Below are 69209 nucleotides of genomic sequence, written 5' to 3'. Positions count from 1 at the left end.
GTCCCAGCTACACCTCTGTGTGAAGCCCAGCAAACAGCAGGCAGCAGCAGTTGCAAGCACATCGTTTATTGTCCAGATGTCCAACTGGTCTGGTCTGAGCCACTGATTGCCTTGAAAATGGCAGGCAGCTGTTCAGAGAGAGCTACTCAAACTGTGTATAGCTAGAGAATATTGTATACAGTTATGAATGCAAATATGAGCCATATGCAAATATAAGAGAATTGTCCTTGCCCCTGAAATCCCACCAGAGCAAATCTGCATTTTCTCATTTCTCCTTTAGGTCCTTAATTGATTAAAAATTCAGCAATATGGTAATATCAGGCGTGTTACTGTGACTAGGGGTTTCAGGCAATATGCGAAGTTGAGTCCCCACGGTGAATCAAAGTGGTGTCTTATCTGCTAATTATTTTTTCTGAATTGTTTATCAAACACACACCCTGAAGACCTTCCTGTCCTGCTCCTCCTCTTCGTCTGTGGATGCGTCTCTGGTAAGCATTCCTGGTGCAGGGTTAGTAAACACAGACGGTGGAGTATGCAGAGGAGACAAGTAGTGGGGCCGACAGCCAGGGATACACAGAGATGCAGGCCTGGGGTTGCTAGAGGTGTTTATATACAGCACTGTAGAGAGCACAGGGTTCTAGAGGGGTATATACAGCACTGTAGAGAGCCCAGGGTTCTAGAGGGGTATATACAGCACTGTAGAGAGCCCAGGGTTCTAGAGGGGTATATACAGCACTGTAGAGAGCACAGGGTTCTAGAGGGGTTCTAGAGGATTCGCATATAGACAGAAGGCTGTAGTTGCTGTACTCTATATGCTACAGAGGGACACATAACATAGAGTAGAGAGTACAGCCAGAGTACAGTATGGCCCCTGAGTTCCAGGAGAATGGATCCTCCCAACAGCAGGCAAACAGCAGCAGCCGCCAAGGCCACAGGACAGGCGTGTTGTCGGGCACTGGACCAGCCTTGGTCCAGCCAATCACAGCTCAGACAAACACGGGGATTATCAAATGTACATACACACAGATAAGGGTGGCACTGGAGAGGGGTGATTTGGCAGTATGGACCTGCTCTCCAAAGGTCAAGTGTGTGTGTGTGTGTGTGTGTGTGTGTGTGTGTGTGTGTGTGTGTGTGTGTGTGTGTGCCTATAACACTCCAAGTAAGTGGAAAATGAGGTCTAACATTGAAAAACCTGAACTATCCCTTTAATTACAGTACCACCTGTTAGTGTATAGCGCTGTCTGTGGTATTTCTTAAAATCACTGACCTTATACTCAGGAGTTCAAAACTTCATGCGGATAGAGTACAGATACAGTATTGAAAAATTCACAAATTCTCTTAGACATGATTAATGTTTCTGTCACCTAAATGTAGCAATTTCCAGCACAATTCAACTAAATAGCCTTGCGCATGGTGAGAAAATTACCAACATTTTGAACATTAACAGCCAACTCACTTTTCTCTTTGCCAAGGAAAGTTTATCCACATGGGGGCCATCTCCTCAACAGTTACTCAGTTGTGTAAACATGACCTCTGGTACACTAACAGCCTGAAATATTGTAGATGTAATCTCATTCCACGGGGGACATGCAGTAAAACCAGACTCCCAAGCATGAGTGGCTCATATCACACAAATCACGCAAACCCAGCAGCCAGTACATCTACCGTATAATAGTAGCAAATAAAGCCACGTTCTCACATTCAATTCAGTTCAATTCAATTCAATTCAATTCAATTCAATTCAATTCAATTCAATTCAATTCAATTCAATTCAATTCAATTCAATTCAATTCAATAAACACAGAAAATAGAGTCCAACAAAAGAGTGTGCGTGTGTGTGTGTGCGTGTGTGTGTGTGTGTGTGTGTGTGTGTGTGTGTGTGTGTGTGTGTGTGTGTGTGTGTGCGTGTGTATGTGTGTGTGTGTGTGTGTGTGTGTGTGTGTGTGTGTGTTTAGCCTTGAGTAATTCTATGCTCAGAGTAAACGGTTAGGACCCCAGAATGAAGTGGACTGGGCACGGACACGCTGGCCACTGGGTACCTCGTCATGTGCCAGCAACACAGCTAAAAATACAGCTCGGCGACACAAACACAGAAACAAACTAGCACAGCCCTGTGAGTAAGACCCAGTCAACATCTGCTGAAAAACAATGCAGTTCTGCGCCTGACTAGGATCCAGTATGTAACACATTATTACCTCATTGGCTGCACTTCATTAGCAGTCTGGTAAACATGTGGGAGCTCAGGGCGACCACAACTGAGAGATTACTGTAAGATAGGGATCTGCTACTTATGGCTGCTGCCAATGGGTCATTTCCACCCTAGTTCACTCTATGGTCAAATACAGCCACTGAGCAGGAGGTTGGTCAAAATGCACTTAGCCAAAAAAATCGAATGGTTCTGAAAACACCCTGAACTCCAGTTCATACTGTACAATATCCATACAGGCAGCCTGCCTCCTCATAGACTCTGTTCACAGCCTCTGTCATCGCTAAGAGTCTTCCCTGTAATGGGAGGCATGCTATGGGAAGTGTTGACGTCTTATGGATGCCCTGTCATGTAGCAGACCCCCGATCTCCATCTGTACAGTATGCATGCATTAGATGACAGAGAGGCAGATGGTTGAGTATAACATGCCCTGAGCTGAGCATCAATGGGAAGAAAAGTGCCCTCGGTTCCTGATGACTGGACCGAAGATGACTAACTGAGGCACTCGGAGACGAGAGGCCGGGTATCTCTGAGATATCTTTGATCTTTTTGTGACAACACCTACTTACTTATGTACATTACATTGCCTTACACTTGAACCCTCCTTTTTTGTGGTGTTACTCTATGTTGTGCAGCAGTGTGTGCGTGTGTGTGTGTGTGTGTGTGTGTGTGCGTGCGTGCGTGCGTGCGTGCGTGCGTGCGTGCGTGCGTGCGTGCGTGTGTGTGCGTGCTCATATGCGGCATAATGTTCTCACAATCATGTACAGTACAGTATACAGCACAGTAAATCACCACCATGCAGAACCCCAGATCTGCACACACGAGACTAAGTCTCTTTCTATCCATAAAAAATAGTGCCCTTGTATATTCCCCCTAGACCTCCCCCTTGTAAGGGAGTCTGATGTTTATGCAGTTGCCATGGCAAGGGATATCCTTTAGAGAGGGAGCAAGCTAGGTGTCGCACGATCCATATCATCCTTCGCTCCCTTCCCTCCTTCCCTCTTCAGACGAGAACCCTGGGTGTCAACCACAGAAATACCATCTCTACACCCCGCAGTCTGCATGTGCACAAGAGGGAACAAAGGCACGAGTTGCACTAAATCCAGACAGAATTTATTTGTGCATAAATCGTAATGCCACCCAGAAGCACACTGGGAGTAATGGATATCTACTAGACACAGGGAAAGAAAAATATTCCCACAAATGTGGAGTATGTCCTACGGTAACAAATATCACATGAATTCAGTATTTTTATCTTCTGCTCTGTCTTTGCTCGCCTTTTAAAGGTTTATATGAGATCTTCACTGTCTCCAAGAGGTATTGTATTCCCTATGAGACAAGCTCATATATGTGTATACCAGGAAAAACAAGCTTTCTCATAAAAACTAGTATAAACATGTAAACATGCACTGTATGAAGGGAAATTAATATCCCCTTGCATTTGTAGGTTAGGACTACTTTGGATATCCTTAGATATTCAATAGTGCTTTATGAGGTCACATTATATTAGAAACCATGCAATTGGCTTAATTATCAATTAACAGGGTTAATGCTCTCTGGCTTAAATCAGTCAGGCAATACATATGGCAAGTGTTTGTGTTCGGAGGGTATTTTGACTGTTGCCAGTAAAGAGAAGATTGTAAGTTTCCCTTAAGCTAGTAATTTCCTATAAAAGTTACAATGCATCAATCTTTGCTGTTCTTTCAATGGTAAAACAACATTTATTTTTAGATACTCACATGAAAACAATTAAAACCATTTTAAAAAGCACTCAGTAATGTTACCATTCAGCCAACGGCGCTTTGGCAAGAGTAGAATGAAAATGTGCACCTTTGACGTGTAGTGTTTAGTGTAGGCCCATAAAGTCGAGGGCTTAAAGCTTTCAGAAATGCGGTCTTTATTCAAGAAGCACATTTGGTGTTCCCTCTACCTCACTCTCCGCCACAGATTTGTCTTCATCTCAGGACGGCTGCTGCGTCTGGGCCTGGCCGCCAGCTCCTCTCTGCGCGTTTGATGATTAAATACATTCTGATTTGCCGGGCTATGTTGTAAACTTCCTGTGTGGTTGCACTGTCAGGTCTGCGTTCTACACCACCAGTCCCACAAGGCCCTTGTGAGAACGCCATTATTATCCCTGCAAATTAGTCTGGTTAACCCGCCTCTCCTCCAACTCACTCTGCTTTAGACCCTCATTTTTCACCCTGTCTGGATTCTGGACCAGGGATCGGAGGTGGGGGTGGAGGGGAGGTTGGCTGTCTCGGACACCCACCCCCCCCCCCTTCTCCCCCCGTCTCCCATCCCCCTGCCCAGGCAGATCGTAGCCCCTGTGAATATTAAACAGCACCGACTGCAGGAATGTTGGGGCTAAATTGGCAGCAGATGTTGTTGGGGGGGATTCAGTTAAGAAGTGTTTTGTCTGCAAACGGAGCTGTAAAACATCGCAAAGCTGACAACTCCTCCGGTGAACCTCCGCAAGGAGCAAAGGCACACAGAGACGATGGGCCCAGTGGCTCTACTAAGGTTCACCGCCGGCTAAACACTCAACCAGGCATTTAATGGTCACTTATTAAGGGGCTTCAGGAAACAAGTTGAGAAGGGAGAGACTTCTTAAACTTTGAATACAACAGGGATTGAGTCGATGTAGAGCACTTGAGCCTGTCCCCCATTGAAGGTAATAGGATGGGGGGGATGGAATTCCGAGATTAATTGGTGGATAACCTTCTTACCACCAGTGAGTAATCTCAATTTGCTCCATATGTTGACCTCCTTTATGTGGTCCTCCAAAGGTTTTATCCAGATAACTAAAGACATGTAGGGTCTGTCTGCAGGGCACAGGCTGTGTAGCTTAGGTATAGGCGTCTTACGTCAGCTAACAGGCAATTGAATTTGAGATTAGATTGGTCCCAGTATTTATAATGTGATCGTAAAACTATAGAATTCATGTAGAAACAAATGGAAATAAAAGTTACCTGCTTGTCCTGTCAGTGCTGAGAGGAACCAGGCCTAGGTGTCTGGGAGAAGACGAATGACTGGCGCTCTAAGAAAAAGATTTGGTAGGTTGTTCCAAATACTAGACCAGCCATAACCCCAGGCTATGGCTGCTGCCTGCATAAACTATGACACATGTGATTTTTTACTCCTGACCCAAATTATGATGGTTTGGACTTGTGGTGCTCTGGCTCCTTGTCTCGAGAGGCAGATGAAGAGGAATTACCTCCTGCAGGAGTACATGAGTGGAAATCAGAAAGATATGTTCAAATTCATGCTTATTCTTTAAAACAAATGAAAGAATTCCATGGACAACGCATATGCTTTCAACCTTATGACACAGACATAAGGAAACATATATCTTGTTTATCCACTGCATGGATATGGGAAGATTCAGGGGGAAGGTGAGGCGTAACATTGGGTACTGGATGTTCAGCTGCAGGGAAGCCATGATCCTTCCAGGCCATCTGCCAAGAGTTCAATACTGCAAATGGGTGGATCTGTGTAAGCCTTGGGTTGACATTAAAGTCACTGTACTGAAAAAGATGCTAACACCCTGTAATGGAATGAAATCCACAGAATACAAGTCTTGCCCGTTTACAGGTGTTACCCGTAGCCAAGACTTTGATCCACCTCCATCCATTCGACCCTCTCTGAAGTTGATTAATTGGGACATTCGAGGAAAGGAGGTAACCTTTATCAACTTTGGCCGAGACTAATTTGTTTCGCAGAGGTGGGGGGAAATCAGCAGAAAATATGCCGAAATGCAATATTTCATCACTAGGTAATTGCCGACACGATCACTAAATTAATTTTATGAGGAAATAACGGCGCGATTTAAAAAGGCACACTATTGAAGGTAATGAAATCGCTAGTCTGTGTTTCAATTCAAGACAAGATCCAAGTGCTGAACAAGCAACACATGTTGGTATGGTGTTTGCCACCTGCTGTAGGAGAGACATGTGTGGAGTGTGGGGTAAATGTGGGGCCCAGGCTGTCGACAGTCTCTCAGTTATACAGGCCAAGTGGGGACTGAAGATACAAGGGGCTACAACACACCCTGACGACAGGATGGGGACCCCGACGTCACATGACCAAACCACAGCCATCATCACAATATTCCATGGGCATTTTATATGGTGTTACAGTTGTGAAAACAGTGGGGGCACATTCCCTGCAGGAGACAATGCTGGAAATATGGTGTTTTCTCAGGACTCTGGACTATGTGCTGTGGTGCTCGCTTGTCTCTCCCACAGTGTATCTGAGTCTGTGACCCCTGTAAAGAGAGAGCGATGCCCACTTCCTCCAGGCCTCAGGCCTGGCAGCCCTGCCCCAGGGGAGAGGGGCCCCATCATTTATTATTTGTTCTCATCTTGTTAAGGAAATACTTTCTCAATAGCTCTCTCGGTTTTGTATATTTGTACAGTTCCTATTTTCTTCCTTGATTCAACCCCCCTTTTCTCTTATTTATTTGCTGTATAAACACCAGCTTGGTCCCCAGCTTCCGCCCAGCATTGAAGAAACCTTAAAAAATGACTTTTCTTCTCATTGAGGACAGTGTTTATTTGCACGGGCGGTGTGGTTGGGATAAGGGTATTCTGAGGGTACCTATGAGTAGATGACAGCTGAACTGAGTCATGCAAGCTGACCTGGTTACCATTACCTCAAGTCCTAATCAAATTCCTCAGCTGCGGATTGAAGATATGTTGACTGATGCAGTTTGTGCTGTCGGTCTGAAATATCATAATTCATACGCAAAGGCCCTGTCACTCTAGAAGTTAGGGCATTTCATCACCATGTGAGGTTAATGTGATGTTATGAGCACAGTGAATACTTTGTGGAATAGTCAGAAGGAACAAGTCATTAACAAGTCATATATCCAATATTTCAGATTCCAGATCCAATGTTCCACCCTGTACTTTCAGGTAAAAGAGCAGACTGTTAAATTATCCTTAATTATTCTTCTGTTTGTTGATGTACTTGTTGCAGCTTTCTCACCTCCCCCTCTTCGAAGCTCATCAAGGGCGACAGGATTAAAAGGCCAACCAAGTCACTCACCACTGACCCATGACAGAGCTTTGATGACTGTCCTACCCCCACACATTAAATTGTCCGGCTCGGAGGGTAAGGGGCGGCCGGGGGGGGGGGGTCAGGGTGCTGACCCAGGCCCCCAATGTCACAGACAAGCATTTAGAGGTTAACAACCATTCCTCTCAGCTGTCAAGGCATTCTGACAGGGGGGGGCAAAGGAAAACAAAGGAGGGCAGACATTTCCACACCACAAACAACAAATCCTAAAATGATTAAAAGCTCTTTATTTAGCATAATCACGATTCCATCACCGATTCCTAGAGCCAGTGTGCACTGTCATTGCCGTTTTGATTAATGAATTACAGTGCAGATATTGTAAGCCACAATTTTACACAGAGGGAGAATAGAATTCATGAGTCTGAATCTTTCAGTGTGTTATGTGTTACCAGTATATTGCAAATGTCAGGATATTTTCCTCAGTTTAGAGGAAGGAAGAGAGAGAGCGAGAGAGAGAGAGAGAGAAAGAGAGAGCGAGAGAGAGAGAGAGCGAGAACTCTTCAATCATACAATTTCCCCATTTCGACCTCCCAAAATTGAGGCCCTCTCCGCACTTTTCTCCCTTTGCTATCGTACAGAAGTGCCAGACATCAGCGTTCAGGCCCTGGGCCGTCCCATGAGGTGCTGTAGGAGAGCTGGGCAGTCCCAAGAGGCGCTGTAGGAGAGCTTGGTGGTTGGCGGGTTGATTCCAGTGGGGGGGGTGGGAGGGCAATAAGTCTTATGGGTCTACTCCTCAGAGGCAGAGGACATGATTGAGCGCCACGGCCCTGAGAAAAATACAGGCCCCACAGACCGCCTGGCTTCTTCCCCTGGCCTCCATGTTTCATGTCCACACAATTTAGTCACCCTGGCTGCACAGCCCTTCGTCTGCCTCTCAAGACACCGCGCGGCTCGGGGGCCGGGGCTCCGGCCTTCGATTCACCAGGAGTTCACTGGCTGTGGATAATCTTATCTGATCCATTATTAACGCCATTTGTCATTGTTATGTCAGAGCTAACTCTCAAGTCTTTGATAGCGTTAATAGCAGAGAATTTACTTTCACGTGTGAGGTAAAGTATGAAGACGAATGCGAGGGATCTCAGGGGATTACTCATCCTGAATTAAATGTACAGCTATGATGGTGAGGAAAGACAGTTAAGCCGGGGAGAAGGACAAGTACATTCCACAGACACTGTTGACATTGTGTTCACGGAGTGGGGGAAAAAAGACCAGAGAGAGGTGATGTCAAGCAAATCATTGTATTTCATCGGTATGTAATTCGACTTTACAAAGTTCCTTCATGTCATGGACAGAGAATGAACAAATAAGTCAGGAATCACACACACAAGCTTTTTCTGCTGAAGCGACCCAGGTGTACATAGCATAGCTGTACATAGCAACCGGAGAATGTCAACTTCACGAGCCATTAGCTAAACTAATACACCAGCTTCACAAGTATACATGAACACTGCCAACGATGTGTAAGACCCACATGAATGTAAAGCAAATGAAAGGTGACCTGCCGTAACTAGTTAAGGCTATCTGACTTCAGAGTGAGGGCTGTCCTAGGCCTGGTGAACAGTACAGGGGTCAGGGGTTAAGAGTGTGTAATCGGCTTGTGTTTGAGTGAGAGGTGATGGGTATCAGGAGGTGAGTAATCTTACCGAGACACACTGAGGTGGTCTTACTGTCTGTGTGTATGTGGGGGGGGGGCACAAAACACACAGAGAACTTGCAATAAAGGTGATCTACAATGAGACTGATAATAACACATTGGATTTATAAAGAACCGTATCACGTTTTTCTAGGACCCAAAGACATTCTACGGAAAAGGCAATAGACACATTTTCACAAGGAATGAAAATACAGACAAAGGGAAGGGTGAGTAAAAACAAACAAAACTAAACATATCAGTGAGCTTCCTCTAAACACTGTAGCCAGAGCTGATAGAGACCACTTAGGGAGACCACCGGGCCTCCCCACACCTCTTCCCCTTCACTTGACTCTGGGATCATGAATGAATACACACTCACATCTTCACCCCCGCCACCCCCCCACCCCAACCCCGTGTCAGACAAACCCATCCCTCTTGTAGAACAGGGGTCACCTGCCAGTGACCTGTTATCAATGGCCTCCAGACGTCATGAATCTGTCATGATAAGTTTACATCTGCTCAGATGGCTGTGTGGCGGTTAGCTTCATGTGATCCTACGGCTGATTTAGGTCTGGTTTCTGCGTTGCTCTTTGTCTGCGTCAAATCCGTGTGGGAGCATCCACCCCCCCCCCCCCCCCCCCCCCCGCGCCGGAGGGTCTGTCGCCCCGTCTCCACTCATAGGTAACATAGCCTCTCCTCCTCCTCCTCTACCAGACCCCTGAGAGAAGAAGAACAAGCAGACTGTTAGATGACCTGCCGAATACACACATGCACACACACACGCACGCACACACACACATGCACACACACACGCACACACACACACACACATGCGCATGCACGCGCGCACACACACACACGCACAGGATGGAGGATCATGGTTTCTACAGAGACATTTGCAGCCTGAACACTCTTGAGTTACACACATAATAAGGCTCAGTCTCACATTAAGACTCCCTCACTGGGGAGCAGCGGCGGGGAGCATCTGTCCAGATCGCTGGGAGGATGCTTTACAGGCGAGATGGCACCCAGTAATGGCAGCCCAGGGTCATTAGGGTTTGTTTTGCAGACAGGTTTCCGAAGCACAGAGTGCGTAAACAACTCCGATTTTCATTTCTTATTCATGGTTTTAATCACGGATGACAAAACACTCAGTAAAAGAGAGAAAGTTTAAAAAAAGAAAGTCAGGGCAGACTGTCTGCCTTTGCCTAGTGTAATGTGTCTTTGGAACAGTCTGTTCGGGGACGAGTGTGTTTTAAACTGTGGCAAAGGTGCAAGTGTGTGTGTCTGTGTGTGCGCGTGTGTGTGTGCATGTGCATGTGTGTGTGTGTGTGTGTGTGTGTGCGCGGGTGTGTGTGTGTGTGTGTGGGGCTGACATTAACAGGCTGGCGGATAAACTAGCTGGCAGCGGCCCAGCATACAGCCCTGACAGTGTAGGGTCCCCTCTGTCCATTCTAATGAGGCATTGTGTGAGGCAGCCTCTTCCTGACCGGGGGGCTGCACTGGGGGGCTGTACCGGGGGGCTGCACCTCCTGAGGGTCGGATGCTTTGGAGGGGTGCACGGAGGAGCGAGTGGGGGGGGGTCGGGAAGGGCGAAGTGCGTCACTCTTCAAACCCGGATGGCAGATGGTGAGCATCCCCCCAACGAGAGGGGGCATGACATCAGCGTCTTCAAGGATGCAGGAAACGACATCATGTTTTCAATGACTGCTGTAGGAGCTATTTCCTGTGACCCCACTTGGCCTAGGATGTCAGCTCTTTGTTCTCAGGAATGTCTAAATATGGGTATGGAGTTGACATCATATTGTAGGCTGACATCATACTGTAGGTTGTCACACATACTTACACATATACAATGCGTACACACGAACACTATTACTAATGCTACATCATTTGCAGATGCCATTATGTTGACTGTGTATTGTTTCGTAAGAGGAAGCTCTATGGCCCACCTGTAGGCAGCGATCTCCATGTCCCTGGCCATCTTCTGGCTGAGCAGCTCCTCGTAGTCTCCACACTGCTCTCTCATCTGGGCCTGCAGGTCAGCCTGCTGATGCCTCATCTCCTCTATACGGCACTGTGGAGGACACACGCGCACGCGCACGCGCACGCACGCACACACGCACTGAGTTTAGAAGGGTCAAGAAGAACACACACAGCACTAAGGAGGACACAAACACACAGGCAAGACATTGGGCAGCTCCAGGCTGAGGTTAGGATTGGGGAGTAGGGTGTCAGATTCTAGATCTGGGGGTTAGGATCAACTTTAAGTTGGGATGGGCACTAGCACAGGACTAGATTTTGGAGAAGGGGACATGCTTATTAGTGGGGTCTATCTTCTTACCTCGAGTTCTGCAATCTCCTCCAGATGCTCTGCTCTCTTCATCTCAATCTCGTCCTCCAGCTCCTCTCCGCACTTTTCCAGCTCGGCCAGCTCCTTCTCAAGCTCCGCAATCTGCAAACACAGGCCAACAGAAATGCATATAAATGTACCCACAAATAAAGACAGAAATATTCCGGTACACTGCTGTTGGCAACATCACAACACGAACTCCTAATTATCGTTCTACACAGATTCGTGACTTGGCATTGTCATGGCTCATTTCAATTCAATCACAGTTCATTGACTGAAATTGGTGCTGCCCAGTTATTCCAAAAAGCACAGCAAAACCTCCAAACTGTGTACTTCCCTCTCCTGACAACAAACAAACCGTGGCGTGCCCCTCCCCTCCCCTCTCTCCTGAGTGCGGTGCCCTGCTGTGAGTAATTACAGCAATCAGAGAAGTTAAACAATTAGCTGTCAGAGACGGATGGGGATCCAGGCAGTCTGTTTCTCTTTCAGGTACATCAGACAAGCACACTCAGCCCCATTGCCCAACAGGCTGATGATGACTTCCCAACCTGGCCATCTCAATGCCTCACTCTCCACTGGGCAGCCTGCCCTCTGTGTGTGCGGACAGGGGTGTGTGTCTGTGTGTGTGTGTGTGTGTGTGTGTGTGTGTGTGTGTGTGTGTGTGTGTGTGTGTGTGTGTGTGTGTGTGTTGGGGGAGTGCCCCATCGATGCCTGCTCTATTATACACAGCTCTATGTCCAGCTCTATGATTTCACCGAGAGCTGTTTGTTTGGCCAAGTTGTGTCTCAGTGAGAAACCAGACCTGGGGCATCCATCACAGCCACTGAGACAGAGAAGGAGGGAGGGAGGGAGGGAGGGAGGGAGGGAGGGATGGAGAAGGAGGAAACAGAGTAGACCCAAGCAGCCTGTCTGTCCGTCAGGCCAGGCTGGGCTGGGCAGAGCCAGGGCTCACGTGCTGCACATTAGGGAAGAGGAGACGGTGTTATGAAAGCATGGCTGTGGTTACAGAGGGGCCTGTTTATTTAAAGAGAGCAGGCTAGGACCAAGGCCGCGGTAATGAGAACCAAACCACCATGTTTGTTATGGAAATGGGGACTTGTCAGCTGTGGTCTGACCGCTGATGATTTTGGGGGTGGAGGTGAGCTGGGTGCAGTTAGTTACTGTAAACTCAAGTCACTGAGTTATTCTACTAAGTGTTTTCCTTGTGGATGATTCTAGAATAATTCCTTGTTCTAGCACAGCCCTTCTAAGGATATATAGTACATTCTCTGGTATTAGTACATTTCTCAATGGAGCATCTCTATTTCCCACAGTTTTTCCTCTATGGGCGGGGACAGGGACCGGGACAGGGGAGGGGGGTGGGCGGGGGTGGATGAGAGATGACAGATGATGAGGGTCTACTTCCATTCTTCTGTTGGATTTGCAGTCTCCTGAGACTGAGGAGGAATGTGTGAAGTTTCAGAAGTTTATTATGATGAAGGGGAGCACACGTACACACAGTGGAGCACTGTGCTTAATAATGGAAGACATTGAGGAAGATAAATCCAGATTGAGACACAGCAGAACCCCCTCACATCTCGATGTGGAGTCTCTCAGAATAAACACTCCGGTCAGCAGGATCCAGCTCGCAATATTTCCCAACTGTCACTCACCGAGAACGAAGAGGAGTGAACTGCCTTTCTCCTCCCCTAAACCTGCTGTGGGAAACTATTCATTTTCACCATTACATCTGATTTAGTGGCTGACAATTGATATGAGACTCATGTTGGGCTCTACGCCTGAGAAATAATTTCTGTGAAATGTTTTTTTCAGTGGGAAAGTTGAGGGAAGAGACACACTGGAGAGAGCTGGATCTGTCGTGATTACAGGGTGTCTGAATAACAGGTGAGTAACAGAGTGAGTGAGAAAGAAGGAGAGAGCTTGAGAGAGGTCACTCTCACCAGTTTCTTCAGTTCGTTGACGTCCGTTATCTGGGTGGGGTCTGTCACCCCCATCTTCACCCCCGCCGCTCCGGCCACCGCCAGCTGCTTCCCATCACCAACGGCAACACCAGCAGACGCCTTGCACTCATACTGGGAAAAACAGGACACAAAACACATGCATGTACTCATGAATGTAAAATGCAAAGAGATACTGTATTAAGCCTCTCTTGGAGTAAGGGTAGTTAGAGAGGGAAAACAGGATGTTACAGTGTAATCAGACCCTTTCTTAGCCTCACACTCAGTGAGATTGACCATAAACCTCCCCTCATGTCAACCACATTCCTGATTAAGAGGAACAAATGAGACAGTAAATGAGTGGCACCAGGGTCCACAGGTGTGCCAGAGTCCGCCAGCAATCACCATTACTGTTCAGTCCCAATCGCAATCATTTGGGATTGGGACAATTGCACCTTGTGAGGCACTAATAGAGGACAGGCCTAGACAGGGCTGAGTCCAGCTGGCAATGAAAGACGGAGGGAGGAGGAGGAGGAGAAGGAGGAGAGGGGGAATGGATGAAGGGATGAGTGGGAGTTAGAGTGTAAGTGTCCGGGTTAGGGAGAACAAGAACAAGAGCTCCAGTGAATTTGGGCCAAAGCCTGCACCTCCACACACACACACACACACACACACACACACACACACACACACACACACACACACACACACACACACACACCCACACATACACACACACACAACACACAGAGCCCTCATGTCTCCAGAGGCCCTTGAGGTCAGCCTTCAGTGCTCCCGGTAAAGGAGCCCTACAGCACAGCCTCCCTCCATACCACTGAGGAGCCTGGGAAGGGGGCCAGCAGTCTGATTACAGCCGTGACCTTGCTGGGGGGGCAGACATCCTCGACCCTGGGAGGGTCAGACCCACCGGAGCTGCAGCCTGACCCCTAGTAGAGCACCTCGGCTTGTAACACACACATCCACACTGGGGGACAAAGCTGTTCTGTTCTGGCGTGGAGTACCACCTCTGATTCTCAGGTTCTTCCCCCGTGTTGTGTCAGGAGGGAAAGAAAACAAGCGTCCCGTCCCTCTGCTGCGGTGTGAGGAGGCTCAGGTTTACGCCGCCTGGACTGGGCCGGCAGTTTCTGGATGAATGGGGAGTGATGTAGTCGGTCAGTGGGAGTAGAGTATGGGGGGCAGCAGCTGGACGGTTGGGGTTAGGTTTAGGTTTAGGTTTAGGTGTGTGTGTGTGTGTGTGTGTGTGCGTGCGTGCGCGCGTGCGTGCATAGGTGTGTGTTATACTGGACCTGTATGCACTCAGCCAGCTGGCAGTAGTACTCCTTGATATCCATAATGGCCGCAGTGCTGTCAGGGCTGCAGAATTCCACCATCGCTCCTGCAGCTGCGGTACCCTCAGCGGGCTCCACCAGACTCTCAACCGCCTGCAGACAAACACAACTATTAGGACCTCAACATGTATGTCTTCAGGTCGCAATACCTCGCAACCATGCATTATAAAAGTCCCTGCATCCGTCATATGGGAATGTGTTAGAGAAATGTGCATGCAGCCCATACGATCATTTTCCTCCACATAAATAATGATACAGCGGCCGATTCATCAGGGGAATATGAGGTGTTTGGAAATGCTGATAATAATAGCAGTTAATAAAACAAAGGGGACTTCTGTTTTCATTTGGTATTCAGCTGCACTTCCCGGGCCGTGAGTTATCGAGCATGTCCCTGAGGGAGTGTGTTAAATGCCGGGCGGCCGGGCTTCACAGGGAAAAACACAGAGTGATGGAGTTTCTCTTGATTCCACCGCTCTCCTGCCCCCAGCTCCCAGATCTGATACCAGGAGCACGTCTGTCAGCCGTGAGAGAGACAGGGGAGGAGGATGGGGGATGGGGAAAGGATGGGTTTTGTGTGTGGGTGTGGGTGTGGGTGTGTGTGTGTGTGTGTGTGTGTGTGTGTGTGTGTGTGTGTGTGTGTGTGTGTGTGTGTGTGTGTGTGTGTGTGTGTGTGTGCGTACGTGTGAGAGAGATGTGGTGACGGGGCTAATGCTAGGGCGCGGGGGCGAGGCAGTGTCGTGCAGCAACAGGGCCTTGTTCTATGGGCTGGTTACGTCATCTCACAGATCTCTCATTGTAAGATGTATCCTTGCTCTAACCTATCTTGTGTCCTAACCCTGCTTCAGTACCGTGAAGATTGTTCCTGGTACAACTGATTATCGAATCGCCTGGTGATCGGACCATCCCAACCTTGTTGCCCACGGCAACCCCTACTGGGTATCTCTCCAGGACCTTTGTTTGGACTGGCTTGACAACAGGGGCCACTGCTTGTGTATTTGAGGTCCAGATAACCATTGGGTAGACTTGTCCTTCTTTGTGTACGGTTGACTTTGAGGTGAGGGATGATGTCACGTTTGCAATTAAGATCGATGAACATGTCGTTTCTCTCTCACCAGTTCATGCTGCGCTTCCATATTAGCGAGCTGCTGCTCGTAGATGGCCACCTGTTCCCTCAGGGCCAGACACTCTGCGGTCACTGCATCCACCACCTGCAGGGGGCAGCAGAGAGCCAAGTCAATGCCAAACAAACAGCACTCACAATGTAAACCCCCCCCCCCCACCGCCTGAACCACTCTAAGTACCATTAGTACCATGACATGCACTCTAATTCCTCAATCAGCAGGTAGACACTGCAATGCAGGAGGAGAGAAGGCTGGAAAAGGGGGTAATTAGAAACGAAAGCCTCAGCCTCCAATCCATTGAGCGGCAGTTGTTTTTTTTTAGCTCGTCCAGGCTTTTCCAAGTGCCTGATGAATTGGTGATGAATTCAATTACTCTGCATGCCTGCATTTGCATTTGAATGCGATGGAGGGGTCCAGGAAGGCTCTGGATTGAAACCTTGCTTTGGTGTCTGGAACACGAGGGTCCCTGATGGACGCGAGTGGGCAAGGCAGGCGGTCTGCTGCTGTTATCTCTCCACAAACACAAGCCCGTAATTGGAGTCTTGCTTGCTCTCTCCACAGTCTAGGTACTGGAGAGAAAACCGCTCCTGATTATTACCCCTTTTCTCTTCTTCTCTCTTCTTCCCCATCGCTTCAGGCAGCGATGTCTTGTTCTTTGGGATTCTGTATGTGGTTATGACCCAGCAGTTGGCAGGCAGCGGCCCCTTCAGCCTGCTTTCACTCTGTCTTGGTGGGAGTCTTCCCACTGTTGCTACTGAACCTTTCAAACAGAGCCATCCACTGACTATAAACTAAAAAGAAAGGCTCCAGCCCTAGATGAAAGCTAAGAGAACAGACAGAAAGTTGGCAGACAGACCGTAGGGCAATCTAAGATGGGGCAGCTCTACCAGAAATCAAACACACTTAATCAATGCAATAGCTAATGGTAAGGCTGCTTCTTTCGAGTGGAGTTCAAATAAACCAGCCTGTAAAACAAAAACAACATGTCTTGTTTCATTACCATCCACTGTCAGTCAGTCAGTCAGTCAGTAAGTCTGTCAGTAAGTCAGTCAGTCAGTCAGTCAATCTTTCTGTCTGTCTGTCAGTCAGTCAGTCTGTCAGTAAGTCAGTCAGTCAGTCAGTCAATCTTTCTGTCAGTCAGTCAGTCAGTCAGTCAGTCTATCTTTCTGTCTGTCTGTCTGTCTGTCTGTCTGTCTGTCTGCCTGCCTGCCTGCCTGCCTGCCAGCCATGTTGAGAGGACTGCAGCCTGCCATGCTGTGCTCTCCTCCTCCTACCATCTCCATCCCTCTGCTTGTTTCCCACCAGGCAAGCAGCCTCTCTAGTCTCCACAGTACAGCTGCTTCCCATTGAGAGCCAGAGGGCTCAGTCAGACAGCTAGAGTATTACTGCACTCTAGTACTGCCTGTATCACATCTGTAGGGGAGAAATTAAAGCCTGAATGACTCCATAAGGAGACATGGAAACAGCTTCTCCCACATCTGGGTCGGTGGTGAGGAGATGGGCTGTGACATGTGTGACGGGGCAGAGGGGTTTGTTAAGACTGGGGATTGTGTTGCGATGTGGCTGCTGGCCCAGACTGTGGGACTGATGGTGATCAACAGCCTTTGGGAAGAGATACAGAAGAGCAGCTGTGCTGCTAACTGAGCCACAGCTGAAATAGGCGTTTTTACCAGGAGACTGAGGCTCAGAGGAGAAAACCTGTGTTGATGAGCCATGGCAACACTGCCCTCTAGTAGTGATAGCGGGTTATCACATGTTGGAATTTTCAAGGAGACATTGGGCCTGTTCAAATTGAAAACGTTTTTTAAGAATTCAAACAGTACCTTAAACTTGAGTCTTCATTTATTTATATAACGTGAGCTTGTATCTAGCAGCCACATGTCCAATAGTGTAATCACTGTGAGTCATAAAGACAAACAAGAGGGACGCCAGAGGACTCTGCAGAAAGGGCATTACCCCGGCAACGTCTTCTCGCTCAAATTGGATGAAGGTCCTCTGCTGCACAGCCTTCTCATACTCCTGCTGCAGACACTCCAGCTCTCCCCTCAGCTCCTCCGTGTCACACAGGATCTGCTCCTGGACACACACACACACACACGCACGCACGCACACACACACACAAGGGACAATGAGGGATCGTATCAGCAGACAAGGAACACTGTAAGAATTAAGTGTGACCATAATCATGCTGGGTCTGTGGCTTGTGACCGCAGCTATCCATCCATCAGCCACACCTAAATAGCAGACGCAGACACACACACACACACACACACACACACATGTGATCATTATACTTGTCAAGAAGGCACGCCATCATGCGACAATGTGGGCCCCTCTGGACCTAGTCAGTATAATATGAATGCCTGTTCGTGCCTCTGTGCTGCTGGACTGTCTGTCTGTACAGAATGTACCTGCTCCTTGCTGCTGAATGTACATGTACCTTCTGCATGGTACATTTACATTCTACATTTTAGCAATTTAGCATATCCAAAGCGACTCACAATAGGCTTGCTATACTGCATGTTCATGTACCTTCTCCTTGCGAAGTCTCTCCACCACGGCCTCCAGGCTGTAGTCAGGGACAGTGATGGTGGTGGTGGAGGAGGCCTGCTGACCTTCCAGCCTGTCCTCCAGGGCCATGATCTGGGCCTCCAGAGAGTCATTCTCCACCTCGAAACAACGGGCCTGCAGGGCAGAGAGGCCAGAAATAGAACACAGATCATGCAGGCCTAGGCACGCACCGCCAACGGAGACCAAAGTCTAGCATACGGTTGCTGTATAAGCAGATGCAGGGGGAACTACACCTTATGAAAGGAGATGGATACACTGTAGTGTGCTCCCAAATGTGTTTACTGCAACATTTCTGTCCTTGGAGGACCCAAAGGTTCAAGCTGTCCTCGGAATCCAACTAAGTCTCACCATTTCAATGAGGTTGGCCAGGCGATCATTGAGGGCAGCGATGAGGGTGCGGTCTTTGGCGAATCGGTCTAGACCCTCCTTGTTGAGTGCCCTGGCAGCCACGAAGTCTAGCTGCTCACACTGGCACTCATGGTCAGCAGCCGCACCCCTGTGAGAGGGACACACTACACTGAGGTGCAGCCTGAGAGGCACAAAGCCTTTCAAAGACTCTCCTCGTTGAAGACTCTCCTCGTTGAAGTGTGAAAACATACATACACACAGATACCCACACATTAACATGACCCAGCTTATACATCATGTCTCAAAAGTACATGTATCTGTAGCACCTTTCACCAAATACAGATCAGCCAGCCTTCCCTGGTACAGACGCACACGGTTTTTTAAAATTGTTAATCCTAAAGGCAAAAAGATCACAAAAAGTATTGTATGTTCCCTCGCATGCTCCACTGAGTGCTTCATTGCATATTCTACCACACCTAAATCAAGTCAGTGTAAATTAACACCATTGTAGGAATCATGATGTCATTGTTTGGTGCAAGTACTAAAGGCATTTGTCAACGCCCTTCAAACTTTTCCCTGGCCACTGAGGAGACGTAACTAAACCCTAATCACACAACAGCCAACTCAATGACACCCAATACTGCACATGAAAATGCATAGCCACCCCACATTTGCTTCTGGTTAAATATGTATTAATTCAACATACTTGATGAGTGAACGCAAAAAGATCTGGCAAAACTCTTCAACTTGAACTTGAATCCTGAAAATTGTCACCATCTGCCCATATTTGTGACCACATAGGATTGTCTTACAAATCTATTTTACCCTTATAAAAGTAGACTTTATTCAAACCCTTATAACATAACACTAGTTTACACAACATAACGAAAAAAGTAAACCGTTATCTGCTTGTAGCTCCTAGTAAAGCAGAAAGTAGTAAAGTGATCCTCTGAAGTGCACTGATTGTTTTCCATAACCCATCCATCTCCTGAGTCTCACAGGTATTCCCAGACCCTCTGAGCGGTGTGCGGCTGAGCGACTGTCCACACTGACCTGGCTGAGGAGCGGTACTGCTCTCCACACTGCATACCGGCTCCTCCACCCTGGCTCCACTGCTCCTCCTCAAACAGCTTACGGTAGGACGACACTCTAATCATGGCCATGGCTCGGACTGAGACTGGGACTGGGACCGGGACACTTACAGTAGGGTATGCTAGTGCTGGCAAACGGTGCCAGTAGGTCCAGGCTGGGGTTTATATACATGCACTGTGATGGGAATGTTTCATATAGGTGAGGGATCTCTCATGGGTGGCTGACTGGACTAACTATAGTGTTGAGTGTCAGCAACTGGGGATTTCACATAGACCAGGCAATTCAGCCATAGCGACAATGTCTCCATGTTATTTTTTTTTAATCTGTATTGTTTTTCATGAGAAAGGAATTCATAGAGGGTTGGATGGGACTAGTAGTCAAGTGTTTCATTGATTACTTTGAGAGTATGGTAGTCCAGAGAACAACTTAGTGTAATGGGGGGAGAAATACCAAAACAAAGTCTTCTTTTGTACATAGTTTTATTTCCGTTAAATAAATTAAAAGTACCAAAAAAAAAAAAAAAACAGAAACATTGAAAACAACAGGTGTGCAAGTTTCCGTTTGCATGTGTACCATACCATTACCAGACAGACCATTACTAAACCCAAGGCGTCGAGAGCAGAGATGACGACAAATGAGAACACAACACATGGATACACTGACAGAGGCAGACGCATCAGACAATACTCTAGAGCAGGGATTGATCTCCCAATCTGACCGTATCTTACGTTTGTGGGGTTGGGGCTTCTCCCTGACATATACAAGCTTTGTGAATGAGATGACTATCCCAGACTCTCTGTGCCCAAGTTTAATTCTGAGACAACAGTATCCATTCCTTCCAATGCCAGTCATCTTTTGGCAAAGCTAAGTCAGCGCTAACGGCTATGACAACTCTGAGGAAAGCAGAAGTACGCCTGGCCCATTTGAGGAATCTACTGTACTGATGATTACAATGAGGCACAGGTTACGTAATAATGGTGCCACCTCCACTCAAGTACAGTAGTAAGCTGGCAGACATATCATAGTGTGGTTTCATTAACGGTCAGTGAGTTGTAAAGTAACATACTGTAACACGTTGACAGCTTGATTCTTTGAATGCATTTGTTGTTATACTGGTCCTGCAGTGCCTGTGAATACAATTAGTAGGCAAAGTACAGGCTCTTCTGACAAGACTAGCTAACTGGAAATCTGAGCCAGAGGAATGTTTCCTTTTGAAACAAGTGTCATAGACAGTGTCACTACACAGGACTGTAAGAGCCAGGACTCCCAGAAGCTGCTTTAAGATTAGTCATCTAGTAAGGTTAGTGGTCTGTTAAAACCACAGAGAGGAAATACAGTGTTCAAATGTGTTCCTCGTTTCACAACAGAAACACACTCCACAGCAGTGATTGGGGGGGAGAAAAATAAATAAAAATTTCTTCTCTGATTGTGGCACAAAGATAAGGTTGCTGGAAAACAGATTTCTTTTGTCCGGGGACGAGTAATGAACTCCTAATTCCTGTTAAACCTGCTCTGTGAAAACGTCGCGTCACTTTTTGCTCTGGTAACAACCAGGGCATTCAATTATCTGAATGGAAAGAAGGCGACAGGAGCCTTGTCATCAAAACAGGCCCAAAACAACGACACTCTAATAGGCATGAAGGCAAACAGCATGGCGGAAGAGAGGAAAGAAAACTAAAATTGTAAACAAGAACATAAAGATAAACTATTAAGGTAGATACAGTACATACATACTGAAGACACAGACACATATTTGCACCACTGTAGTAAGAGATGGTAACGGAGTCATAAACCCACAGAGGTCAATGGGGGAAAGAAGGAGCACTATTTACAACAGTTAAGACATCAAGGCCATTAGGGGTGCTCTGTGATGTTCTGAAGCACACGTAGGGCTGGTTTCTTCAGATCCCGGTTTAATTCTAAATTTAATAGCATCTCCTGTAGAGATTCTCCATTGACAGTGTGATTGAGTCAACGTATAGACGCAGGAGTGATGACTCTTCACCATATTGTTATTGACCATGAAATTAGTGTGTAGGTGACTTGGGTTCACAGTTGTGTGTAGGTGACTTGGGTTCAACAGAGAAATCAGCCAAACTCAACATACAGTAAGGCTCAAGGTTCAGTTACACAGAATCACAGCATACCTTCACTACTAGGGGGTATTGTGGTTTACAGGATGGCAGAAAGGGGATCAAAACAACCAAAGAGTTGCATATACAAACAAAAAATGTTAACACAATATTCAAAAGTAAGTACAGCAGATATCCCACTGAAATGTCTAACACATCTCCCAATATTGTCCCCAAAGGGTGACTGCCAAGATTGTCATCTTTATTTTCTAGGAGGAAAGTTGATTTTCCTTGACCTGGTTCTTTTATAGACTATAAGTCATTCTCCCACTAGCACCAGGAGTCTCTTTCCTCCAATATCACAGCATGTGTGCTCCTGGTTTTAAAAGTTCACCTGGAGAGAAGGAGTCCCGTCGAACAGCTGCAATCCAATCCGTTTCCATTCATTAGTGTAATTGAGAATCATTATCTTAGCTTTTAAGGGTACATAGATACATACTGTTCTGTACTTTACATTCATACAACTAAGGTACAGGGGGTTTATTTTGGCATGGAACACCCCACTGAGGGCGTTAAATTGAGGGGGGGGGTCTGGGGAAAGGTGATGCCACACAGACAGGAGACATGGGTCCTCTGGATCAGTTGAAAAGTGCATCAGTCAGGGGACAGGAACTGGTACTCAGAGCTGCCAACACCCAGACACCTAGGCCAGCATTTTGAGCAGAGGTGAAACTATGGGACTTGGTAGATGATGAAGGGATTGACTTAAGTACAGCATGATGAGGTATGGGCTACCAGTCTGTGAAAGAGAAGGTCCAAAACAAAGCACTGTCCTCCCACGGCTGAGCCATCTCAAGGGCATCATCAGGAGTGTCTGTCCGTGGTTGCACACACACATATTTGTCCCCGACGCCCCATTCCTCTGTCATCATGAGGCTGGGGTCTGGGTTTGACTTCTGACCCCCATGGTTGGTCCCCCCTCACTCCTCGTCCCCTCCCATGAGGAACCCCAGGATGAAATCAGTGGGTCTCTGCCGGTCCTGTGAGGTGTGTCTGCCCACCAGGTTGGGTGGGGGTCGGATGAGGAGGCTGGCAAAAAGAGAAGCTGGGGGGGGAAAGAAGCAGGCGATGGACACATTAGAAACAGTGCATTTGAATCAGAATTTTGCAACATCTACTCAATTGGCTGAATTTAAGTTGAGCCCACCCTGGGAAAGAACACTTGATGCAATAAGCACACTTGTAAAGAGGGTGAGGTTGAGGTACATAGGACTGACCAATAAGGTTGGCAGTGAGGTTGTTGTTGTGAGAGTACTTGAGCAGTTCCCTCAGGAAGGCCATCAGGTAGCGGAACACATTGCGATGGGCCCGGGGGAGCTGCGAGATCAGCTGTCGAACACAGCAAAAGTAAAAGACAGATTAACACCCAATCACCAGGCCCAAACACACATCAAGCGGTGACCTCACCGCGTTTTATTTCTACCCAGTTCTGTTTCTGTTTCCCCATCGCTAAGACAACGACTTGCACAACTGAAGACAACATGAGAGCACAAAGGGGAACGACAGGTTGCCACATCACACCTGTTTGCAGAGGCGGCTGTCGTGGGAGCAGTCCAGGCAGCGCTGGTAGAGCTCGTAACAAACCACAGGCTCAGGCAAGGCCTCCAGGAAGATCAGCAGGGCCTCAGCCACCGAGTGGTTACAACCAGCTACACACAGTTAGGGAATAACACGCAGACTAGCAGTGTGTGTGTGTGTGTGTGTGTGTGTAAGAATAACGTAAAAGGCACGGACACTAATGGAATGAGAAAATCACACGACATCACATAACTGAGCCATACATATCTTAATTCATCCCTAATGCCAGATATCTTCAATGTATGCAGTGAATGTAGAACACTAAAACTGTACCATGTGTCTTGGCAGCAGTGTTTGCATGCAGCCTTTGTAAAGCCGTAACCCATCTGCTCAGTGGCATTTAAGTGACAGTCTTGTGTTACAGGCTGGGGCCCGAGTGGCTCTGGGCCAGTGAGTCTGGACATTCGAGAAGGATACGGAGGGAGTCTGGAATGCTGGTGTCCAGGCAGTCGATGATATTCTGCAGCTCCTCTTGCAGTCCTGGGGTCTGGAACAGGTCCTCCTGGAATAAGGAGAGGCAGAAGAGTACCGTTTAGAATAGCCTGAACTTCAAAACAGTCTGGATAAGTGCCTTGGCACTAACAAGGGTACTTCTCTGTAGGGCACGGGATGCCTATGTAGTTCTGGAAAAGGTCAGCAAAATAATTTTCCCCTCACAAAATCAAAGGCAACTTGGATAGCACCATCACCCATACTGTTAGATAGTTGTGTAATTTGTGTCAATTTCACAATACACAATATGGGTCCGGCACTTGTGGATTTTTTTCTTTATTCATATTCAAAGCACACACTGGTACTTTAAAGTACAAGTCTTCATCTTTATTAGTACTTTGAATGTGTCCTATAGCCTTTCTCTATCTCACCTGCTGGCAGGACTTGGTGAACAGGTGGTTGACCATTAGCCACACCTCCTTGGGGATCTTCAAGGGTTTGTCCTCAGTCCCAGCACTATCCACCATCAGGAAGCTCACCTTGGACTTCTCCTGAGAGACGACAGACCACAACAGCATGTTAGAAATGAGACAGGACAGGAACAGCTCACGGGAGAGATTCATAAACTTATTTTTCATTTAACTTTTATTTATCCACTGAGATGGAATCTATTTTACAAGAGAGACCTAGTTTGAACTCATTAATTCCTCCAGAGGAAGATCAGAGTCATCACATTCAGGATGACTTAAAGATATGACATTGATCAAAATGTTTCAGAGACTGCTGAAGAAGATTCTAGATGGCACTTCCATTGTCGGTAAGTAGCACATCACAGTCGGATTATCTTAAGGGTCTGTCTGGGGCATGGACGAGAGCCATTTTACTGTGAGCTGCATCTCACGTTCTTTCAGTCTCTCTGCAAATGGATCCCTGAAAACTGGGAGAGTGGGCCAAAAATAACCTCTGGCAGCAGGGTTACACACACAGGCAGAGGAGACTTGAGTGGACCTGAGTGGGAGACAGTGATAGCTTGCAGACCCATAGACAACATCAGCAGCTCTGTAAAATATGATAGGGCACTCAGCAGTGCTACTGTGCATTCGGGACATGGTGCAGCTTCTACAAAAGAAAAATGGCAGGGAATATATGACTAGACAGAACCACTTTCACACAGCTCAAACACATGAAGCACAGTATGTGCTCGAACGTAAACTACCACGGCAAAGTGATGAATCACACCAGATTTATGACTATATGGGGCCATCTATGGTGAGTTTATCCATGCGGTGATTCAGTTTCACTGGCCGGTGAGCAGTGTGGACACGGAAGGGAAGACAGGATTAACATCCATCTTAACGTGGGTCTTTGGGCTTAGCTGAGCAGGCCCCACTGTGGTGCTTCTCCCTAAACTCTCATTAGCCTTAATCATGTGTGTGAAGGGGCTGTGCAGTGAGGGTGACCTGCTGTGAAATGAGCTTCGGTGGGTGTGAGGAGGCTGGAGGGACAGTGTGTTAAAGGACTGCTGTGCATTGCAGTGGCGGGACCGCATGGTAATGTGCAGGGAGCCTATACTGTTATCACACGCACACACGTGCGCGCGCGCACACACACACACACACACACACGACTGCTTGAGGGTGATCAATCTCAGCCATTGCCTGCACTCTGAAATATTGGGTGCATATAATATGCACTCATGCACTTTTCATAGCAGCCTCTTACGGACCACCAATATATCAGACTGAGGTGTGTAGTACTGCTGTAGCAGGAGCAGAAAACCCTGGTTCGAGAGAGCTGCAATGACTGTGGACTTTTGTTCACATTAAGCCCACAAACAGCTGATGCGATTGTCTCTCGACTGAAGCCCACAACTGTCTCTCGACTGAACCAATTTCCCCTCCAGAATTCAGAACCTGAGGTACTATCTGGTTCCTTTGAGGTGAGTCTTTTGAGTCAAAACTGAAGAAAGCATCACTCTGGAACCAGGGTTGCCTAGTCCTGACCAACAGCTATAGACCGACTACTGTAGCCTTGAAGGGAAGGGACTTTACCTTTTCCATGAAGCTGTCCTCTCCCTGATCACCAAGCACCCCGAGCAGTGAAGAGTTGGAAAGGAATGATCAAGGCAATGAGAGGCAATTAGGGGAAACAAGAGGAGAGAACAAGAGGACAGAGACAATGTAGGCATAACCGCAGAGGAGTCAGAAGAGTCGCTAGAGTAAGACATGCTTACAGAATCAGCCTAACAATTTCACCCAAACGTACCAGTGCAGATCACAACAGAATGATAGGGAAATAGTGAGAGTGGAAGCAAGAGATCGATGGAATGAATTATATGAAAACAGCATGCTCATCTAATCATAGGGCGATGTCATAGATAGAGAATAACAAAATAGCAGTGTGGAGATGCATGGACAGCCTGTGAGTATATAGTAGAACAGACGGAGACAAGCCTAGCCTTAGTTCCCTGCTCTTCAGGAAAGCCCTTCTTTCTTTTATGCAAAATGGGCCACTTCCTCATTCCCCTGGGCACTCTTAACAAAGACACAGGCAGGTTGGGACATTTTCTGAACAGGCAGGATGGAACATTTTCTGAACAGGCACTGAAAGCAAAGAGGAGCCAATAGACGAGGAATCTAAATAATATAATATAATATAATATAATATAATATAATAATATCTCGGTGTAGAATAGGGCCATTCAACACCAGTGCCCTAACGGCAGCAGAGCAGTGTTTCGCTGGCTTTCATATCTTACCTGTTAGAGCGTGACTGATTTACAACTAGGCAACCAGGATTAGCAGCCTCCCAGGCCAGGTCAATTACATGGTGTGAAGAAATACGATCAACTGCCTGTCAGGACCAAAGTATCACTCATCCAAGTCCCTGCACTTCACTCTGCACATCCCCTATACAATACGTACAATGGCCGTTCCCTATAGAATACATGCACATTACTCCAATCCTTCCCCAGTGTACCCCTCTTGTGTCAGGTGGTTCACTAGCTGTGTCCCTCACCAGGTCGATGAGTTTGGTGATGGGGATCTCCCGGATGGGCTTCTTCATTCGGCACAGGGTCTCCAGTGAGGTGCCGAAGCAGCTGGGTAGGTAGTTGCCAGAGATGGTGATAAAGTAGTCCTTGCCCCGGTCCAGGTGAAGTACCAGGATGTCCTCTATGGCATCCTGCCCAGAGTTGAGCAGCGTGACGGAGTCCTTACTAACGTACACCTCCAGGTAGATCTCCAGAGTCTCATCTGTAGGGAGACACAGGGGACAAGAGGACAGGTGAGAAGTAGGATCAATGGAGACCAACAGGGATGGACACTGTATAATAGTGTTGACCTGCAGTGGTACTTTAAAAATGATCCCTTAATATGCCATTTAGCTGACGCTTTTATCTAAATTGAGTGCATACATCGGTATATATGGTCCCAGCAGGAATCAAACCCACAACCTAGGCGTTGTTAGCGCCATGCTCTACCAACTGAGCCAGAGGACCACCTCCCTTCCTCCCTTCCTCACACAGGTAATCACTCATCTAAATGATCAGTGAAACCTGGATTTCCTCCAGACCGGTGAAATCACTCAGGAAGGATGGTAGGAAGGAAGGATGCATTTGTTAAGTGCTCTAACAGGACCAGTGATTGGGGTAGGGTGCCATGCCGTGCCAAGAAGTACTCACTGGGCTCCAAGAATCCATCGCTGGGCTCGGCCCGGAGCCAGGGCTTGCAGTACTGGACGTCGTTGAGCTTGGGAATGAAGGCAAAGTGACAGGGGACCTGCCCGTCGTTGGTGATCACGAAGCGCTCTCTCTGCAGCTGGTGGAACTTGACGTTCTCAAAGGTAAACTGCAGGAGAGAGAGAGAGTTATAGGAAGAGGGACTCAGACGATGGAAAGGACACACACAGATATTCATTTATATAATACATGCCATTTAGCTGACATTTTATCCAAAGCGACTTACATTGCAGTGAGTGCATTTTTCAGTATATATGGTCCCAGCGGGAATCGAACCCCCAACCTAAGCGTTCTTAGTGCCATGCTCTACCAACTGAGCCACAGAGGACCACATATATTTATATATATATATATTATTATATATTATATTAACTTGCACAACAGTATGGTTGGTGCAAGAGTATGTGTTTGATGCCTGAAACCTGCTTGTCGGAAATGTGGTTGAAATAGATCCCCTAACCATTCTCTCTCCTGATTCTAGCTAGTTTATAGGTTCATCATATACATTTTCTTGGGCTAATTATAAATTTCCCAGAATTAATTTCAGTCATATTTCATTTGACTCAATACCTCCTGGGCATCACTTCTTAAAACTGCTATGAACACTCTGCTCACTGACAAAAACTATGATTGCAAAGGAAACGGCGTTATTGATCAGACGCGCATATAACATCACTGATGGTGGACGTGGCGGACAGGGAATCAATGAGATGAGAATCTGTGGTGTCTGTCTGTCTGTCTGTCTGTCTGTCTGTCTGTCTGTGTGGCGTAGCGCCGCTCTCCTTCTCCACTCGCCTCTCTGTGAGTCAGCGTGAGAGACGGCAGGAAGTCGTTCTCCATCCTGTCCATCATGCGAACGATCTCCTCAAAGACCTTCTTGTAGCGCTGCTCGTTGACCACCTTCACCTGTTCACCAGTCAAACACACACAACGTTCAGTTCACCACCTTCACCTGTTCACCAGTCAAACACACACACACGTTCAGCTCACACACGTTCAGTTCACACACGTTCAGCACACACACCTTCAGTTCACACACGTTCAGTTCACACACGTTCAGTTCACACACGTTCAGTTCACACACGTTCAGTTCTCCAGTAGAAATAGTGGTACGTTCATATCAAGTAAGGCTGAACGTCCTTTGGCCCCATGATTTTATGAATTCTTTCTTCGTCCATCAAATGAGGCTGGACATCTTTATACATGTTCTAACTTTCCCCGTGAGATGTGTACAGTATGCAAAATATTCTAAACAAACATTTGACTTTACTTAACAATCTCATAGGCGGATATTACAGAGCAGATTATTTCTTTTCATTGCTAAATTGGGAATTTCATGGTGTAAAGCTCCCTTTACTCTTCCACTGCCTTTACTCTTCCACTGCCTCATCTCCAGAAGCTGACTGTGGAGTAGCTTACCCCAATGCTGAAGAGGGAGCTGACAGGCTTGTGGTCACTGGTCTGCAGTTCCATGTGGCTCCTGTAGTGGAGCTGTTTCACGCTACTGCCCCTCCATAGGATCCTGTCACACCAGGCTGGGACACGGCACTTCCCACTGCAGGAAATACCAGGGGCAAGAGGCAGGAGTCAGGCTTCAGACACACGGGTTCAGCTAACCTCACACAGCTCAGTCTATATTTGTGTAAGGATTCATTTTTATTTCTGGGGCAGAATGGCAGGATGGGTGGTGTTTGAGTGGGACTCCACCAAGAATCTGAAGGAGAGTGACAAAAGGTTGGGGCTATGGGCTATTGTAGGATTACAGTTATTTAAACTTTATTTTTTCCTGTAGTTTGAAAGAAGTTAACAGTTAAAGCCTTAACACGTCAAAACTCCAAAATCTCTGGGTATCACATAAGCGTTGGAGGGACATTAATCTGGGATGTTTTTACCTGGAGTCCCATCGATCCGTTTTGGCATCGTATTTATATGTGGGCATGAAGTTGATGTCTCCCTCCATGAAGTCTGTGAAGGCCTTTCTGGTCTGCCTCTGGATGTTCAGCTTTAGACAGAGGAGGGAAAATACACAGACAAATATACACCGTTATAACACACCAACAACAAGTGTTATATTTGGAGAGACAGACAAGAGGAACTCCTTTATTTATAGTTCACAAAAAGCCGTGGAAAAGAGGAAACAAGGAGGGATTCCACAGACTACACTTCTGCAGGACACAGAAGTACTACAGACTGTCCCAACAGACCGTGGGACAATTGTTGGGTTTACTGGTATCGATTTATGATACTGCAGCAGAACTCAAATGACAACAACATGATCTATGAGCAGTGTTGTGTTACTGGTGCGCTTACATAACTTTCTTTCTATGACACTGATAGGAGAAGCAATAAGAGATGTACTGGTGTGTGGTGTGTGTGTGTGTGTGTGTGTGTGTGTGTGTGTGTGTGCGTCCATCCTCACCTGGTCATACTCCTGCAGCTTCTTCAGTTCATTCTGGGAGATCAGCTGTTTGACCTCTGATGCATCGTACACAAACAGCCGGTAGTTCAGATCTCCCAACCAGACCACGACACTGGAACACAGAATGAGGCACAAATATTGTAATACGAGAGTATGAGCAGACACAGATTAAGCCTGCTTCTTGGTTAAAAAGCATCCCCAATGGAGACTCTCCAAAGTGCAATTTAGTCCAGGTCTACACTCAATGTTTGTCCGGGAAACCGGATCAATATGTAACACTGCACTGATGAGAAACGGTGAATGTTTAATCTGAGGACAACTGTCTGTGAAGTCCTTTGATCCTGAGACCCTCTGACTACGGGCCTGGGTGAGGGACTCACTCGTGCTTGACGATGCTGAGAGGGGGGTAGTCCAGGAGGTGGAAGGTCATGCGGGCACAGATGTCCTTGTAGTCCTGGTTGCGGCGCTCAAAGTCCTCCACGTGCGCAGCCAGGTGAGAGTTGACGAAGCAGAAACTGGTGTTGTGGAAAACGAACCTCACCGCAACTCCTCCTTTGTTTCCCTACAAAGATACAAACCTCTGCGTATCAGGGTTGTATTCAAATACACAGTGTCCTATTTTACATTTGCACAAATGTGCCTGTGTAACAATGAATAACGAACTAACTATCTAAATGACTATGAGCTCACGGACAAATTCAGATGTGAATGAGACCACTATGCAGTGTTACGCAATGTGAAATGGAAAATAGATAAGATCGTATCATTGAGCCCAGAGACAATGCGGCGTGAAAAGAGAACAGAGACTTCCTCTTCTTTAAGGTAAACTCATTTATACCATTTTTCCCATGATGCCGGTTCCCACGTGTTCCGCCGCCACCTCTTTGATGTTATTCTTGTGCAACTTGTTGACAAACACCAACAGCATCATGCCCACTAGTCGGATGGTCTTGACCTGTGAAGACAAGGGCATCCATTGTGAAGAACATCAACATTCACATATCAAAATGTTATAAGTAACTGAATGATGCAAAACATGATGCAAGTTCTGCCCTTCACAGAGCCTGCATGCCCCATGTGTGTATCAACAAAAGCTACACTTCTATGAATGCAAGTGAGAGAAGAATGCTCTAGAACGCACCCATTTGCCCATTGCAGTGAGTATTAAATCAGCAGAGGCCTCTCACTAACTCACCTTCTTGTACTTGGCTTTGGGGTGCAGGCTTTTCTCCACAGCCTCCACCCAGACTTGCTCCTTGGAGGAGTCCAGGTAGAAGAAGGCTTCTGTACTCAGGTCCAGCTCCTGAAAACTACAGGGACACACACATCACATGCTCAAGTCAGCACAGTGGAATACCCGACAGTGTCAAGTAGAGAACAGTACAGTAGAGAGCACATGGTACATGGAGTACATGGAGAGCAAAATTAGCTCCTAAGAGTATGTGGTGAAATGAGGCGTTTTGAGAATGAGGACATAAGGATACTTAAACATGTCACTGACCCCAAAGCGTAGACATCAGGGGGTTCTGGATCACAACACAACCAGGGTTCTAGACTGCTGTCTGGGGACTGGCCATTAACGTTCCAAGTTCCTGTAAAGAGCCTGAAACAGAAGAACACAAGTGTTAGACATTCACAAACATGTGCACACTCAACCTTTCTCCATGGTTTCAAGTGTTTAGTGACTACTGCAAAGGACATGGAACACACACCCACACACCCACCCACCCGCACACACACGTGTACACACGCGCGCGCACACACACACACACACACACACACACACACACACACACACACACACACACACACACACACACACCTGCTCACCTGAAGGTCTGGATGTCCACGTACTCCTTCTCCTTCTTCACCAGGCGGTGTTTGATGAGGTACTCTCTCTGGCCAGTCTGACTAGAGAACATGGCCTGCCTCATACTATTGGTGCTGGGGCTGTCGTTCCAGGGGGAAGGCCGGTCCACACGATCCACTGCAGACCTGAGACTACATGTCCAGGAAACCATCAGTTATCACCCAAATACATTCATATTAGTAGCCAAACTCCAACCTTACTAGAAACTACATTCATATAGAGCCATTCAGAAAGCTAACCTTGTTTGGATCAGGGATACAACATTAATTGGCTGAGGAGGTTGTGTAAAAAGCAGGACTTATATTATATGAGAATATTCAAGCAACAATATTTAAATGAATGTGTTCCTGGTTTGACACGCTGTAGGGCACTTAGTCATACTGGTGACACTCACTCTTGTTTGGCAGGAGTGATGAATGAGCTTTCTTTGCCCTGCGTGGAGGCAGCTCGGTCTTTAGGGGCGGGTGCGGGTGCGGCTGGGAGAGGATTGGAAGGCGCGTAGGAGCATTTACGCGGAGGGAGAGGGGGGACAGGGGGAGGCTCCCTTGGGGCGACTATGCGATTCTGCTGATTCTTCTTCTCCTCCACTTTGAGAGAGTTGTTGAAATTGTCCTCGAAGCCAAAGTCTGTGGCCAGCGACAGAGCTGGGTCTCGTCCGTCCGCTGGAGAACAGGCGGGAAGATTCAATATCTGAACCGTGACATTCAAGTTCCACATATAGAGTGTGTCCAGGTATCCTTACCTGTGCCTGACTGGTTGACTGAAGTGCTGTTGTTGAGGTTGGGGGGCAGTGCATTGGCGGGCTTGGGCGGGATGGCAGCTTTGTGAAGTCCTCTCTGCGGAGGGATGGGGGCCGACACCTTACGGGGTTGGGAGGCTGGTGGAGGGGGAGGTGGTGCCTCCATCGGTCTGGGCTGTATGATTTTTGACTCAACTGTAACTGTGAAAACAACAATGAGTCTGTGAAACCGCAGCACTGATCACTAAATCAAGAGCCAAAAAAAAAACATATGAATTATAAGATAGCATTTTCTCTCAAGCTGTAACATGTGAGTGTATCTAATTACTCCTCGCATACAATACAGTAAATCTTGTATCGTTTGTGGCACCCAAGCCCGAGGACAAACGCAATAGAATAATAATGCTATGCCATGTTAAAACCCTTAGCCTTTTCTCTATGCAATGCATCATCCTGTTTCTATTGACTGACCTTTCCCAGTGCAAATACTACCAGAGATAAAGATTGCGCAACACCCAGAACAACAGGGCTGAGAGGGAGCGGTGGTAGCATGGGCGGCGGCTAGCTAACGAGAAGTTAGCTGACGCAAGAGGATCCGTTGCCGTAATTCTTCTCACTCTGACCTCATTTACAACTGGCTCTCTCTCAATCGTCAAGGCAACAGTGGACAGGTTGAAACTGGTGCGGCGGGTTTTCATGTTAAGACTGTTGCCGTCACACATCGAGCCAAACTGCTTCGCAACCTGTGGTTCTTAGTGGATCTTCTCATGCCATTCCTGGACAGTGAATAGCGGATGAGGTCTTTATAAACTCAAAGCAGACATTTTTAATCACATTTGGGGGCGAAAGAGATATTCTACACAACACAAACCAACATGATGATGAGCCACCCAGTCTTGTAGCTGCCACTATAGCAGATTACATGAGGACACCAGTTGATATCCATTCTAAATGTGTTATACCATTCAGTTAATTCATTCATTCATTCAACGACTTGGTCTGGGTACATATTCTGGTAGCAATCATTTGGTGGTTGTCACCTTCAAAAGGTGCATTTGGCCTCAAACATAGGGAGCGGGTGAACCTCACCAGTGGGCATGGGTGAGAGAAGACGTAGTGAAATCAGTAAGCAGTGTGTAAGCCACCCTGGGTAAATAAATGTTAGATGAGTATATGAATAATGAATGCCCCAGGGAGGGATGGTAGCAGTAGCTACAGGACTGGTACAGCAGTGGTAGTGTTGAGCAGTGGTGGAGTGGAGGCTCACCTTGCTGCTTGGCCTTCTTCACCTGGGCAAAGAACAAGTGACTGCGCTCATCGTCCTGGAGCTCCAGTAGCAGTTCGGGAGCTTTCTCCCCTCTCACCCGTATCCGCAAGCAGGCTGGGAGGGAAGGGAGGAAGACACCCACACACACACGTGCAGGCGCGCGCACACACACACGCACACACACACACACCTTAGTCTCCCACAGACTATGCAGTCTAATATAGGACCTACATATGTACCATCTCTGTACAATGACATTCAACAAAGTGCAATTCAAAGTGCTTTCCAAGCCAATTCAACAAAGTGCAGGTTGCCCATGGCAACTTATGACCAACTTTTGCAACTAAATAAAGAAGCAGACAGGCACGGAGCCCAGAGTATGCTCTAAAAATGTAGCCAAACTGGAGGAAAAGCTTTTCACAAGCTATTAATTTTGGTTGTCATCACAACAAAGGACTTTGTTCAGACTTTGTTCAGCTCTACCTATAAAGTTGGAACAATAACATCCCTGGTTTATTGTAAATCTCCATTAGAATCAACTAAATGCAGTTGTGCATCTAAAACTAGGAAGCAGGAGCAAGAATACAAAAGTGAACTTACTACTTAGCGGTATGTCAATGAGTAGTGCTTCTTCGGCCTCTGAAATAAAGCAGAAAAGAAAAGAAAAGAGTCAGAATGCAGGTCTATAGGGGTAGGAGGGGTGGGTTCCAATAGGCTCTTCGTAGTAGCTGTTGACTTTCAAATTCTGTTCTGTAACAGCAAGGGAAATGTATTGTACCTTGGACTTCTTTTACTACAGCACCAAGCAATAACCTTGAGTAAACACACTGCTGCTACCATGGTAGAAACTAAAGGAATGTGAAGTTAAATGCCCACAGGGTTTAAAGAAGAGGGGCTCTGCTCCATAAACAAATGTGCCTGTTGTGATTGGAATTATAATCAGCTCTGTCTGCAGCAATTCTATAACCTAGCATTCAACAAGAATGTTCTGGATTTAAATGCACCGGAAAAGCATTTGAGAGGAATATTTAGAGTGACCTATGGGCACTTACCTCGCACCATCTGGAAGTTACTATTGATGGGTATGGACAACTGAGGCACTGGACTGGACACAACAGCATCAGGGTTCGCCAGAACACCCAACCTGAGAGAGAAAGAGGGGGGGGGGAGAGAGGGAGAGAGAGAGAGAGAGAGACAGAGAGACAGAACAGAGAGAGAGAGAGAGACAGACAGAACAGAGACAGAGAGAGAAAGACAGAAACAGAGAGAGACAGAGAGAGAGACAGAGACAGAGAGAGGGGCAGAGAGAGAGAGATAAATGTGGGTTAATGCAAGTCATATTTCATTCACTCCTTGACTTTGCCACAGCCAGGGCATCTGGTTCTGCAGACCAAGCCTCAAAACACAATTAATGCTTCATGCAAATTCAAAAGCAAGACATTTCCATGCCAGAGCTTATAGTGAAATGATTAGGCTACATGGCCAGAGCTTAATTCAAGTGGAGCATCATCAGATCTGTAATGTAGATTAATGTAGGTCATCTTAAACTCCCTTAGAACGACTATGCAGCAGCAGCAGCCGCCAGGAAGTCAGGTTCCGCAGAACATGCCAACACTTCCTTACAACTCAACAGGAAATCTGATTACTGTCGAGTAGCGGGGAATGAGCTGAGCTACGGGAAAAAGGTGTATGATACTAGACAGAGAAGTTATGTAGGCCTGTATTACTCACTGAGCCCTAGTGTTGTTATTGTATGTAGGCCTATATTACTCACTGAGCCCTAGTGTTGTTATTGTATGTAGACCTACACACCAACTTAGGATCTGTCCTATCCCGCTAGGCCTGGGCTATATCCACTCACATCACTAAATCATATGTTCTCTTATCCAATAGCAACAAACATAATAATCTAATCTCAACAAGTCATGTCTTACTATGACAATCCTCACCATTATCCCTGCATAGCAGTATCGGTTCAAGGTGTGTCACAACAGCAGTGGCATAGCTTTAGACAAAAAATCCATTCTTCCATAGCGGTGTAAAAGTCTGACATCATATCGAAAGGCCTGTGACCTGTCAGCCTCTTGGAGTGATGCACACTCCTCAGACCAGAGCAGGCCTTAGTGCGTTGGTGTACAGTTTTAATGCATTTAGTCAACCATGGAGTTTGTGTGCTCATGTGAGTCTCATTAGAGTCTAGGACATAGTGGTGGAATGTTGGGATAATGGGCAGCATGCTGGTTGGCACTGGAGGTAATCCTTCTCTCTCAGGCAACACACACACACACACACACACACACACACACACACACACACACACACACACACACAGCTATTGCTCACTAACCCAAGACAACACCCTGACAAAAACATCAAACACTGAACCATGCGCTTGAGCTGCTGACTAAAAATGTACTCATAGGACTTCAACGTGGCGAGGACTGTCAGATGAATCAACAGTGGGTCTACACACACTGAGACAGAGGATGTTCTGGTGGACCCTGTTGACATTTACAACCCTTCCACAGCACCTCTACCAATGATAAAAGAGGATTATATTACCACCGTAAGAGCATCCTATTGGTGGGAAAGCCACCAGAAACCTGACTTATGTTATGAAATAAAACAACACAAGGTAGCCTACCTACCACTGGACACAGCAACAATGGTAAAAATCTCATACAATCTCGCCGAGACGGGTCAGGTAATGGTCTTAGAAGAAGCACTTGGTGGGAAGGTGTGGCAACAAAATGTGTCACCTTAACTGCACTCAGCTGTGACAAAATAAACCTGACCATCTTGTCCACATTTGTTCGTCAACCCAGGCTGAGTGAGAAAAGAAAGAAGATGGTGGAATTTCAGTCACTGAGTTCTCAGATACTTACATAAACTGTCCAGAGCGCTCAATCAGTGACAGTAGCCTGGGCTCCTTTTTACCAGACCTCAACTCCAGTCCTTTTACAGTGTGAGCACCACAGTTAAGGTATCATCAACAAATATACGAGAGCACAGAAGAGTATCATGGATTAAACATAAAACAAAGTAAAAAAACAACTCAGCCAGACATGTTGGTTTATGAATATGTGGCCAAAATGTTGATTTATATTCAATAGGTATGTTTGTGAGACACATCAAATGATAAAGTTATATCATTCGTGAGATTCAGTACATGGAAATTGTATCCTTAGGTCATAACAGTAGCTGCCTGATGATCAAAAACAGCATGTCCATTTTTCTGAAAAAGTAGTTGGTTACTTCACTTTCACTCAAATAGTTGAAACAAAACTGAAGCAAAGCAGGAGCACAGCTGAGGCATGACTGAGGCATGACGAGCACAGCTGCAGCAGCAAGAACATCAACAGATATACAGAAGAAAAGCCGATTCACGCGCAAAAACCATAATGTATGTAGCCAGAAGTAGTCTGTTGTCTAAACTGGAAGCAAGCTAGTACAACTGTGCTAAAAACAAAACAAAAGAACGGCACAGACTTTAAGGACTTTTAAAAAGGATATTGTCAAGCATTTCTCATCGCAAATCCCAAGGCCCAAAGAATCCATTGTGAGCGACATTAATATTGTTGTCCAGCGATTTAGACGGTCTCTCCCGACGTTTTTTTCCCCCAGAAAAGTTAAATGCCCACCCCTGTACCCGGCCTTCCGGGGTGACAGCTGCCTGCCTGCCTGCCGCGGGGGTGGAGGACTGGGAACGCTTGCTAGCTGTCAACCCTCCGGCAGCTAGCAACTCCTTCTGGGCCGCCTCAATAAGGCAGGAACGTACTTAAAAACAAAATACCCAGTTAATTGACTAATCTAACAATTAGATCTAAGTGGTATATTCAAATTGCTGTCGCAGGAAAATGTTCTGGTGGTCTTTAGCTTTAGCAGACCAGACAACTCACGTTCGTACACCGCACAGGCAAGTGTTAGCTACAAAGCTAGCTGCCTAAATTAGCTAGCTAGCTAAATACCGGTATGAACATAGCTATGATATTGTTGCCAGTAAAATTGATTGGGGGAGCTAGCTAGCTACACCCTATCTATGGCACCTTCTGCAGTTTGATGCTGTCTTGTCTTCTTTCCTCTTCAATGTCACAGCATCCAGGTGCCAGGCTACGTACAATCCAAAGAGAGGCACTTGCATTCCAGCCACCCCTCAGTCGTCTTGTCCGAGATGCATCTGCTCACAAACCTCTAAACTGCGCAGCATCTGCGCATATTCAACTAGCCGGGAACAACTATGATGTTTGGGTTTTTTCTGAATGCTAAAACACTAACAGTGATTCTTTCAGCACTATCTCTGAAACCATTAAGACTTGTAGCCAATGCATTTACCAAGCGTGCCAAACTGAATGCACGTTCTCTGCTTTACACTCAGTTTGCAATTTAATAACACACTTCTAGCAAAACTGTAAACATTGGTCTCTACATTGCTACACTATTTTGCCAATTGCCTTTCCACATTGACACGTGAAAACACTTTTAGATAATGAGTACTTACAAATCAGAGCTTGAGCACTATAAATAGGCCACAGGTAAACATTTGGTTTGGACAACAATGGAAGCCAATATTGTACGGAGGAGGAGAGGACGGGGAGTCAGGGCCACATAATGGCAAATAACACCATATTCCAAAACATCCACAGAGTGAGTCTCTGCACCGTCTCGTCTACTGAAACACAATAGAATTAGGATGAAGCAGCCGTACAGTCCCTTTTGAAAGAAACTCAGACCGTATAAAACAAGAGATATGAATATATGCAGGTCAGCTATACTGTGCTAGAATGTGTTACTGGATCTGGAAGTGTATGGTGCTACATCATATTGACTGATTCCTGTCTTTTCGTACTGTGCTACATTGTTTTGTCTTGTCTCTTTCAGAGAGTCATGGAGCTAGAAGCAGGTGTAGTGCATCATGAGCTAATATACTGTATGTAGACGAGGCAGGTTTCAACCTTGCAAAAACAAGGGAAATATCATCGGACACCGCGCCATCATCAACGTCCCGGGACAATGTGGTGGCAACATAACAATGTGTGCGGCTATTAAAATGGCATTCTTCACCATCATGCGATCCTAGGCCCATACAACACTGCACACATTATCACATTTCTGGACACCCTCCACAACAGACTAATTCTTAATGACCAGGGGCCAGAGCAGCCCAGGTACGTTATAACCTGGGACAATGTTAGTTTCCACCAGGCTGCTTTTGTCCACAATTGGTTCACAGGTCACCCACTTTTCATCGCACTCAATCTCCCCCCATACTCTCCGTTCTTGAATCCTATTGAAGAATTCTTCTCTGCATGGTGTTGGAAGGTGTATGATTGCCAGCCCCACCAACGCACAGCCCTTCTACAGGCAATGGAGGAGGCTTGTGGAGACATCGATCAGGGGTCATGCCAGGCCTGGATATGGCACTCCAGGCGATACTTTCCACGTTGCCTAGCTCAAGACAACATTGCATGTGATGTGGATGAAGTCTTATGGCCAGACCCACAAAGAAGGTGAGATTTAGCCTGTTTCTGTTCTTTTTTTTTTCTAGCAGAAATGTTTTTGTTTTTTTCTACTGCGCTTTTGTTGTTTGAGGAGTGTTAGAACATTTTGAGAAAGAAAAAAAAACACAAAACTTTTTCCCCTTATTGTGACGCCTGAGGTTGCTGTTCTAGGTGACTTTGGTGCCCTCCTCTGGCGGTCCGGTGCCAGTGCTGCCTCATCACTACTCATTCTGATTAACTGTTGTGTATATATGCCCTTTTGTTCCCCTGTGTCTTTGTCAGAGACTCTCCCTGTCCGATAAAGCAAAAGCCACAAGTGTTTTTCATTTATAATGCGTAGTTGGTGGTTCGTGTGCTTATTCAAATGATTTGTGTACTGTATTAATGCAAAAACACAATTGAATTGTTTGCTTTTGCAAGAGATGTATAATGGTTTGGTGTAAGGTTTTGTGGTTAGTGTGTAGAGTTTTGCAAAAATAGCCTATAGTTTCAAAGATAGTGCCTAAGCAATCAGAAAAAACTGTAATAAAAATAAATTGTGTGTCTAAGTGTAAACAATGAGATTATATCAAGTCAATGAACAATTGATCAGCTCCATGGTATCCTAATGGATCACCCAACTGTTACCCACATGTTCACTTTATTAAGAGGCCTGTAGTAATTAGTAACTACATTGATAAACATGTTGGGTCCATTCATTGTACAGACAAACACATAATTCTCAACCCAAAATCTTTTACCTGAGTACGGATTATACTCGGGATAGGTGAGAACAATAGAGGCCTACTTGATGTATCATCACATACTAATTTATGTCAGTGAGCCCTTCCCAAATCTCTTTAGAGGGGACAAATTCACCCTAACATCAATTAAACTGTGCTTGAGGATGGCGTCACCTACTGGGACAGTTCAATAGGCTACTTTATCTTTACTTAACTCATGTGAATATAGGCCTAATCAGGTTAAGATGCCATATGAATACTTCAAGGGGCAATCTGGGATTGATTCATAAATTTTTGGACATTTCAATTAATGATATATAGCCATTGATTCTTTACTAATGTAACTTATACATGCTTCACAAGCTTAGTTCAACTGTCTTCAAAGTTCAAACCCATCAGAACCAAAAATAGAAGCTTGTTTTACTCCATGTACAATATAATTGTAAACAGACACTGTATAGCTTCAAAACATGGTTAAACTATCATTTTGATCTCATGGATGGTCAGTCCTTGCGTTTATGAATTTGAGAGTGGTTACATTTCTCCAGCCCCAGCCCTGAGCTGTTTACCAAAAAAAAAAGGGGGTGAAAGAATACTTTGTTATTGTTTGAATCTCATATTGCCCCTTTAGAGGCAAGTAAAAAACTTACTAAAAATACAAAAAAATAATGGCTGCATGTTCATCTCCAGTCCATGATGAATGTTATGTTGATGATGATGTTGATGATGATGCTGTTGTTGTTGTTGACTCACTTCATCAGCTCCCCTATGGATTGCAGGCTTTAATCTTGTGGATGGCATAGGGGCTGGAGTCCCTGTGGGGCCAGATGTCCCCACTGGGTGGATCCCTCTCCCCTTCCTCCTCCCGCTCCACCATCTCCACCGTCATGGACGGACTGAAGATGTCCGCAGTGCGGTAGGTCTGAGTGAGACGTCGGAAGGAGGAGGAGTCAGAGGAGTAGTCGTCGTAAAGGTCCTCCATGAGCACACGGCGACCCCTGCTGCGAGAGGCCTTCAGTTCGTCCCCAATCTCAGACACCAGGTCTTTGACGTCCCGCACCACAGTGGAGCGCAGGCCAAACAGACACAGCAGGAAGACTAGGCCAGCGCAGATCCCAGAGACAAAGTACAGAGCCACTCTCTCTGGCAGACCTGGGAGGAGGGATTAACAAGGCTGAGGTGAAACTCGTATGATAGTGTTTAATCAGGTATTGACAGGAACAAGTCAAGAGAGAGACAATGAGCAAAGCATCCCACAGCCACAATGATGTAACATGTGGTGAACTGATATGAAACCCGGGTAGGAACAGTACAATTATTGACTACTGATGATAGATGTAAGCCAAGACATACTGTACTGTACATTGCAATGTGTGACCATACTTGTATGAGCAGCTGGCCCACATGCTTAGCAAACAACACACATACCCAGTATTTTGTCAAAGATTTCCAGAGAGTTGGTTAAAAGCACGTTTTGAGGCCTGGAGACGCTTGGGCCAGTGTACCACCCGCCTGCAGGTGAGAGGGGACTAGGCTCAGTAGCCAGCGAGATTCTCCAGGCAGTCATTCTGACAAATGAATTAACCCCTTAATCACCCAACTGACTACAGTTCACTTTGATTTGCGTTGCACTCTCAAACACTGTTCTGCTTGTATCTATGTATGTAATTATTGAATGTACCAGGACCAAATCAAACCCCTGTGCAATATTCTGCTGAATGTATATTTTTCTTGCCTTAAATGTATATAATTTGAATTTGTATTTTATTGCCTCTTATATTTTGCTATTATAGTTTATATGTCTTTTATACATCTTAAATCTTAAACCAAAAAAGGGGATAGCTAAAAAATTAATAACACCAGAGACTTTTTTAGTTGTCTTTTGAGGACAATAAACATGGTGTGTTACCATGTGTGTAGTCTGAGATCAAGAAAGGGTCTGTTGATGACCCACGTCCCACATCCTCCAAGAGATATCGAGGAACTGGTGGGACAAAAGAGAGATGTGTTTTTTAGAGATCCCAAAAATATGAAAACATCATCAATCTATTTTAATTATACACTGGATCATTTGAAATACCTGTGATATTTAAGCAAATATTCTTTAAAATCAGTATCAGCTAACAATTTAACAGTATCAGCTAACGTTCATAGGCTCACAGTGTGGGTCAAAGTGCCACTGTGCATGTGACATGTTCCATATGGTACAGTGTATCACCCTATCAGCTCCTGTCCCTCACCACAAGTAAAGGACACCCGCAGGTGCTTCCTGGTCCCAGGGAAGCAGGGGTCCCCAAAGCTCTGGGTGTCAGCCAGCACTGAACAGTTGGCCCTGCCATGGCACCTGCGTGACACTTTCCTCAGGGCCGATGGGGACAGACACTCTGAAAGACAGATGTAGACTCTAGTACTGTACAGTACTGTATGTCTGTAACATGTCAAATATCATCATGTACTGTTCCACAGTGCTGAACATATTCCATGCATAGTTAATACATGTTAGGTTGATATTTGGGGACTTATTTTTCAATATGTGTTCAGTAGTAGAACATTAGTTACGCATTATTGATCCGTATCGGTAAATTCATGATCCTATTATTTGACCACTAGATGGCACTTTAGCTCCTTGTTTCTGACCCATGTCAGTATGTGGCGCAGTCTCCTGGGGGCAGTGTGGACTCCCGTGCAGCAGGTGCCCAAACGTGGCGGAGTAGATTGCCAGGACAGTCTCATTCTTACACACCAGCCGCAGCCTCTCATTCTCACACACCAACCGAGTGCGATGGTGCTCTGAAAAGTAAAAACACAAGTGTTCATGATTATCAACTTGAACGAATATAATTCAGCGAAAAGAAACTGAAATGTGGTTGATTTATATTGTTGTTGTTGTTGTTTTTTTTTTTTTTTTACATTTTGCATGGCCTGCTTCGCAGTTTAATCGAAGACAAATCCAGCACAACTATAGCCATTCTGATCATCTATTTCCGGCACACAAAATAACTTGGTTCTCACCTGGGCGGCACTTGTAGGACACTAAGAGGTATTTGCTGGTGAGGGGGCAGGGGTCCAGTCCAAACACAGGGCTCATGACAGGTATCTGACAGAACCGACGGTCCTGGCACTCTGACACTACTTTCTACATGGGACAAGACAACAAAATCTTTCTGGGCAAGAAAACAACATGGGTGTCAAATGCCGCTCACAACTATTCTCATTAATACGGAATCACCTTAAACGGCATGTCAATGGATATACATTTGAATAAAGTACTTTCAATGTAGGTCATCTTGAAGTAACTTTAGATCCGTTGATTTCTATTTTGCTTGCAGTAGAGAACCACACTGTGGGCAAGTACCTGGATAGCAACAGAGGAAGTGCACTCAGTGCTGTCCTCAGTCATGTTTGTGTTGGTAGAGGGACATAAGTTCTTGCTTGGTACAAAACGTCCGTAAAACGCTGACAGGACAGCCACAGAGGTTCTGGAGGGACACTTGATAGAGAGGATGTCCCCATCACAGGCGTGGGCTGTGTGGTTTCTCAGGATTGTGTGTAGGTAAACTGAAAGAGAATGGGAGACATGAATAGACCACCATTCCCCACCATACAATGGCAAATATGACAGGAATTGGAAACCGATATCAAATTGTGTATTGTGAAGCCAAAAGCTAAATTTATCAGGCAGGCAAGTGCTCACACTATGACACTGGTCAAACGAACACCCTGTCCTATCTAATCTCCTGGGAGTGGTTTTAATGTGTTATTTGTTACATGACAAGCTGTTCTCAGTCCGAGGTGATGACTCACAATGTGATTTAAAGAAATAGAAGTATAACCACACAGGCAAGGGCTGACACACTTCACCCAGGTCAGAATGACTGCAGACTCTGGGGTTAAGAAATTAATTAATTATCAATAGAACATTTGAGAAAACTGAACAAAACATCATCATACAGTGATTTCACAGTGGATTACACAACAACCTTTTAAACTCTACAAGACCTAGAGTTGGACTGACTAAGATGCCCTGTTTCTATACCAGTCACCCAGCCCTGGTAACAGGGGGTGGTGTCTCAAACACTGGGAGCAGCTCTCCTGGGTGTGCAGTATTGAGCTCTAACACACACTACACACACAAACACATGATAGGAGAGTTAACAGTGAGTTGGATCTGCCCTCCCATTGTTATGTTTGTCCCTGGCCTCTGTCTGTCTCTTCCTGACTGAGTCTTCCCCTTGTGTTCCCCCCGGTGGCAGCTCCACAGGGCCCCTATGAGGCAGTACCAGGCTCTCATTCACAATGAGCTATTATATGGCCACTCACACCCCTACACAGATGCAGGGTCAGATGTATGAGATAGAGAGTGACAATGGTAACATTGGACAAAGACACCTCTGGTCACCCCTGCAAGGACTGCTTATCTATCTTGTCAGACAAATCCTGAGTGTGTTTGGACTCGGCTTGTTTTCACGCTGAAATATTGCCTTGCATTTGTGAAATTCAAGTTGGAACTATAGCAGTACATTAACTTTATCGCATTATTGATCTTGATCTCATTTTCAGTGATGTGTAGAGAAACAATGGGGAGGACCGGGTCCAGAGCCTTCTAACCCTGACTTTGGTCTCTCAGCATGAGCCTCTGCAGCTGCTTGGCACAGGATGTGTGGGAGATAAATCAGGGAATGTACGGTGTCTTTCAGAGCTTCCTCTACAGAATGTAGTGCTGAGTGAGACAGATCTAGCTTTCCTACTTTTTCTCTACAACAGCAATAGTAAACGCCAAAAACACACTCACCGGAGAAATCAGGAGCGGACCGAGCATGGTGTGCGTTCAGAGCCAGGAAGACAGAGAGAAAACAGCAGGATCTGCAGAAGCTCCAGGGAACCGTCATTGTGCACATCTTACATTACAGACCAGGGGGTTTTATCAGTATGAGTTGTTTGGCTATTTACTGACCCTGAGCCAGAGGTCAATGATGCCATTGTCTTGACCTCAGAACAGTCCCCCTTTTCACAGTAAAAGAAACAGCTGACTGCCACTTGGCAGAGCACATAAATATATATACTTCATATCTGAGGTTGTGCTGTGTGTGTGTGTGTGTGTGTGTGTGTGTGTGTGTGTGTGTGTGTGTGCGCGTGCGTGCGTGCGTGCGTGCGTGTGTGCGTGCGTGCGTGCGTGCGTGCGTGTGTGTGTGTTGAAGACGTCAAGATACGGAACACAGCTACACAGCTCACTTGAGTATGTGGGTATTTATTTATTTGATAACATACTATGACCCTATGTGTCTGTCATGGCAGAATTAAGATTGAGGCTTGACAACAAACGCCAGTGGTCAACAGTGAGGGTCCTGTTTGTGGAGATAACAAGGATGTTTGCCAAGCATGACTTTCAGCTGCAGTGTGTGTAGCTGAGATACGGGTCATCTATCTCCATGAGATAAGAGTTTCCTTTTGCTCTGTGAACGGGGAGGAGAGAGGTCAAAGAAAAGTAAAATATTTCCAGCTACATTTCCAGGAACACTTGTGAAATCTCACTTTATTCCTGTAAACGTTAGCACTATGTTTTGTTCAACATTTACTTCCCTTTTCTACTCTGCTAAATTTCTGATTTCGTAACACAGTTGGCATACCAACCAAACAATGATAAGTGAAACTAGTGAATTTAGTTGTTACACAATCCCTGTAAGGGGGGTGAGGAACGTTATCAGTCAAAGCTAATTGGCTGTCAGGAGAAGGAGAAGCCCATTGTTTATGTCGTGGAAGAACTCACTGAATTTCTGAATGGCATTGAAGCTGGACTGATAACGCAACTGGTATTCACAAGGGCCTATGTGTATGCCACTTAATCCTATAGAGAGAATGGCTTAATCCACATTTCCAGCCTTGCTTCCAAAAAGACTGAACTCTTTGTTATGACTAATATCCCTCATCTCCCCTCATACGCACCAGTGAAATACCAAGCACCTCCCAATACAGTGTCAATACAGTGACTAACTCCTCCAGGGAACCGCCTGTCCGGTATGTCTATGGTGGAGCAGGGAGGACTGTACTGGACGTCACATAATGGGAGAGTAGTGGGGAGTGTGAGAGGGGTGTGTGAGATGAGGTATTTCAAAATTGTACAACTTAGGTCAACAACACTCTGTCTCCATGGCTTTAAAGAGGAGGAGGATGCTTTGTTGCTTCCAAGCTCTGCCTGGCTAGTTTCCTGTGCTGGCCAGAGTGTTATTCATTTAATTTCCAGGATTTGTTGGGAGTTTCAGTGTCAAGCTTGTTTTTCATCCTCCCTCTCTCTCTGGTGGAAATTCCCATCAGCCCCATAGGCAGATAAAAGAGGCTGGTACACTGAGCAGGCCCTCTTGTCTCTCTGCCACTCTTCACTGGACTCCTCAGGGACAGCTCCTGGTTATCTTGGAGACATTTTTCAGGCTGTTCAGAGGGTGGGTGTTTCTTGAGCTCTATCCCCACTGCAGTATAATGTTGCCAGAAGGCTGTGAATTCCCTCAGGCTCGTTGCTTGGTTCAGCAGACATACTGTACACCGCAGAGCAATATCAAATTCCCCCAGACTGATGCAACAGAATACAACAAAGAGGCCCTAGTTTCACTAAAAGGGGAACTAAAACTCTTTTTACTTTGTTTATTGACTGTCCATTGATAAAGTACTTAATAAGAGCCACTTCATATGCACCTGTGTCTCAAGAAATGAAATAAAGCATTCATAATTAGTAAAGGAGGCAACAACTACTTTAGCCCCCCCATCATGTTTCATCACCATGTACAGTTGGTAGAGGGAGTAAAAAACACCTAATTCTTTCCCTTTCCCAGGAGACATAGCTAGGGGGTTCTCCCACCATGACGCCATGATTCCTCCATCGCCCTCATTGCTCACTGGCCACATCAAACCACACGTCACATGATTTAAATAAATGTTTTACATATTATCCAGAAATAAAAATAGGCCTATTTCATCACTGTAAAAATAATAATTCTCCAGGGTTGAATACAAATTGAATTGTCAAATGGGATTGCCAACTTTGGGCAAACATAGGAGAATGTCACATTTCATGTGGCCACGAAGCAATACCTGACATATAAGAGAAAAAGGGCCTCTTACTCAATGTTCTCATCAGAAAAAAGCTATGTAAAATCTAATAATCTAGTAAGAGAAACTCAATAAGCTCTACACTTTCATTTTCTGTTTACATACCAGTAACCCTTTAGTCAACCAGACAGAGAACTGAGGCCTGCTTGTGCTTGGCCTTCTCAAATCAAATTAGGTGGTACTATTCAAAGTATTCACACAGTAGATGTTTTGTATGGAGAAAAAGAAAAAAAAAGTTACTTACTAAAAGTTAAAAACTTACTACTGTAATGTGACCTTAACTAACAGTATTGGGGATATGATGGACCCATCTGCGTAAGGGTTTTATGTCACATGGTAAAATGTGTACATTGTTGAGCTAACCATTATTAAGTGACAAGTAACTGGACCTATTTTAAGCTCTTGTCGCAGAGCCTGGCACAGTGTTTATATGGGAGTGAACCCCGCCCATCCTCTGGGCCCTCCCTCCCCCTATGACTTTTAAAGTGTGTTCAGAGTGATAGCCTCAAGAAGCCCTTAGACAAAACACTTCAGCCACAGGGTCTTACTCTAGCTCCCGAGATCCTCACATATAAGCAAGCACATTCAGGGGCATTCAGTCAGCTTCTGTTCCAGCACTGAGGACTTGGAATCTGCAGTTTTGGTGAATCTAGTTCAGAACACTTGCTGAGAAAACTTATTTGGACTTGACACCGCATAGGAACGCTTTTGGGACGACATGGCACTCCGACAGAACTCTGACAAGGAGCCAAGTATTGAGCTCTTCATAAAGGTTTGTTTTTATTCATCCATTTGGGAAATTCTTGAATGATCTTTGTACATGGATTTAATATATTTTCCACAATTTGTAAAGGTAGAAATTATTTTAAAAAAAATTAAAACAGAGAAACAAAGGCGAAAGCGCACATTTTTCAAAGAAAGCAAATTAAAAGTACACTATGACAATGTTCTGTTAGCCTCAGAAATGGGTCTTACACATTTAGAAAAAGGGTTCCCAACTTCTAACATTGTATTGGAGCTGCGTAAACACTGGAATCTGACCAGGATTTGTTATTCACTTATCAGCTCTCAGCATTGTAAAGGGCAGAGATCTATATTATGGGCACCGTGAATCAAAGGTTGACTCTTCATTCATGGGTGTCATCCACAGTTACGTAAAAGTGCCAGTGACTGAGTGTGTGTGTGTGTGTGTGTGTGTGTGTGTGTGTGTGTGTGTGTGTGTGTGTGTGTGTGTGTGTGTGTGTGTGTGTGTGTGTGTGTGTGTGTGTGTGTGTGTGTGTGTGTGTGTGTGTGTGTGTGTGTGTGTGTGTGTGTGTGTGTGTGTGTGTGACAGCTGTGTCACTCCTCAGTAAGAGTCAGAGAGGGCTTTATCACTGAACTCTGGCAACAGACACTGGAGGACACCTTATCATGACACACCCAGGAGGACCAGGGAACATGCTAGGAGCCCCTGGCCCCCTGCCTGAGAAAGACACACCCATATACACATACGCACACATGCTCAAAGACACACGCATATTCAGACATGCATACACACATAAACACAATAATACAGTTATTCACACAGGCAGAATAGGATGAATACAGTGGTACAATACATACACATACACACACTGAAAAGAGAAAAATAGCACACCCCTAGCATTCAAAGTGACTTTCTATAGCCAAATACTCCATCCTGTTAGTTTATCAGTGTTAAAGCTGGTGCAGGTGGCGCTATCTGATTCAGCTGTCATGTGGTAAAAGTGTGTGTGTGTGTGTGTGTGTGTGTGTGTGTGTGTGTGTGTGTGTGTGTGTGTGTGTGTGTGTTAAGAGGAGGGGAAGTGAATGTCCACTATTTTCCTCTCCAACACAATGCCTGCTTTTCCTCTCTATGGAATAGCAGGTCCCTAAAATATCCAAGCCACTCCCAACACTTCAAAAGTGTCTTATTAACATGTCTTTTGGCAGCCTATTAGATTAATATGATCTCGATCAAAATTAGGTTTAGAGATGGGTTTGGTGACGTACTCCTGTATAGAGGCTATATCATGGACAAGGTCAACCTAAAGCCACTGGGAAGGGCATCATCTCGTACGTGCGACCATTAGTCTTCTGCGTTTGAGAGACTAATCTTATTGTTGTCAGTGAAGAAAAAACTGCAGTTCTTCTCACACTGATGTTTGTCCTTCAGGCCGGCCATGACGGAGAGAACGTAGGGAACTGCCCCTTCTGCCAGAGGCTCTTCATGGTTCTGTGGCTGAAAGGAGTCAAGTTCACTGTGACTACAGTTGATATGAGGAAGTAAGACCCCCCCCCCCATCCCCCCACCCTTATGCTTCCTGAGCATCTGTTTAAAGGGCTCTCTCACAGAGCTCTATTAAGAGTTTAAGGGAATGAGGATGTTATTCAGAAATGTAAATGACTCTAACTGTTAATAGGGTATTACTCAATGGGCCTGATGTGTGGGAAGTATAGGGAGGAGCTTGTAAAGTTAAGCATTCGCAAAGGGACAAAGAGCTCAGTGTCGTTTAAGACAAACAGCTTTTTTAATCTACCCCTTTTTCTTGTGTGTTTCTCATGGCCCTTACCGGTGAGCAAATAAGATCAGGAAACTTTGAAAGGATGCTGATAATTGAATGATTCAGAGCACAAACACATATTCAGAGCACACACCCCTCAAGCGGTTGGCCACTCCCTTGTTAGTGTGTTTTATTAACTGAATCACAAGCATTGTTAGAATCATTAATTCAGAATACCACATTGGATTTTGACATGCTAGATAACCATTGTGTTCATTGTGATTGTGGGACTGAATGATGACCATGTCCACTCCCTCTAACCCTCCCCTCTTCCCATCTCTCCACCTTGCCCTTTGCTGAACTCCAGGAAGCCAGCAGAGCTGAAGGACTTGGCCCCTGGGACCAACCCTCCTTTCCTACTGTACAACGGCACCCTCAAGACTGACTTTATTAAGATTGAGGAGTTTCTGGAGCAAACACTGGCACCTCCCAGGTATTGTGGATGTATTGTTATATTGCAGAAAGTGAAAACCACACTCACTTTCTTCAAACAAATTCATTCTCTGCCTCTTTTTGTCCCCTCTTTGTCCTCTCTTGTCCCCTCCCCCTAGGTATCCACACCTTAGCCCGCTCAACAAAGAGTCCTTTGACGTGGGCGCTGACATTTTCGCCAAGTTCTCTGCCTTCATCAAGAACAGCCCCACCAGCTCTTGTAAGTATAGTTTACAGTTGGAGACACCTGTCGCATATTGACATATTAGACCTTGAAATCACAATTTCCTTGACTCAATGGAATACTCTGTCTGGTCGCCTTCACCTGTTAATTGTAAGTTTAAACATTTCACACGTCCCCTGTCTCCCTTTCTTTTTAGTCCATGAGAAAAACCTTCTGCGGGAGTTTAAGCGTCTGGATGACTACCTGAACTCTCCCGTCCCTGAAGAGATTGACCACAACTCCAGAGAAAGCATCACTGTCTCCAAGAGGAAGTTCCTAGATGGCAACCACCTTACCTTGGCAGACTGCAACCTGCTGCCCAAGCTGCATGTCATCAAGGTGAGACACAACACACTTGTGTAGGCAGGCACACAGGCATGCACGCACACACACACTAACTTACACACACACGCATGCACGCACACACTAATTTGCACACACACACACAGGACTACAACAATTTGTGTTTCTTTTAAGGTAGCAATGTGGATTGGAATCACTACATAACGTATGCAGTTAGGGCCATTATTTGACCTGGGGGCTATAGTCCCAATGTCGCGTTGTTAACCAACAGGACCTTACAAAAAGCAGAGCACCAAATTCATATGAAATCTTATGACCCGATCCGTATGAAAAACTACGAATGTGACTTGCGTGGTGGTTAGGCAGTATTAGGCATTAACTTCGAGTGGTTAGGGTTAGGTACGTGAATTACGATTTGCGTGGCGGTTAGGCAGTATACAAAAATGTGTCCCAATCACGGTTCAAACCAGCAACGGTGAGATTACAAGACAAGGCATTACAAGACATGCCATGTTCTGCCTTTCGTATTGAACTGTCAGTATAAATGGTCCCTTTCACATCCGCTCGGTCACATTCGTAGGTTTCCATATGACCTGGGTCATAAGATTTCATACTAATTTGGTGTTCATGAATTCATACAAATTAAGCACGAGATCCTGTTGTGCTAACTAGAACTGTTGAGCACTTTCAGATGTTAGCTTCTTCTCTGGTTCTTAATATTTAAGGCACTGTGAATTGAGGTGGCCTGTTCTTACTCTTTCTATTATCTTCCAGATTGCTGCCAAGAAGTACTGTGACTTTGAAATCCCAACCCAGTTCACAGGGGTGTGGAGGTACCTGCAGAATGCCTATGAGAGGGAGGAGTTCAGGCAGACGTGTCCAGCCAACATTGAGATTGAGAAGGCCTACCTGCTTGTGGCCAACAAGAGGAAATAAACCCATTGCCATTCCACATTCACTCTTACCGTTGTGTTACCATGGCATCATCACAGAGATGGTAACTTATTCTCAAGGAATTTGGGGAGGGGCCATTAATTAATAATCCATATATCAGTCAACTGTTTAGGGTATTGGAATGTACAGTAATAAATTCCCACCTCAGGATGCCCATGAAATCGATAGGCATTCTAGGAATCAATACATAAGCTCACAAAGAGAGTCCCTCCCATAGGTAAAGTGCATTATGATCATTGAGCATTAGGGCATCTGCAAGTAAGATGATCCAAAATGCCATTGATTGTTTTACTGATCATGTTATAGGCTGCTAGTACCTAAAGTCTATGTATGACGTAAGTATAGACTATTTATTTCAGGCAAATTTGGTTGTTCGTTGGATTAGGCCTAGTGTGCAATTGACTGTTTATCTTATGCTTGTCTATAGTGTAAATATATATTTTTTACATAGGTTTTTATGACCTGAACACCCATATTATTATAAGAGTGTGCATTTTAATTATGTTTATGTGTGATTGAAAGTAGTGAATGAGAAACCTGTTCATGGTTACTATTAGCTCACCAACTCAGAGCTCTCACCAAAAATAAAGCTCTCACCAAAAATAATACAGTCATTTATGGTGTAAGTTAAAGCATCAGCACAATTGTTTATCAAAATAATACCTTCCTGATTGTAGTAAATCCAATCCATGATGTGAAATAAAATTTATTTCTTCATTTCATATTAGTTTTTGATCATTACTTTGTGTGTGTGTGTGTGTGTGTGTGTGTGTGTGTGTGTGTGTGTGTGTGTGTGTGTGTGTGTGTATGAGTGTATGTGTGTATGGGGGGGGTGGTAACAGCAAGGTATCTAGAGTACTCTGCTGCTCCCTTGTGGACAAATAAGGTACACACAATTGATGTTCTGTACACAATACACTGATGTAAGGTACACACATTGATGTTTGCCAGTTCCTTTTTGAAAATGTGCAGGTTATGTGCAGCTATATTACTGTGCCTTTTTTTTAATTAGCCAATTCTAATATGGTTGACTTTTATATCTTTCATGGTTGATGTTGTTTATTTCACTATTTTCAAGAATTGGTTCTGAGTATGTACAGCTGTAGATTTGTGTGATTTGCAATCTGGTACAGTGCTAGTCTCAAATACAAAGTTGTCCCAATCAGTTTACATGATATATTTCATTTTATTGACAGGCTCAATGCAAGGCCATTTTCAACTGGATTAAAAAATATATTTCTATTCATCATTAAGTCTAGAGTCTATGTATAAAACAATGTACACATTGTCTTGGAGCTGTAAGATAAATATTTAATATGGAACACAAGGGTGAGGGTGGGGAGATAGGGTCTTCTTGTTCAGGTCTTCCTCCAGGGTGCAGCTTCTAGTTTGTCACACAGTATTTCCAGAAGCATGCTGTCAAGAATTTAAAAAAAGTCAAGATCCTGTGCATCAAATGGGCAGAGAGCCAAGTACTCCAACATAACCTGTTTGTATCCGGTTTGGACGGATTCTACTTTCTATGGGACAATCCTTAGTTAAACATCTCCTTAAGCAAACAATTGCATTATGAATATGTCAATATTGCCGCAGTGCTCTGACACAATTATATTAAGTATAGACCTGGTCCTGTTATGGACATTGGGAAGATGTACATTGGTGACACTAAGAGGCTGAACAAGCTTATTAGGAAAGCTGTGTTCTGTCCTCGGTGTCGCCCTGGACGCTGTGGAGGAGGTGGCCAATAGGAGGATGAGGACCAAACTCCTGGCCATCATGGACAATCTCTCCCATCCCCTATATGACACTGTGGCAGAGCAGAGAAGCTCCTTTAGCAACAGATTATTACAAACACGTTGCACTAATGAGCGCTATAGGAGATCTTTTCTGCCTGCCGCAATAAGACTGTACAACTCCTCCTCCGGCTGGCTCGATTGGAGTGATCAGAGTCAGGCTGGGGGATGTTAAATCATACTGAACTGTTCTTGCTGTATATAATGTTTCAGATGTCTATTTTATTTTATTATTCTATTGTCACTTTATTTTGTTGTTGTTGTTTGTGATGTGAGCTACTGTGACACCTTAATTTCCCCTTGGGGATCAATAAAGTACCTATCTATCAATCTATCTATCTAAGATGTGGCACACACTCAATCCAGGCTAACGTTACTCACCTCTCTTATTGGTTTTCGGCAAGCTCTGCTCTGACCGAAGGAAGCCCTGAGAGCGAAGCTTGTCGGCGGCAGCAAGCTTTAATACCACTGCTTTCAGGTCATCCACCTGACAATCACAGACAGAATCTCTTTTATGACACATTAAGCCACATCACACATTTATGTCTGTTCAGATACTAAACTCTTAACACATTCTTACCATGTTGACGAATTTCTCCTGCTGTACTGAGTCTTTAGCTCCTATAAGAAAATGGAGAACATAGACCGAAGTGAATTGGACCTCATCATTCACGTAGGTTCTATGAGTGACTGGCTGATCTGAATAACATCACTATCTAACTAATTCCTTCCTTAAATTAAATTCAATATGACTTTATTATCACAAGGGGCAATATGAAAAGTATTGTCAGAGCATAAGCAAACTATAATGTACATGAATATAGATTTCCACTTATATTGTTCTCTTCACCTTTATTCCATTTATCCCTGGCTTCACCCTGCTGCAGCAGGAGAGGGTACAGGGTCTTCACCTCTCTCTGGTCACTCAGATCAGTGTTTTCTCCATCCTCCACCTCCGCCACCAACTTCTGTATCAGATCTGCTGAGACCAGGGCAGAGAACACTCATCAGCCAATGCTATGTCAGTATCATCACCATGACTACGCCACCACCTCAAGTCCCAGTAAACCCAAAACAGCAGAGGTGCTGACGCTGATGAAGTGAAGGGTGCATAAAGAGACATAGACCGAGAAGCGCTTAGTGGCGTAGCACACTAATGCACATACCACATAACCGCAAGGTTCCTGGTTCGATCCTGACCCTTGACATATCTTGTATGTCATCCCTCCTCTCTCTCACCCATCCTTCCTGTCAACCTCTACTGTCTCTATCCCAATAAAGCAGAAATGCCCTAAAAACATAGACATAGACTGGTGTCAAAACCCAAAGTCGAGAGCTGGAAATTGTTCTTACCATGCACCTATAGTACATGGTCAGCAAAAATAACCATTCAATTTAAAGAGAGAGAGTTTCTGTAGGCCTGTTCAACATTGCTCTTTATAACTCTGTAAACCCTCAAACAGAATATCATAGACCTAGCTACATCTTTTTCACAGCTGATCAGCTCAAAGGAATTGAACTCAACCTCTGAGAAACAATATAACCCTAATCCCAAATAACTGCAGAGGCTCTCGCTTACCTGCTTGGGGTTCCAAGCTTGAGTCCGGGTACAGTGGTAAAGCATGGTTCCGTCTTGCAGAGCAAATAACAGCTAAAATGTAGAACAGTGCGAAGGAAAGCATGACGACAATTTCTCGGGTGATTCAGGTCTACACTACCTTGCCCTGACAGGGAACTTCACCTTTATATCTTCCTCGGCTATCCATCAAGACGGAATCAATACATTATCATGTCCCTCAGTCTCAGTGTTAATGGTTTTGACGTGATGGCCCCACCGTCATAGGCACAATTCAGGGTCCTGTCAATTCAGCCCCAGCCTATCTCTGCTTGTACAGAGGGCCCTAACAAATGTTTACTCTCCAATAGCAATCAGTGGTTGGTCAGCCTCAGATTCTTTATGTCTGACACCATTTTTTTGGGGGGGTGTAATGGGCTGTTCACCGTATCACACACAACATGGTGGAAAAAGATGCATCACTGTTTTGATCACGGCCCTTACACACACACACACACACACACTGACTATTTAGAGATGTGCTGCAGCCTCTATGTGTCTCTACGTCACCTTGTGTTTAGTGGCATCATGCATATTACTCAATTTCTAGATAGTCTTAAGGCATATGCCAGTCCATGACCTCATCATGTCCAAAAAAGGAAACAGCACATCTTTATGCTTTTTTTTAATCCCATGTATTACACATAAACGTTAAAGGGAACATCAGATAGATACTGTTCCAAGTAGCCTAGTGCAATGGGTCCTAAACATATTACAAAAAAACATATTAAAGCTCAAAAGTAAGTGAAGAAGTGCTCTGCACCAGGTGATGTAGCAAGTGTGTCATTGTTCTGGCAGTGTAGGACTCTTTGTCAAAATGAAAGGTTGCTAATAAACAGGAAAGGAGTCTCAACAGAAGACCCAGAATGATCTATTTGATTGATATGGTTGTCTACACGTTTCTGATGTGTTGCTGAAAAAAAACGGTTTTTTTACCTCTACAGCTACATCATCTGGTCAGTCTTGAATGACAAATAGTGTGGACAGGAATGAAAAAAGGGTCTTTTACAGGCTTACCGTAGAGTATTCTCTTTGCTCAATTTCAAAATAAAAAGAAGAATGTATTCAAGATGTTCATGTGTCATATTCATATTTTTTCATGAAATATTTATTTGAGAAAGATTTAGGCTTTAATATTAAATTCGGACATCCAATTCAAAGTTATAGCATAAAAGGTAAGAGGAATTTATCATATAACACACTGGAGGCTACTGCAATTTGTTAACGGTCCGTTTGGAATGATTGATTAATAGTAAAGCCCAAATAAAGCCAAAAAGGGCGCAATGTCTTTGATAAAGCCTCCATTTGATAAGGGCGCAACGTCTTTGATAAAGCCTCCATTTGATAAGGGCGCAACGTCTTTGATAAAGCCTCCATTTGATAAGGGCGCAACGTCTTTGATAAAGCCTCCATTTGATAAGGCCTCCATCTTTGGTCAGACGAGTTAAATGGGGCAAGACAAGTTTCACCAGTCACATGATTTCAGAACACGGAAGTTACTCGTGTTTTTAACCGAAGCTAGGTGACAGCTAGTCAACTTTGCCAACACGTCGGCACACCTGACACCTCGGCCGGCTCCCTCGTCTGTTAGCTACACCCAGCTGGAGGTAAGCCGTTTCCCAAACACATTTATTTATACGTTTAATCTTGTGAAATGTGTCGTTTTGTGATTGCATATAGCTATGTTAGCTAGCTAGCAAGACTTGCTAACGCGTAACTACTACTGGTACGATTAGGTTACTCGTGTCAGGTTTCAACATAAGCATTTCGGCAGCTGTCTTACCGCGACAATAACTGACAGGTTGTATAAGCAGCCATTGATGACTTTAATGGTGGATCACCTACTAGAAATAAAGCTAAAAAAAAAAAAAAAAAGGTCAATTTGTCATTTTGCACTGACAAATTTACATTTGACTAAAAGTTGGCTTTAGGCTATACATGTTAAGTATGCAGTATATTTAGTATTTTAATAAAGTAATTGTTTTCTTTGTTCATTGACAGTGTATGCTGCCAGACATGTTGTCGGAAGGCAGTTCTTTCATGAAGGGGATGATCCTGGGGGGCATCTTTTGTTTGGTGCTGTCCCTCCTGGGCAACTTCATCCCGCCAGCCATGCAATCCAGCTCAGTGGAACATCACCACCACCACCACATCAAGGCCCCCAGCAAAGAGGAGCTGTGGAAATTGTCTGACACCAAGATGTTGGAGCTGAGCCAGAAAGTGCGAATCTATTGCATCATTATGGTCGTGCCCAAAGTTCTTGTGTACTGGGCCACTGCCAAGGAAACTTGGAGCAAACATTGTGACCAGGCAGTGTTCTACAGCTCGGAATCATCCAAAGCTCTCGACGCAGTGGACCTCAATGAGCATGACGAGTGGGCGAAGTTACGCAAGGCCGTGCAGCATGCGTATGACAACGCGGGGGACCTCCGCTGGTTCTTCATGGCACGGCCAACCACTTTTGCCATCATCGAGAACCTCAAGTACCTGGTGCTGGCCAAGGATCCCAGTCAGCCCTTCTACATCGGCCATGCTATGAAGTCAGGGGAGCTGGATTATGTGGAGTATGAGAGTGGCATCGTTCTCAGCTATGAGGCCCTGCGGAGGCTGGTGGAGGTGTTCAAGGATGAGGACAAGTGTCCGGAGCGAGGGCGCGCCCTATGGAAGCTTAGTGAGGAGAAACAGCTGGCCTTATGTCTGAAGTACACTGGGGTCTTTGCGGAAAATGGAGAAGACACACAGGGAAAGGGCCTGTTCAACAGCAAGAGCGTAGGCTCCATGATTTCCGACAGCATGACCAAGAACCCCCTAGACGTGGTGGAAGGCTGCTGCTCGGACATGGCAGTCACATTCAGTGGGATGTCGCCCAACCAGATGCAGGTCATGATGTTTGGTGTTTACAGGCTACGCCCTTACGGGCACAACTTCCACGACTCGTTAATATTTCTGCCTCCTGAAGGCTCAGATAATGACTAATGGCTCCCCCTTTGGGCCAAACATGGCATTTAAAAACACTGCTGCTGTGATGTCGAGTTGGACTGTTGGGAGTTTTCTTATTCAGTTTGTATAAATGGGGGCGGATCATTATTTTGTACGTATTTTGTACCTTTGGAATTTGCACATTCCACACTATTGTGTGATTGTGGTGGGTCAATGGAAAACGATAAAGTAGTGCTATGAATAAATCACTGACACTCATACTGGTACAGGCTATTATGTTGATTGGATATTGTCTTTTATTGGTTAGTGTGCTAGTTTAGATTTGCTTTTGTTGATACAAGGCCATAAGGAGTCTTGATCGTTAACTTTAGTTCATGTTTTGTTTGAAGTTAGCCACTTGGAAAGCCAGGTGAAATAAATACACTTTTTGATAATGTGTTTACCATTCCACTACCACTGTCACAATGAATAAACTAGCTTACTGACATATGTGGAAACAATGGGTGTAAAACATGTTTGTGCTATGAGAAAAGAGGCAGTTTGTGTTATTGATGTGCTATAGAATTATTCAAAACACAGAATAACATTAGAGACCCTGGAATGTATGGTTGAATATATTGTAATTATTGGGAGCAATTTTAATGTATGCCTTTGTAATAATCTGTGTGTGGTATTTTGGAATGTTTAATAGCCGGCTGCATTTTTATCACTTTGTGACGTCTCTATCAAAATGTCTGCTAATATCAGTAAATCAGTTCTATTAAATAGAGCTGTGTCAACTCTGTATATTCCATATAATTATATGGTATATTCTATGATTCCCTTGTGATGCCACAGCCCTTATGCAAGTCTCACACACCTAGAGGGAATGTGGGGAAACAGGTGTATCATGTAGTGATAAGCAAAGATGCTAGCTCAGCTGTTCACACCCTGACTATTTCAGTCAGCTACTTGTGGCACTCTCCTCTGTCCTTCATTGTGGAGAGGCAATCCCTAGGCCCTACTCCTAAAACACCTGTGTAGCTATGGAGGATTGAATGGGTGTAAGCTATGTGGTAATAACTCAACCTGTCTCTTACTCTTAGTTATTATTACATTGTTATTGCTAATTTGTTGAGTGTGGAGCACTCTTCTTCACTTTTGTATTACAACTGTATGCAGTAAGTGACAAATAAAATGCGATTAGATTTTTTGATTTGATTTGACCTTGCCCTCAGATAGGCTATGCAAAATCTTTAGCATTGTAAATTACCCATCCAATCTTTTCAGTTTGAATGTCAAACTGTGGAGGAACTGATGCCCCTTCCCTTACTCCCTCCTATTGAGTGAGCCCTTCAGTGACATTTTGATGACATCTCTGCGAGTGAAGCCTGTCTGAGCAAAGGAGAGCAAGTCTGAGCAAGGGATATCCCAAACTGCCATTAGTGGTTGCTCTTCCATACCTGTCTGGGTACATCAGAAGCCAGGTATGAAACAGAGACCACAAACGGCTGTCCGGGTGTGTTGAATGAATTGCAATGAATTGTGGGATACCCTTCTTGCCAAAGGGATGTTTTTTGTTGACTTGGTGAAGGGGATAGAATTCCCCCTTCCCTTGCTTACAACGGAATGGAATCACCCTGATGTTCACCGCCATTTTAACCATCCCCCTTTTGCCATCAGGCAAAACGGGGATTCCCCCCTTGAGTGAAGGGAACGCACTGAAGTAAACATTTATTTCTGTATGGAAAGGAGCCCATGGCTCCTAAATGTACACTCAGACAATAACTGTGGATTATGACAAATGTCAAACCTTTTCCTTCCAATTAAAGTGTGTTATGTTTTGCATCTGGTCAAATAAAAAGTGGTGCCCAAAACTACATGCTACCAAGACTTGGGATTTAATGGCAATAGATTAATCAGTATAGTGTGAGTAATTGTCAGTGCAATATCAGATTATTAATCAGTGTCAGAGAAAAACGTCATTCAAGAATACAACTTTAATGCAGATGTTTATTTGTGCATCTCATGGGGACTGACTCAAAGCCTCCAGCTAGTTACACAGCTAAGTCCATTGGTGTAAACAATTCACTGGCAGCCTAGGCCTCGCTGTCAAGAGCTCCACGTTGTCCAGGGGGGTGACAAGATCACTTATACGTCTTCATGTGCCACAGTCCGTCGTTGAGGTAATGAACATTTTCAATTCCAATTCCCTTGTTGACTTTCTCTCTGTTCAAAAAATGTGAAATGGTAAGAGCATTAAAACAGTCAAAAAGGAACAACAAACACATTCAACCAAAAAAGCCCAAATCATTCTTGTAAATAATTCTGTTGTGTAAACAAGTAAAAGTACAAAGGTATTCTTACATGCTTTCTGCAGACATCTTCATGACCCCAACACAAAGTGCATGTTGCTTGCCCTCTGCCATTATGGCCTGAAACCAATCGTTAAGGAAATGCAACCTTGCTTGTTTGGTGGGCATGTGTCACTGACACAGTAACAAACAAAACACCACTGCTGATGGATGACAACATGAAAGACACATACACTCACCAAACACTTTATTAGGAACACCTGTACACCTTATCATGGTGGAGGTGGTGTAATGGTGTGGGGAATGTTTTCTTGGCACACTTTGGGCCCGTTAATACCAATCAATCATCGTTTGAATGCCACAGCCTATTTGAGTATTGTTGCTGACCAGGTGCATCCCTTCATGGCCACAATTTACCCATCTTCTAATGGCTACTTCCAGCATGATAATGCACCATGTCACAAAGCAAAAGTCGTCTCAAACTGGTTTCATGAACATGACAATGAGTTTAGTGTTCTTAAGTGGCCTTCCCAGTAACCGGATCTGAATCCAATAGAACACCTTTTGGATGTGGTAGAACGGGAGATTAACAGCTTGAAAGCGCACCTGAAAAATCGGCAGGAATTGCGTGATGCAATCGTGTCATCATGGACAAGAATCTCAAAGGAATGTTTCCAAAATCTTGTGGAATCAATGCCACGAATAATTGAGGCTGTTTTGAGAGCAAAGGGAGTATTAGTATAGTGTTCCTAATAAAGTGTTCGGTGAGTGTATTTTACACAAGTTTTTACACTCTCCATTTACAACTCATGGGTTGAAGGATACAACTACTGTTTCAGAGGCAGCTGGGTATAGTTTGGCGCCAGGGGATGTTAATCCAGGGCACATAATATTGGCTCCACTTAAGACAAATTTGATGGCTCCTTTGTCTACTTGCTGGTGTGGAAGAATGAAGGGGTCTGTAAAACACAAACAAATGAGTAAGTTCAAACAAGTGTAAAAATTTCAGTCATTCAACTGACACAATACATGTAACCGAGTTGAGATGGTAAACTCACTCCTTGAGTTGAAATACCCCCACCCGTGCAATCGAATTGTTAACTTCTTGGTTGTGCAGCTGGTTAACATTCGGTAATTCGGAGGGGAGTCACGTGTGGTGGCAATACAGAGGACGGAGGTTCGAGACTTGTGTGAGGAAGCAATATTGTCTGCGGCAATGTGACGCCTGTTACAGTGGTGCCATGACCCGGATCTGCAGTTGCACTCAGCTCAACGAGTGGAGTCGCTGTGGTTTTGTGAGTTTAGACGGGTGATCAGGTATTATCACCAGGCATTTCAGAGGGCTGTCACATGTGTTGGCAATACAGAAGACATAGGTTCAACTTGTGTGAGCTTGTTTTGCAAGGAAGGAATACTGTTTGTGGCAAGGTGACACCTGTTACAAGAGCAGTGGTCTTACACTTATGTAGCAGTCTGAGGGTTGGGTAGAATGGTCCTTCTCTTTGTCTGAAGAAGAGCAGTTCTCCATTCACTGTGAGGATTTCAATATGTTCATGGCTGCAAATTGGATAGTAGAGCAAAAAACATAACATGTAAAATAAAGTCTCAGCATATTCAAAATGATTCACAATTTAAAAGGATGATATTTACCATCTCACTATTTTGACTGGGTCCTTTTTTGGCATTATGTGGTTGAGCCATGACTCGATGTCTGGGAACTGATCCAACAGTTGGTTTTTAATGCCTTTGATCACTGAGGTCTTCAGTTGAATACAGTTGGAAACATTTTCCTTGTCATCAAATCTGGAATGAGACAATGAAACACACATCTGTATTAATGGCTTGAATTAATCTGCCACACTCTCAAATCAACGTAAACAGCTGTACAAATACAGATTATGGCTCACAGGGTGCCCCCGGCTCCACTGCTGGCCAGGCATATCTGGTGGGTTAGCTGACAGTCAAGCAACGGATTTGTTTTCATTTGTCTCCATACATAGCCAGCTATAACGTGCCACAACAGTAAAACATATAACAAGCCTTCTCATGTACTTGCTAGTAAAGAACGTAGCGATGGGACTTGGGCCAGAAAGACAAGTATATATAGCTAGATACGGTTGTAATTAGCTAGCTAGCTAGAGCTAGGGAAATTATGAAAAATAGCTACTCACTTTTTAAACATCCTCGTTGGTCGCGATCACTGTGTTCCTCTCTACCTTGACAAGTCTATTCTATATTCAGTCGCTTGATGTTTGTCTTTGACAATAACAAAACACACAATAAGATGCAATTCATTTATCAAATTCAATGGTCTCCACGCCTGTTTCGCAGTAGATTATTAGATGCACTGCAAGTCACGCCAGTTCACGACAGTGTTGAGCAGTAGACGGCAGGGCCCGATTCGACAATTTTGGAAATGCGCCCTACCATCCTTTTGCTAAGCACTCAAAGCCTATGGAGCATATCAAAAGAGGCTTACTCTCCTCATCTTCTGTCCTCCATCTGGACCTCATTCATCTGCACCCACCAAAAAGGTCTGTGCGGGTGAATAAAATATATGGAAGGCACCCTGTATATTGTTTTCACCTTGCGAAAATATTATAACTTGAAATAATCTGGACTGAGAAAATGAAACCTTCATATGGACCCAGAAGTGACAACACACTTTAGTACTCTAGACTTAAGAGAGGAGACCAGGGGAGGAAGCCAATTTAAATTATTGAGACGCACCTTCTATTCATTCATCCGATCACTTATAAATCAGTAATTAGGCCTGTCACTGGAAGGTTTTAGAGATATTGAATCAAGAACTGATGATATTTGCTGCATATCCACGTGGATTGCTCTATCATGTGTGTCCCAGTGGGTTTCTGTATTTATCCTCGTTTTTTAATCACATCTGTTGTTTCTCAACAAGATGCAACATTATGCAGATGTATTAAGGGCTGTTGAAGAAATGTCCATGATATGTCTATCTTTTTCTGTTTATGCAACAGAGTAAATCGATGTTTTGTTTCACAGTTTGTGCATGGAAACAGCTAACAACGTTTTAAAAAGTTCTGTGCAATGAGCATTGGAGGATGAAGTGAATTTCAGTTAGGTCTCAGGTTTGGGTTAAGGCTAGGGTTAGTTAGGGTTAAGGCTAGGGTTAGTTAGGGTTAAGGCTAGGGTTAGTGTTAACCTAACCTACCCTAACCTTATCCCTACCCTAACCCTAGCATTAAACCTAACCAAAGCAGTTATCAGTGGGAAAAAAATCATGTTATGATTAACAGAGCTCCTTAATACCTGTATGAGAATCAATAAACATGATGACTGATTATTGTAGGCTATATTGTTTTAGTTTGTGTTGACAATTTGTGAACAAATGTTGTATAGCTTGAAAGTATAACTTTTTTCAAAACATGATATCTTCATTCCTTACAAGCACAACAGGTCACAGAAATCTAGTGCTATTTGCATGTAAAATGCATTTTCTCAATTGTTTACATTTTGTTGATGCAGAAATCTCTGATCGCCTGGGCCGTCCCGAGGATCCCAGTTAGCATTTACCCAAAAGAAGGCTCGTGCTAAAAAAAATAGCTTCACTTTTTCATGTGGGGTAAAGTACTTCCGGTGGGTCATGGCATCGCTTTTTCAAGTTACGTTTTGATACTGGACTTTTCAGTTGTTCTTGTATGGTCATGTAACACTTGATACATTTAAGACTTTTCACAGAAATAACAGTCTTTAGTGGTTGCTGAGGACATTTATTACAGCTCTACAACGTGGTTATACGAGAGAGGCCAAGAGGAAGCAATAATCAACCATCTTTCTTCTGCCAGCAATAACAAGAAAGAGAGAGAGGGTCCTAGTGGGGCTGTAGTTTGCAATTTATTGTCTGTTTCTTACTTGTAATAGAGTGGACGAATCGTTTGGAATTGAGAAAGACAAAGCTTGGAAACACGAATCGTTCACCCACGGCACACCTGGAGGTTTAGGATAAGTAGACTGGCTATTAGAATTTGTATTCCTTTTTTTTCATGTTTCCAACAGGTTTACCTTCCCCTAATCCCCCACCGCCAACCCAGGAGGCTAGACCAGCAGCTTCTGATGTCAGTAACGACAGCATTATAACGTCTTCGAAGAAGAGGAAAATAAACAGTTCAGAGAGGGAAGACATTGATTCAATTTCTTCGTCTCCTAAAACCATAAATTCCTCTTCTTCCTCCTGCTCCTCCACCTCGCAACACATCCAAAAGAAGTTAAGGTTCGAGGATTCAGTAGATTTCATTGGACTGGATGTGAAAATGGCTGAGGATTCGTCTTCATCTGCATCGTGTTCAAACAAGACAAAAAATGTATTCCTGACCGGTAGCGTTGGGCATCATGCAAACGGACTGACGAAAACTACAGGCTCCACCACCTTCTCCAACAGTAAACCTGGTGCTGCAAAGAAACTAGTCATCAAGAACTTCAAAGGTAGCCTGCACTAACCAAAACATTCTGATGATGCATGTATAGAAATGGGTTCACAGGTGGTATAATTATTGCATTATAAGCATTGGAACATTACAATATTGTGTGTGTTTTGCACATTTCTAATATTGTCTAAAGTAAAGAGTGTTAGATGGATCTTGAGTACAGCTGTAAGAATGTCTCAGAGTTCTCAGACTGTTTTCCTTTGTTGATGTTCACAGAAAAGCCCAAGTTGCCAGAGAACTACACACATGAGACCTGGCAAAAGCTGAAGGAGGCAGTCGAGGCCATTCAGAACAGCACTTCAATCAAGTACAATCTAGAGGAACTCTACCAGGTGGGAGAGAAGCACCTTGTTGTTATTATGTTAGGGCACAAATGGGAAGAGGTCCCTTCCCTTGTGATTTTAATGACCTTGACTAAAAGATGTAACAAAACAACCTCATATTTATGCATTCTGAAAGGCCGATATCTTATTTAATATTTGATATAATTTGGAGTCTGTAGTGATGCCTCAGGGATGAGGTATTGGTTTTGAAATCCATGCATTTTTCAACATTCTCCTTGTTTGTCTTTTAGGCTGTTGAGAACCTCTGCTCCCATAAGATATCTGCCAAGCTCTACAAACAACTAAGGGTGGTGTGTGAAGACCACATTAAGGCACAGATCGATCAATTTAGAGAATATCCTTTTCTGTTTGTGGGACGGGGGGGACTATTTATGATAGTATTTGGCATACAGAATATGTATTTATGATAGGATTTGGTATAAGGATTTGGCATACATATATTACAACTTGAATGGTCCAGAGTCTAGGTGATTTAAAATGAGTTTAGGCCTAGTCTTAATCATGCATAGTGATGAGCAGAAATGATACTGCTGCTGTGTTGTATGAATGGTGAACACCTGCCTTAACTCTGTGCTTACGGATGCACTGGATAGTGTGCTCTTCCTGAAGAAAATAGACACGTGTTGGCAAGATCACTGCAGACAAATGGTATGTTGAGTACTCTTATGATGGCTTTCATCAGAATGTTATTTTATGAATGTTCTTTGGATGTGACTGACCTTTTTTTAATTTTTAATTTATTTATTTATTTTACAGATTATGATCAGAAGTATATTCTTGTTCTTGGACCGCACCTATGTTTTACAAAATTCAATGCTGCCATCAATCTGGTTGGTATATTTTCCTCAAATAAACAATTTGTCCAAACAAAACATGAAAACATTGAAACAGTCCTCTCCTTAGCCACATCCTGTGATTTAGCCATCAGCACCCGTATTGTCATTGGAGGTGGTTAACATGGCCGCTCTTGTCTTCAGGGACATGGGCCTGGAGTTGTTTAGGTTCTACATCATCAGTGACCTGATGGTCCAGAGTAAGACTATCGATGGGATCCTGCTGCTCATCGAAAGGGAGCGCAGCGGCGAGGCCATCGACCGCAGCCTGCTGAGGAGCCTACTGAGCATGCTCTCTGACCTGCAGGTATAACGCAAACTCCTCAAGAGACAGGAACCAGTCTGGTCTCCTCAGGAGAAAGCTGTTGTAGTACCCGAAACAAACATCTCATAATATTGATCCTTTAGCTCTCCAGCTCCGTTTTATGAGTCTACATAAAATACAGTATGACAAAAGGCAGTGGAGGTCACTAGGATATTGTCTCCTGTGCTCTAGTCTAAGACACATAGACAAAGCATGGGTTTTGTCAGTTGTGTTATTTGTGATCAGCACCTGCATCAGGGTTGATGTGCTGTCAGTCCGCGCTTGAGAAATGGCTTTAATGACACCAATGTTCTCCCACCCTGACAGATTTATCAGGACTCCTTTGAGCAGCGCTTTTTGGAGGAGACTAATCGCCTGTACGCTGCAGAGGGACAGAGGCTGATGCAGGAGAGAGAGGTGATTCATCCCCCTGTGCATCTCTGTCTATTCTAGACCTCAGCCTGTGTATACACATACTCGGGTTACTCTGAGTAGAGAGTTTTGATCTGCTAGGTGTTGTTATTGTCTAGTGGTGAAGTGGGAAACATAAGGTTCACACACCATGGAAAGTCTGTTTTCTTGACTTTGTACTTGAACTGAATAGGCAGCTGCTGGCAGCTTACTTAACACATCTGATCATTTCTTGCCTTTCTGGTTAGGTCCCAGATTATCTCCATCATGTTAATAAACGCCTAGAGGAGGAGGCTGACAGGGTCATCACATATCTCGACCAGAGCACACAGTGAGTATTGTGGGCCTCAGGTTTCAGCACAGAGCTGATATTGAGGAATCATTTCTCACTATCTCTCTCGTCTCCTCTGTCCAGAAAACCTCTCATCGCCACTGTGGAAAAGCAGCTGCTGGGTGAACATCTCACTGCTACTCTGCAGAAAGGTATAACGAGTCTATGGAGCTCTAACATTTGGGCTTTTTTAAACATGACGGGATGACATTTTAACGGTGTTAAATAGTGACCCTTCTCAAGAGGACATCAAATGTTCAGTGCAAAAACTACTGCTTGTCTTAATTTGCTGTCAATTCTATTGTGTTGTTTTGTTTTACCCTTCCAGGCTTGAATCACCTGCTGGATGAGAACAGAATCCAGGACTTGTCTCTTCTGTATCAACTCTTCAGTCGGGTGCGAGGGGGTGTGCAAGTCCTCCTGCAGCACTGGATTGAATACATCAAAGTAGGCTGCTGGGAGGTGTTGTCACAGCAATTCCGCCACCTCATTCAAAAATGATTAGACTCAGCAGTTTGTGGAAGTGTGGTTTTTCCCACGGAGACCTATGTTTTAGATTGGAAGGCACGGTCAATAGTTTTTATGCCAGGCTCTTTACCCGCAGGGATAATTTAATTTAATTTGTACAATATGTATATGACCTGAACTAACACCTTTCAAATAACATACTGTAATCACTTCAACGTGATAGGCCTTTGGAAGCACAATCGTCATTAACCCAGAGAAGGACAAGACAATGGTGCAGGAGCTGCTGGACTTCAAAGACAAGGTGGATCACGTCATTGACATCTGCTTCATGAAGAACGAGAAGTTTGTCAACGCCATGAAAGAGGCCTTCGAAACCTTCATTAACAAAAGGCCAAATAAACCTGCTGAGCTCATAGGTTGGTTTTGCATGATGATCTCAACATTTCATTGGGGCCACAGTGGCAAACAGTGTCATTGTTTGTGTGCATTAATGTTCCCCTCTGTTTTAAATATATTAATTACATAACATACCATTCTAGGTGTGGTGTTGTGGGATGTTTAAAAAAACTGAAACAATTTATATTATTTATATTCTGTAGCAAAACATGTGGATTCAAAGCTGAGGGCTGGAAACAAGGAAGCAACAGACGAGGAGCTGGAGAAGATGTTAGACAAGATCATGATCATCTTCAGATTCATCTATGGTATTATACATCAACTCATTGAGCTAACTAATGACCATGTTGGTTTAATGCTTGATCTGTTTTGATTTATTAATTGTCATTTTGACATGTTTTTGTCTCTGAGCAACTGTGGATGCCAATCTCTCTTTTTGAATTCTTGAATAGGCAAAGATGTTTTTGAGGCCTTCTACAAGAAGGATTTGGCCAAGAGGTTGCTGGTGGGAAAAAGTGCTTCTGTAGATGCTGAGAAGTCCATGCTGTCGAAACTGAAACATGGTGAGCGTATCCCCAGCACCTACTTGAACCAACCCCACACCACTGCCTCTGCATTACTACAACAACAAATCACAAAACAGCTGAAGTAGCATTGAATTAGTGGACTAGTAGTAACCTTGCTGTCTTCTTTAGAATGTGGAGCGGCATTCACCAGCAAGCTGGAAGGCATGTTCAAGGATATGGAGCTTTCAAAGGATATCATGGTGCAGTTCAAACAGGTAAAGATGCCAGGGAAGAGGAATGGATATACTGGTAAATAGAAATATTGTCATGCTGTACTAATGTCATTATAAGTACATATACAGTTTAACCATTGAATTATAAACCCTCTCAGCTTCTAACATTGTGAGTTACAATCATGGCAGCTCTGTTTTTGTGGAAGATATGTTGATTTCTATTATCACCATAAATTTCCAAATGCCACTTTATCAGAGTGTGATATTTTAAATGACTCAGCGGTTTATCTTGTTATCTTTTCCCTAGTATATGCAATGTCAAAACATCCCTGGTAACATTGAGTTGACGGTGAATATTCTCACCATGGGTTACTGGCCAACCTATGTCCCAATGGAGGTTCACCTGCCCGCAGAGGTAAGTGCATCGCAAATATTGGAACCTTTCAGACCATATGTTATTTTATGACCTGTAATACATTGTACAGTTCCTTTTAACACCTCTACCACTATTATCCAGATGGTTCGACTGCAGGAGATTTTCAAGACGTTTTATCTGGGCAAGCACAGCGGAAGGAAGCTACAGTGGCAATCAACACTAGGCCATTGCGTTTTGAAAGCAGAA

General features: G+C 44.7%; 8 protein-coding genes across 9 annotated transcripts in view; 3 read left to right on the top strand and 5 right to left on the bottom strand.

Annotated features, from left to right (window-relative positions):
• Positions 1-9590: 9590 nt before the first annotated feature.
• Positions 9591-19757, bottom strand: vimr2 (vimentin-related 2; the record flags this gene model as incomplete). Its single annotated transcript, XM_083686907.1, has 11 exons — positions 9591-9633; positions 10868-10992; positions 11260-11370; positions 13209-13340; positions 14039-14152; positions 14513-14647; positions 15667-15762; positions 17632-17751; positions 18208-18360; positions 18595-18742; positions 19648-19757. 11 exons carry the CDS (start codon positions 19755-19757, stop codon positions 9591-9593), a joined length of 1287 nt encoding a protein of 428 aa, XP_083543033.1.
• Positions 19758-20156: 399 nt separating this feature from the next.
• Positions 20157-38008, bottom strand: ocrl (OCRL inositol polyphosphate-5-phosphatase). Of its 2 annotated transcripts, XM_083685931.1 has the most exons (24): positions 37909-38008; positions 37376-37639; positions 36748-36827; positions 34915-35006; positions 34463-34501; positions 33863-33976; positions 32599-32796; positions 32251-32518; positions 31817-31987; positions 31488-31589; positions 31182-31296; positions 30825-30941; positions 30367-30548; positions 29987-30098; positions 29460-29569; positions 28987-29122; positions 28363-28473; positions 27511-27676; positions 26847-27082; positions 24260-24379; positions 23814-23898; positions 23340-23467; positions 23036-23147; positions 20157-22863 (listed from the first exon to the last, which is right to left on the bottom strand). In XM_083685931.1, the coding sequence occupies exons 2-24, from the start codon at positions 37430-37432 to the stop codon at positions 22739-22741; spliced, it is 2976 nt and encodes a 991-aa protein (XP_083542057.1). In that variant the 5' UTR covers positions 37433-37639; positions 37909-38008; the 3' UTR covers positions 20157-22738. The 2 variants fall into 2 exon arrangements, with proteins under 2 accessions (XP_083542057.1, XP_083542058.1); XM_083685932.1 differs by lacking the exons at positions 36748-36827; positions 37376-37639 and having other exon boundaries at positions 37909-37936.
• A 2665-nt stretch (positions 38009-40673) lies between these two features.
• On the bottom strand, positions 40674-44980 carry LOC310815779 (protein eva-1 homolog C; the record flags this gene model as incomplete). Its single annotated transcript, XM_083685701.1, has 8 exons — positions 40674-41234; positions 41511-41594; positions 41992-42066; positions 42323-42466; positions 42720-42872; positions 43095-43218; positions 43438-43640; positions 44875-44980. The coding sequence occupies 8 exons, from the start codon at positions 44978-44980 to the stop codon at positions 40849-40851; spliced, it is 1275 nt and encodes a 424-aa protein (XP_083541827.1). The 3' UTR covers positions 40674-40848.
• A 2727-nt stretch (positions 44981-47707) lies between these two features.
• clic2 (chloride intracellular channel 2) lies at positions 47708-52378 on the top strand. Its single transcript, XM_083686800.1, has 6 exons — positions 47708-47955; positions 49357-49466; positions 50052-50177; positions 50296-50396; positions 50557-50738; positions 51477-52378. Exons 1-6 carry the CDS (start codon positions 47902-47904, stop codon positions 51636-51638), a joined length of 735 nt encoding a protein of 244 aa, XP_083542926.1. The 5' UTR covers positions 47708-47901; the 3' UTR covers positions 51639-52378.
• A 574-nt stretch (positions 52379-52952) lies between these two features.
• Positions 52953-55131, bottom strand: urp1 (urotensin-related peptide 1; the record flags this gene model as incomplete). Its single annotated transcript, XM_083686906.1, has 5 exons — positions 52953-53072; positions 53831-53936; positions 54030-54070; positions 54300-54428; positions 55029-55131. The coding sequence occupies 5 exons, from the start codon at positions 55129-55131 to the stop codon at positions 53041-53043; spliced, it is 411 nt and encodes a 136-aa protein (XP_083543032.1). The 3' UTR covers positions 52953-53040.
• A 1443-nt stretch (positions 55132-56574) lies between these two features.
• c1galt1c1 (C1GALT1-specific chaperone 1) lies at positions 56575-59855 on the top strand. Its single transcript, XM_083686455.1, has 2 exons — positions 56575-56671; positions 57066-59855. Exon 2 carries the CDS (start codon positions 57069-57071, stop codon positions 58038-58040), a length of 972 nt encoding a protein of 323 aa, XP_083542581.1. The 5' UTR covers positions 56575-56671; positions 57066-57068; the 3' UTR covers positions 58041-59855.
• Positions 59856-59978: 123 nt separating this feature from the next.
• On the bottom strand, positions 59979-62658 carry mcts1 (MCTS1 re-initiation and release factor). The gene is made up of 6 exons (XM_083685902.1): positions 62470-62658; positions 61949-62101; positions 61758-61855; positions 61124-61257; positions 60351-60418; positions 59979-60212 (listed from the first exon to the last, which is right to left on the bottom strand). Exons 1-6 carry the CDS (start codon positions 62478-62480, stop codon positions 60131-60133), a joined length of 546 nt encoding a protein of 181 aa, XP_083542028.1. The 5' UTR covers positions 62481-62658; the 3' UTR covers positions 59979-60130.
• A 1511-nt stretch (positions 62659-64169) lies between these two features.
• The window catches only part of cul4b (cullin 4B), a 7575-nt gene continuing 2535 nt past the window's right edge, over positions 64170-69209 (top strand). The window contains exons 1-16 of the mRNA XM_083686005.1: positions 64170-64759; positions 64978-65093; positions 65336-65439; positions 65684-65753; positions 65862-65935; positions 66083-66245; positions 66570-66659; positions 66902-66984; positions 67069-67136; positions 67313-67431; positions 67676-67868; positions 68052-68156; positions 68301-68411; positions 68544-68629; positions 68895-69002; positions 69105-69209. The exon at positions 69105-69209 is cut by the window's right edge and continues 9 nt beyond it. Coding sequence (XP_083542131.1) covers positions 64321-64759; positions 64978-65093; positions 65336-65439; positions 65684-65753; positions 65862-65935; positions 66083-66245; positions 66570-66659; positions 66902-66984; positions 67069-67136; positions 67313-67431; positions 67676-67868; positions 68052-68156; positions 68301-68411; positions 68544-68629; positions 68895-69002; positions 69105-69209 — 2034 coding nt within the window. The 5' untranslated portion in view covers positions 64170-64320. The remainder of the gene's footprint in view (positions 64760-64977; positions 65094-65335; positions 65440-65683; positions 65754-65861; positions 65936-66082; positions 66246-66569; positions 66660-66901; positions 66985-67068; positions 67137-67312; positions 67432-67675; positions 67869-68051; positions 68157-68300; positions 68412-68543; positions 68630-68894; positions 69003-69104) is intronic.

Source organism: Argentina silus (genome assembly GCF_951799395.1).
Source record: "Argentina silus genome assembly, chromosome: 15".
NCBI lineage: Eukaryota > Metazoa > Chordata > Actinopteri > Argentiniformes > Argentinidae > Argentina > Argentina silus.
This window is presented reverse-complemented; position numbering and strand designations above follow the sequence as displayed.

Excerpts from the sequence above, each read along its gene's own strand:
- mcts1 (XM_083685902.1), bottom strand. Across the intron at positions 60,419-61,123 it reads CTGCCTCTGAAACAGTAGTT|GCCATAATGGCAGAGGGCAA; the intron begins GTATCCTTCAAC and ends GATTGGTTTCAG. Across the intron at positions 60,213-60,350 it reads AAGATGTCTGCAGAAAGCAT|AGAGAAAGTCAACAAGGGAA; the intron begins GTAAGAATACCT and ends TTTTTTGAACAG.
- c1galt1c1 (XM_083686455.1), top strand. The coding sequence starts at position 57,069 with ATGCTGCCAGACATGTTGTCGGAAGGCAGTTCTTTCATGAAGGGGATG.
- ocrl (XM_083685931.1), bottom strand. The coding sequence starts at position 37,432 with ATGTCGCTCACAATGGATTCTTTGGGCCTTGGGATTTGCGATGAGAAA. Across the intron at positions 34,502-34,914 it reads TAACTTCCAGATGGTGCGAG|AGGCCGAAGAAGCACTACTC; the intron begins GTAAGTGCCCAT and ends GCTTTATTTCAG. Across the intron at positions 22,864-23,035 it reads CCTCACTGCCAACCTTATTG|CTTCTCTTTTTGCCAGCCTC; the intron begins GTCAGTCCTATG and ends TTCCCCCCCCAG.
- clic2 (XM_083686800.1), top strand. The coding sequence starts at position 47,902 with ATGGCACTCCGACAGAACTCTGACAAGGAGCCAAGTATTGAGCTCTTC. Across the intron at positions 47,956-49,356 it reads GTATTGAGCTCTTCATAAAG|GCCGGCCATGACGGAGAGAA; the intron begins GTTTGTTTTTAT and ends TTTGTCCTTCAG. Across the intron at positions 49,467-50,051 it reads ACTACAGTTGATATGAGGAA|GAAGCCAGCAGAGCTGAAGG; the intron begins GTAAGACCCCCC and ends GCTGAACTCCAG.